Source organism: Haemaphysalis longicornis, unplaced genomic scaffold (assembly GCF_048455015.1).
Source record: "Haemaphysalis longicornis isolate Haplotype H1 unplaced genomic scaffold, Haemaphysalis longicornis Haplotype H1 scaffold_1, whole genome shotgun sequence".
NCBI lineage: Eukaryota > Metazoa > Arthropoda > Arachnida > Ixodida > Ixodidae > Haemaphysalis > Haemaphysalis longicornis.
The window spans coordinates 262,754,729-262,826,817 of NW_027526203.1; the positions used below are offsets into that span (position 1 = coordinate 262,754,729).

At 47.6% G+C, this 72,089-nt stretch overlaps 1 protein-coding gene and 1 long non-coding RNA gene across 2 annotated transcripts; one reads left to right on the top strand and one right to left on the bottom strand.

Moving 5' to 3' along the window:
- Nucleotides 1-12,813: 12,813 nt before the first annotated feature.
- Nucleotides 12,814-35,546, bottom strand: LOC144145221 (uncharacterized). Its single transcript, XR_013317452.1, has 4 exons — nt 35,375-35,546; nt 35,003-35,153; nt 24,672-24,758; nt 12,814-12,936 (listed from the first exon to the last, which is right to left on the bottom strand). It is a non-coding gene; the product is annotated as an uncharacterized LOC144145221 (long non-coding RNA).
- A 32,599-nt stretch (nt 35,547-68,145) lies between these two features.
- Nucleotides 68,146-68,964, top strand: LOC144158760 (small glutamine-rich tetratricopeptide repeat-containing protein-like). The gene has a single exon (XM_077689866.1). It carries the CDS (start codon nt 68,146-68,148, stop codon nt 68,962-68,964), a length of 819 nt encoding a protein of 272 aa, XP_077545992.1.
- The last annotated feature ends 3,125 nt before the right edge of the window (nt 68,965-72,089 follow it).

A 72,089-nucleotide genomic window follows, 5' to 3' on the forward strand; every position in this document is an offset into this window, starting at 1 on the left:
GCCCTGACCTGGCTTCACAAGTACGCAACGCAGCGCTTCTAGCCAGTCCCTCGTACACCGTGCCTACAGTGCTTAGCGCTCTAACAGTCTCAGTGGTCATGCTTGCTCGGTTAGCAGCGGCATTAGTTGCCTGTCTCTCCTTTTGTCACCCACGATTGTCGGCATTTCGTCAACGTCATCCCCATTCCATCTCTTTTGCTGCCCGCACTGGCTGCAGACTCAATTCTACAGTGCGTTCAAGCGGTGGCGATAGTCACGGGACACGTCGAGGCAGATGCAGCTGGCAAACCGCGCTTCGACTTGTCGTCTTTGTGGCAACGGCACCAGCATGGCGAAAGAAGCTCCGTCCACGTGCCACGTGCCCTCTCCATTTTATCATTCTGTTCTACTCACTCGCTTGCTCTGTTACAGGACGATGCAGATTGATACAAAAATTTTGCCGACGTCATATTTATCGCTCACGAAGTAAAAAAAAATCATTCAAATTTGGTCCATCAGAATAACAAAATTACTTCATGCCCAGGAATCACAACATTTTATCACAAGGCAGGGCACCTTCGCAAATGCAACTGTCTTCAGCTGCGAACTTAAAGGGACACTGAAGTGAATTTGTCAAGCTCCCGGTTTTTGCTTGCACTACGTAGACTGGCCCAAATTATCACACTTTTCATCGTTTATCCGGTTGATAAGTCGGTAATTATTTTATAAAGCGGGAAAGAAGACAAATTACACCATCTCCCCGCGTGGGAACCCTGAGGGGATGCAAAGCCGTGGAGTAGTAACGTGTTAATTGGTTGTTAGAGTAAAGACACGTGTAGTAGCGTATTAAATGTCTTCTTTATTTATCGAGTAGTGGGGAACGTTTTGCGGCTTCTCGTTCTCGAAGCCAGGGATCCGCTGTTCGACGCTGGCGTTTCGAAGCGTTGTCACGTTGCCGAACGCCATCTGGATCAGCTACTCGCCGCTGGCGTTTCAAAGCGGCTTCTCGTTCTCGAAGCGAGGAATCCGCTGCTCGACGCTGCCCTTTACGTTCGGCGTCGCGAGCTCTCCTCTGTGCAGCCTTGTCTTCGGAGGTGCTCGCGGTTCTGACAGTGTGCTGGCTGGCGCTAGTTGAAGGTGTGCCAGCCAGTTCGATGACGGAATCGTTGGCGTCCATTTCTAGTCATCGGACGTCGCAGTACCGAAGAAGCAACTGAGCGGAGCGCGGACCGGGTTTATTTGCAGAGCAGAGGGAGTGGAGAGGAGGAGCAGCGCGCATGCGCGTGATTGGACAGCTGGTGTGGATAGGGGAGAGGAGGAGCAGCGCGCGCTAGCGCACAGGTGGAGTGGAGAGGAGGGGAGAGCATGGTGTTATCACAGGTGGTGTGGAGAGGAGGAGATGTGCGGACGCCGGACGCCGACGGACGACGGAGGGTCGACTAAGAGATGCTTTGCATCTAAAAACTACCATGCGCGGTCTGTGGCGGCCGCACCAAATAAAGGCTGTGACGACAGGAGATGCACCTTGATTGGACGATGTCCAAAGTTACCATTCAAACAAGTTTCGGTTTCGGTTCTGTAAAACAACATGTTTGGCATCCGACGACATCGTTGGATGGGCATTCTCGATATCTCAGTAATCGTCGTACCGCGCTTCTGCCATGTTGTCGGCTGTAAAATGCCTAAGATAAGCCTCCCAGGACGGCTTGGAATCGTAGCAATCACTAGCCGAGGCCTACGCAGTGGATGAACGCCCTCCGCGTCACCGCAGACGCTCAAATGCCATGCGCTTTTCCCGCGTATTCGGAGCTTGCCTCACTCATGCGTGTATCGTAAAAACCGTGTTCGCACCAGGCCAACGGTCTGCTGATTCTGGCGTGTGCCCACTGCCCGCAAGTAGTCGGTGCTTGTGGTAATAACTCGCTAGCGGGTCAGTGTCAGTCTGCGCGCGTTCTGCGAACTCGCTCGAGGAGCAGTGAATGTTACGGCCCAAAAATGGTGAACTCAGTTTAGAAAACATCGGCCGCAAACGAAAAAAAAATCAACCTACAAAAAAAAGCACGTACCCTCGGGGATTCGAACTTGCGACTGGCAAGACAATAGCCCTAGCCCTTCAGACCACTCGGCCACGAGCCTTTTTTTTATTATTACTGTTCGTCTCAAACGAAAAACCAGGTTACAGTGATTTCATAACATTCGCCACCTTTGCGATAATACAAGTTTAAAATCTCTTCAGCTGAACAAGGTCATCTAGCATTGGTAAGCATTCAGGTGGTTCGCTTAGCGCTACGTACTCTCAATAAAATACTATCTGGCGGGCCGCGCATTGGGATCGGCGTGCCTGTCGGCCATCCTTGTGCGCCAAAAGATGTGCATGCTGATCAACATAAACATGTCGAATGGCACGCCTCCTGAATCACCTACAGACAGGAAACGGATCCCGAAAGGGTTTAGGTATGGGCAGGTCCTTTTTAACAGTACGCTGCAGGATGTCCCAGTGAAATCTCGCGTCTGAGCAGTCCAGAAAAATGTGGTCAATAGTTTCCGGCTTTAAGCATATGCGACAGTTAATGTTCCAAGGTATGTCTAATCGTTTCTCCTGGAGCCATGGCTTTACAGGAAGCGTACCACTGTGGAGCTGAAAAAAGAAACTTTTAACGGAGGCGCGCACGGGCATTCTCTTTACCCTCTTGAGCACATCACCTTCCCTTCCCACTGCATCACAGACCTCTATAGGGGAATGAGTAACATAACATCAGTGAGGTCCTTATACAACTTTTTGCGTGTTACATTGCTCAAGTACTCTATCGAAAATCGCACTCTCAATAATTTGAACGCCCATACAACTTCGAGCATGAAACCACACAGACTCGCTCGTCTACCCCCAAAAGAGCCAGTGCTACCGAGGTTGGATATATAAGGTATATAATGTACAACCATGTTTACACTTTTATTTAGTTTTAGCATTTCAAGTACCTTAGTTGTATAGTGCTCGTGCAGTACGCGTCCCCCAAACTACCACAATATCTCACGTCTAGCAATGGCATTTCTTAGACGGAAAAGTGTTCGCAGATGTGTGGTCGTGCTGCTGACCGCTGTGCTTGTTCACTCAGCGCAAAAAAGTGCTTCCTGCTCCCTAGTTTTGCGCTGTACGGTAAAAGTTTCAGTTGATTTTATTCTTTAGTACCTATATTGACTTCGCTGACTCTTCTCCCGCCTTCAAGTGGCCTTTTGTTTTCCTACTAGCGTACCAGTCAGCGTAGCGTCGCATGCGCACCTGTGCAGCGCTTGTGTGGAGCGACCTGGACTCGGAGTTTGATACAGTGTACAAACTAAGAAAGTAAAGAAAGGCACATTATTCCATTCACAAACGTCTTGTGGCTTAGTTTCAACTGAGCGAGCGAATTGCGACGACCCGTCGGCGGCCGGCGGACTAAACGCTGGGCCGACTGACTCTGTCGGAAGGTCGGCGAGCCATGCAGTAGCGCAGTCAATGGACCTTTTTCCAGTAGCGATCTGCGCATGCGCGATCTGCCGGTCCGCCATTCTTGGCAGGCGCCTCGGGCAAAATAAACAAAAGGGCGCCCCTCAGTTCTCTGCTTAAGCGGGATTCACACGACGGAGAAACCCTCTCTTTTTGGCCCGCGGGACCCGCTCACATGACCGGTTTTAGGCTCCGCCCCTCTGTGGGGATAGCCCGCGGTGGCTCCGCGAAAGAAAATGCCTCCGCATGTTTTCGCTCGACGGCGGTGGCCCTCGGCGGGGAATGGAACCTGTTCCTCGGCGCTGTCGTCTGCTAGTCACTCCGCGTAGCTCCCGCTTTAAGCGGGATTCACACGACGGAGAAACCCTCTCACGGAGGCGGACGGATATGTGACGTCAACAGCACGTGACCGGATTATCCGTCCTGGCGGCGCATCCACACGTGCGGAGCTACCGGGAGTGACTAGCAGACGACAGCGCCGAAGAACAGGTTCCATTTTCCGCCGAGGGCCACCGCCGTCGAGCGAAAACATGCGGAGGCATTACGACGAAGAAACCCTCTCTTTTCGGCCCGCGGGACCCGCTCACGTGACCGGTTTTAGGCTCCGCCCCTCGGTGGGGATAGCCCGCGGTGGCTCCGCGAAAGAAAATGCCTCCGCATGTTTTCGCTAGACGGCGGTGGCCCTCGGCGGGGAATGGAACCTGTTCCTCGACGCTGTCGTCTGCTAGTCACTGCGCGTAGCTCCGCACGTGTGGATGCGCCGCCAGGCCGGATAATCCGGTCACGTGCTGTTGACGGATATCCGTCCGCCTCCGTGAGAGGGTTTCTCCGTCGTGTGAATCCCGCTTTAGGGAGCGGCTATACTGTCTAGCGCTGCAGGTTTTCTTTTTTCTCCCTCTCTTTAGACACCTCGTGGTGGGTTCGTACGTGCACACAATAATGACTTTCTAAGAAAAGGGGCAAAGACGTTTGAGGCTGACCACGCTGCCATCACATGGCTGCCAGTGAGGGGGTACAAAAATGAAAAAAAAAGAAAAAGAACAGCAAAGGGGCGCTTCGAACAGTGCAGATTAGTCACGAGAACGTGCGCCTGCTTTCATGACATTCATGTGGAAGGTAGGGGTGACGGGTGTACGGGAGAGACTACAGGGCCAGGATATTTTGTGCACGAGTTCTCTGAAAGCTTAACATTGTTGGGGGCGTGCCTTACTGCCATTTTTAGTTCGCCGTGGTGGCCGCTAGAGGGACCGGTACTGGAAAAAGGTCCAATGCCAGCTTATCTCCTCATGACGTCACACGAAAACGCCACAGAAAACGGGCGAGGGTGCAGAGAGGAGGACAGCATTTTCGCATTGATTTTTCTACCAAATAAATTCGCGTAAACGCGCTCAGAGTGGTCGAAACATGGCCTATGGACTCCGGACTATAATTTGCGCTAGTAATCCCGCAGTGTTTACAAATCACTTCAGTGTCCCTTTAAAGGATTGGCACCAGGTTCCACTTTCTTTTTACAACAGAACGTTCTTTTGTTGAATCATTACTTCAGCTTTATGACGAGCAATAATCTAATAAATCTTTAGAGGAGTTGCAGGCACAGAGGTCGACCTAGCAGGCGATACATGACTCAACTCGCTGCTACTGTGCAAAATACTGCACGTATGCTGCACTGGGCACTCGGGTTAACCGCATCCTGCACTGTGAACAGAACACAGTTGAAGCGGTACAGAAGAGTAATCAACTACTGCAGTTCACAAAATTTCTGTTTGTAAAAATGCTACTGTGGCTTTAGGTGTTATTGCTTGTATGTGAGCACCAAAGAGCACTAAGTCCACGAGCGATAACTCAGCCTTCTATAGCGAGTAGACACTGTGCTTTGCGCCCGTGGTATGATGACAGCACTTGACGACTGGAGAGGATACTGGGGCTTTTTTGGCACGGTTATGGATGGAATAGAGAGAGGACAAGTAAGCTTGCCCGTAGGCACTGCAGCGTTTAATCAGAGCCAAGGAATGTGTGGCTTCACTCCTCTATTTTCATCCGACACTGGCTTAACCAGATCCCCCCCTTGGCCCAGATATATTTTCGTCGATCCCTACTATCTAAGTTGATGTTGTCCCCCAAGCATGCTTTACAAATCTCTTCCAAAAATATACTTGTGGTAGGAAAACCAACAGCACACGTATGATCGCTCCACACTGGAATTCCACACAGAACACGGTTTTGACGTATGGAACAGTGTTACGTTTGGCTAGAGTCACGCTACGCAGACGTGTACAAAAGCGCACAACTTTCAAAGCCTGCAAAAGTTGCATGGTTGAAGCGTGCTTTGTTTCATGAAGCACTGCATGGAAGTTACCTTGTACTTGGCATGCCTATTAATACATGATCACTACAGTTAGCATCAGCCAGAACAAAGCTGCCGCAGATGTAGAAAATAGCAGCATGTTCCACCGATGTATGCGCTTCTACTTTTCCACAGTGTAGCTTGTTCTGCCACTGCTGATAAGCATTCGATGCAGCCGCTCCATCTGGATGTCGTTTTACTTCACTTCAGGCTACAGATCAACCTCTCGTGTAGGGCGTAAACCAGCTCTAAAGCTGGTGAGGACCAGAGTGGCCGCTCTATAGAAATGCTTTTGATTCCTCTCCTCGCATATGCGTTATATGCAGTTTCCTCCTCGCATCACGAATTCTTACTGTCTTAAACCAGACCTCTCATCAATTCATAGGCTTCTATTTATGTCCCTTGGTCAGCAAAGCCAGGGCTGTGACGATGCCCTTTATGCCATTTGTCCGTTTTATACCATTTATCCAGGCTGCATTTCTTTTAGGGCCAGGTTGCCCACTTCCATAACAGGAGAAAACAGGGTGAGCCCCACTGCCCCGTACCCTTGTTACATCCTGTCATGTTCCTTTCCCAGCCAAGCATTGCATCATTATGTTCATCGCCTCACTACACTTCTTCACAGCTTTAGCTCTTTCTCAGCCAATTTACCGCTCTGAATTAAAGCAGTCCCGAAGCACTTTTCATTGAAATTTCGAATGTCTTCAGCTATAAATTGCACAGCCCCAGAAATCTCCTAAAATTTCTTTAAAATACGCTGAGCACCCCTGAAGTTATAAATGATAAAATGTTGTCTTTGCTACCTTTCGCACCTTCCTCTGTGCCCTTGCACTACTGCAGTGAAAGCTGCACGCTCCCCATCTGAGCTGGGGAGGGGATCGGGGGAAAAGCTCTGCCCAATGCATTTGCTTACTTGAGGTATGCCTGGAGCCAATAAAACCGCTACTGCTTTAGTCCGAATTTAGCACAATGTCCGAAATTCACAAGCTGAGCAAATGGGTTTTCACTTTTTATGCATTTTTACCCCAATTCGGGAACAGGTGTAAGAAAACGGACACGCACTGTTTTTCCCGGGATTTCATCTGGGCCCATCATCTTATAAAGACCATGCAGGATTAGTAGGAGAAAGTAAGTGCAGGAGGGACAAGCGACGCACAAAGTAGACGGGACATGGCGCTACTAACAACTAACTTATTTTCTCTGCAATTAGCCCGAATTTCATACACGAACAAGCGCAGACAATGAACGAAAAGGGGAAAGGGGGAGGAGCTCAAACTCAATAAGCGGTGGGTGAAGGAGGGTGACATGTGTAAATGCCGCAGTACAAAGATGCATGTACTGCAGCATTTACAGACACACATATCCAGACTTCCAGGCACATCACAGCAGAGGGATATGATGCGTCTCATCTGGGGATACCTATTAACCATAGAGCTGTTTAAAGTTCCGCCATCGAGCATTACAAAAAAAAAAAAAAAACTGAGCGCAGGTGAGCATGTGCCTCATAAGGATCACCCAGCGTCGGCCAGGCTTGCGCCACGAGAGGAGCTCACTAACAAATACCAAGAAAAAATATCGAGCGCACGTGAGCGTGCACCTCGTGACGATCACCTGGCATGGGCCAGCTCAACCTTCCAGAACACTTTGCTCAGCGTTTGTGGCGTGATCTCTAGCAGGCTGTTTTCCTTGCCAGATCACGTGCGTTCACGCCTGAAGTGGGGAGCACAGACGCCGAGTTCGTGCAGCCAGTTGCCGCGGGTTCCAGCGTGTGCTAACGCAGTCCACTTAGGGAGAGAGATGAAAGCCCGCAGACAAAACGATCCGGGCCTGCCGGTCATGGAGAACTTTCAGTGGCAAGTTTGGAAATTTATGAGATGGAACAGCTGGGTCTCCGACGAAGGGAGAGGGGCCATCAGCTCTGCTGTTTCTCCAGCCTTGCACCTCTAGCGCAAGCTGGGCCAATTTTTCCCGTTTAACTCTTTCACTACCGCGCCTATCAAAATCGATCAATTTGATCGATACTTTTGGGAGCACCTTATCATAGCGTTCCACGCGTTTCTCGAACAAGTAAAGCTGTTCGGAGTTAGATCAGAAAATGGCCTTTCAAAATCAGTTTTGTTTTCATTTTTGCTACGGAAACAGAATTTCTGACACGCTTTTGAACCACCTGGGTGTGGAAAAGGGGCGTGGTCATCGCGCGTCACTGCTACCAACGAAGAATGCGTGCAACTCGTAATTACTCTGCACCAGCGCTTGTTTTTTGCTATCAGGGAGTGAATGGGGAACTAGCAAACGATTTTCAATCGTCCGGTTCACGCTCTGACAGTAATAATTCCAGAAGTCGTCTGAAAATGTCAAGCAGTGCCTGGTTGCAAAGCTACTTTATGATTTTAGGCAGTTTTATTGCCTTTGCGCACGTTGTTCTAAGTACTGTGGTAGTTCTACTTACCCCAGGACCATTCAAACAGTTTACAACAGTTTCGGTTTCGTTTCTGCATCGCGAAATTCATATTTAGCGCTACTACGCAGTTACCCAACTTCAAGGCTACCTGCCATTGCACCTTGAGCGTCCGCGACTGATCCTCGAGCAAAGCATGCTGCTCCTGATTTCACCGAACCCTAACCCGATTTCTGCGATAAGAACTTCAGATGCAAGTCAAAAGATCACACCCAGTCGCCAGATATCTGTTCCGCCGAGGACAGCGCTTCAAACTGGCCTTACACTGCCAGCTGTTCGACTTCCAGTTTCGTTTCCATGCGAGGGTATATCCGGGTGTCTAATGTTGCTGCTTAGTTGAACTGTCTATTCGGACGGAGTCTCCGAGAAGTTTTTGTACTGTTTCATTTGAAAAATGTTAGGTGGCGCTGCAATAGAGGAGGCTCGTTGTGCTGATCTTTTTCACCACGCAACTGCTACTCGGCCAAAGATCGGAGGGCACGATTCTAGCTCATCGTACCTCATTTTTGCGAGCAAGGCTACAATTGCGAGTAAGAAGATGATAATAAAGCTCAGCTTTATGTTTTGAGAGATAACTGACCGTGAACGACAACAAGCATCAGCGACGGCGTGCCGTTTTCAACTTCATGCATGTTTTTTTTCCGCATCGCGTGCTAGTCCCAAATATTGTGCTCGCTGTAAATGAAAAGTCAGCCATTGACATGATGTTTTTACGTTATGTGGGGGCAAATTGGTGCCTCTGATAATGACAAACCACCAGGTTTATTCCAGGAAACCTACCGAAATTGCACATTTTGAATTGGAGGTTGGGCTTCACCGCATGACACTACCACCGTGCATGCTAACATATTTTTTTTTATATCTGACAAACTGTTCCGCGAAAGTCGACATTTTTTCTAGGGCGTGCTTTTGAAATGTTTCCCTACAAAATATATATTCTATTTTTTTTCTACTACCGGTGGTTTGATAAACACAACTCCTTTTTTGTCATTTTTTTCGACAACTTGACAGAAATTTTGATTGATATTTTTTTTACAACTATGATATATAAAAACCTTTGAAAAACTGCTGGTATTGGAAAGGCCGTTAAATAATCTGCATTTTGTGTTCCTGCAATTACTGCCTTACCAATTTTTTAGCAGGAAAAAAAATGTTTTCTTGGACCCCTAAAATTAGTCAATTTTCCGGCGGTAGCGAAAGAGTTAACTGAAAAATCACAGTTTCCGCAGCTCTTTTGACTTTTGTTTAAAGACAAACCATACTTTGTTTGCATTAGAAATAAAAAATTAAAGCTGGCACTCCTCTTTCCTGTTTTTCTTCCGTGCTTTCACGATTTTATTTGAGCTCAATAAATGTTTTCTACTACTACTACTACGATTTTAAAGAGCACACGACCCAAAGTAAAAAGCGACCTCCACTGGCAATGCCCTAGCAGACTGCTCCTGTGCGGTGCAGCCAACAAGGTGAAATTCTATGGTGATCACTACAGTTGACAACTGGCCAGAAGCATAGCCGATTGCACCAATAATCTCCCACTTTCGCTGCTGGCAGTGTACACATGCACATATGCACACGCACACATTAAGTAAAAGAAGGCAGCCCTAAAGGGTTGGGCACTGTTTTGGGAACAGGCGAAGTCTCTTGACTTCACTTGAGTGCAAAGGTGAAACATTTGACTGAAATGTAAACTCTAATTAGAAAGCACGTCAGCAGTGGTAGCAAGGTAACCTGTACTACAATGTTTGCTCCTTAAAGCTTGAGTCTTTTTAACCTGTGTACAGCAGAAGTTGTCATATCCGTTTCTTTTAACGTACGCTTTTAATGCTCAGACAAACTCTGCCAATCCCGGTACACCATTCACAATTTGTGACAACACATGTAGTGCATAAAAATATATAGGGTGGCAGTACCCACATACACACTTTTGACATTATGCACCTGCCGCATGCACGCCCCGTTTTTGCAAGCAGGAAGCACTTCATGTGGTTCACGGTTAACGTTAGTCGCGAATTTAAACGTAGTGAAACTTTAATGTAGCAAAGTAAATAAAAAACCTTACCAACTTGTTATAATGAGGTTACACCTTCGAACAGATGCTGCTATGTGTGGTATATTTACTGCAAAGTTCTGAGAGAATTCTCACCTAATCTATGGAGATAAAAAGTTAAAAATGGGATACGGGCGTACTTGCAGGTCAAGTGAGAATAACTACGAAATGGTAGCAACATCCACCCAAAGTATGGAGTTATCAAGTAAAAAATACGGGATAGGCAAACTTTTGTGTCCAGGGTAAAAAAGTACAAAAAGGTGACCACATTGACACACAAATCCAAGATTCACAGTGAAATCATCAAACAACTTACACCATTCGCTTCATAGTGTAGCTATTACACGTGGTTGATGTCGGAAGTGAGTGTGGAAGAACAGTTGCGTGGCAGGCAGAGGAATGACTGTCTATGGGTTGTTTGGGAGCTGCTTCTCTCTCTATCTCTCCGGTACACGGACTTCAACTGTGCCCTTTTCACCCCACTCTTCTATTTTTCCTATCTACAACCCCTCCATCCTCATTACTAGTCAAGTCAGACGTGTGTCATCCCTTGCTCAAAATCCAGTCATCGGCAATGTTCGTGTCCGCAAGATGTTTTTTTTTTTTTTTTAAGGGAGCTTTTTTGGTTTTTCAAGGGGTCAAGGCTAGAACGATTTTAGGGTGTCGGTGACCTTTGAGGACTTTTATAAACTCAATATTGCACCCCTATAGGGGGTGGGCCAGGAATGGGATTTGTTCGAAACTTTACAGTACATTCACTGCACTTCAATCTACCAATATGGTCAAACCCGTTTTTGATGTGAGAGTATTAGATAATTCAGTACGTCAAAAATCCGATGTTGTGGCAAAGAGATGCCGTAAAAAATCGCCGACAACTCAAATAAAAAAGAAAAGAAAAGAATGCTTGGACTTATTGATGCCAAATTACTCAGGGAAGCTCCTGTAAGCAATCAAAGTAACTGAGTTGCAAAGAAAATTGGGTGAATGTTGGTCTGGGTGAGAATTGAAACCGGAAGCTCCAGACAACGAGATGAGCTTGTATCCCCACAGCCCCGCACTGCTCAATCACTCTAGCTGGCTAAAGGGGAATCTAGTGAATGCACTGTGGCCTCAGATTTGATGATGACGATGATGATGAGAGGACACATTCGGCAACTGGAACTAATGCTTTTGCATTCACTACATCATAAGGAGTGCTCAGGAGTCCCCGTAATTTTCATACTCCAGTGTAACTCTAAGGGGCAACAGAAACTCGCACACATACCGTACACAGGTGTTTTTTTTTAGTTTTTACCTCTCGTCAGAAAAGCAGGTGCCACAGCTGGACACCTTACCCACCACCTCACACTTGATAGCACAATGCCTTAGCCATTGAGCGACCATAGCAGTTATCGGTATTCGGTTTTTGAAGAAACTTCACCAACTAGTAATAGAGATTTAGCTGGCACTGCATAACAATGGTATAAGCGTACAAGCCAAGATACGTAAACTATACTGCATGTTGTTGGGGTCTGGCTGGGCTAAGGTTGTGCATGTCGACAAAATTATCCCTTCCCTCATTTGGAATTGCCTCATTACGGTTTGCTGTACCCAGTGTGTGCAATTAAATGAAGATTTCTTTGCTGCAGTGATGACCATCGGAGCAGTCACTATTTGTGAAGAATAATACTTTGTGATGTTATACTAAGGATGTAGCAATTGTAATAAGAACTGAATGAATTGAGCAAAGCAAATTTATTTTTGCCGTGTGCAAGCTTTACAAAAATGCTACAAGAGACGTGCAGTCTTTTTTTTTTTCTTCTTCTTTTTTTTTGTAAAGACATGCAATTCCTGCTTTGACACACTGATGCAAACATACGAAGAAAAAAAAAAACACACACACATACACACAAAGAGCATGTTCTTTCTCAGGTTCCGGTGCGAAGCTGCCTTTATGCTTTTGAAGATCTGACTTCAGTTATTTGCCGTTCAACTGAATGGCTAATTTATGAAAAGTAACATAACAAAAAATGCCTCTTTTGTTTGCGGCATCCCTGTGAGCCTTGTGCACTGCATTGTAGTGTTGAGGCAAGCAGCTGCAGCCATAATCTCGAGTCAAAAGTCAGCCCAACAGCTCTTTTGTGAATGTGCTCGGGGCTACATGAAGCCACGTGAGTAGTCCACTTCTAGAGGAAAGTGCTGAGGATAAAATATGACCAAATGACAAAGCCTACAGCTTGCGTCAAGAATTTGCGGCCCTTGCAAAGCATGAGCAGCGCACAAGGACCAGAGCCTAAACAGTGGAGGCAACATACAACAGGGCTGCACTTTCGCGTATCGCCTCTCCCTAGCCTCATTCTTATGCTCTGAACAGCAAGCCCAATTGTCAACATCCATCACCTTAATTCCCTTCCGGCCATGCATGTGCTCTGGTTACAGAAATCCCTTAAAAATGTGACAGACGTAAAACTTGAAAACTGAGAACAAAAAACAATAAATAAAGACATATTGGTAGGGTTGTGATCATTATTTGTGAAGCTCCTCTTCAAAGCTGCAAAAGTCTTTGTCCATGCATGCTGTAGGCCATGCGTCGTCTTGCATCGATATGTCCGCTTGTAGCTTGTGCATCGTGGCATGCCATCCGCCTGCAAAAGTATTTATGGCAGCTGGTATAGATTAAAAGGTCTGACAACTGATTACTGATTTTGTAAAGCTGTCAGTGTCAGAAGATATTGTATAATTGGGAGTTTTATAAAATTGCAGAACATATTAAGCTCAACTGCTCTCCTCTTGGGAATCAAAACTGGTTCCATAAAATCAAGAAATGTTAAAATTATACCTCTGGCACATGAGAAATTTAACGACATTCTCTGTTAACACCATTAGTTCGAAGGTACACGAGAATACTAGAAAAGCAAACAGCATTGGTGACCGAATGAGTTGGGAGAACACATTTAAACTAGCTTCCAAACGGAACTAGTAGCCTCAACAGCAATGGTGCGCTCTATTTCTATTCGCTGCTAACTTGATACAAATTTGTTCCTAACTTGTCTCAGCTTGTGATGTCTATTAATGCCACCTAGAGTGGTGGTGAAAAACATTTTAGTAGCATAAATAAAAAGAATTAAGGGAAGTGGGTGGCATCTCCGAATTCCAGAATGCTGTTCAGCCCCTACTGCCTGGGTAGTCCTGTCCCTCAAGCAGTGAGCTGGTCAGCCTGCTCCCCCACTGCTCTAGGTAAGGGGCAGGCAGAGGGTGTGCATGGTGGGGCATTCCCATGCACCGTGACAAGTAGACCCTGGGGTAAAGTAGAAAACCGGGCTAGTTGGTACAAGTTAATCTTCACAGCGCAAAAATAACTGGACAAAGATGGGAGAAAAGCACAGGAAAAGTGCTGATCTGTGTGTAGACACACACGTGTCATAATATGTGTGTGTGTGTGTCTACACTGCATGTGTGTGTAGTACACACACATACAAGTGTGTGCATACATACACATACCAGTGTTTGTATACGTGCAAATGTGTCATGCAAATGTGAATGTGTGAACATAAATGCATGCATATCCACCAGTGTTGGCGGTAATGCGTTACAAGTAATGGCGTTACCGGCAACGCGTTACTTTTTTTGGTAACGTAGTAACGTGCCCGTTACTTTTCCAAAGAAGTAACGGGTAACGTACTTACGTCACTTATTTTGAATAACGTTAACGAAATTACGTTACGTTACTTTACTTCCTAGAACTTGTCGAGAGCCCCGCTTCCCCACTAAAAGCGACCGCAGCAGAAGAAGATTTCTTTGCAAACCTGCTTGGAAATGAATGCACCTCCTTGTCCGGGGATGATGAGCTTTCGCGGTACTTTTTGGTGCCACACAGCTTTGCACTGACGGGAGCTAAAAAACAGCTTCCCTCTGGTGCACAAGCTGTTTCTCAAAGTAAACACGGCAGTACCATCGAGCACATCCGTTGAACGCCTATTTAGCGTAGGCGCGGACGTGTTTACCAAGTAGTGAGGTAGAATGTCAGGTTCCAGCTTCGAAATTCAGCTGTTGCTGAAGTACAACAGCAGAGTGTGCTTCGGGTAACGGAGGAACTTGTTCACAGCAACTATCTGTACTTCGACATGTTGTGAATAAAATATATTCAAAGTTTCAATCTCGGCTGGTCTTAATTTCTGTGCTAATGAGGGAGGCCAGTTCTTCACTTAAGTTCCGTGCCAACATGTTATAAATCAGCTTCATATATACTTCCGCGTTTTTTCTTGTAATTATTCGGGTGAAACGCTAAAAAAGAGAGGGTAATTAAGTTTCCACATGGACATATATAAGCTATGGCGCTTACGCACATATCAATCGTCGAAACAGGAAACAGGAAATGTTTTAGTTCGTGAATGACAAGTAACGCAACAGTAACGTGCATTACTTTTTATCAGTAACGGTAACGGTAACGCGTCCCTTTTATTTTGAGGTAACGTAGGTCGGTAACGCATTACTTTTATTTGCAAGTACCGAGTAACGTATTTAGTTACTTTTTTTCGGTAACGCCTACAACACTGATATCCACAGATCTAGCCCTTGCAAGGTGCCAGGACATTGAGCAATCTGCTCTTTCGGAATCTCTAGCAGCCACCTAACTGCAGGTGATGTACAACCTCACAAACGTATCCTTAAAGGAGCCATGAAGACAAAACACAAGTTTGGTTCATTCAAAAGACGACCTCGTTAGAATCATACTGACACCAGTTTTAACGTAAATTTCGCTCAAATAAGCTATATAATTAGGAAAAAAAGGGAATTGCCATGCGACCCAGTAGCTCATTTCCCACAACAGAACCTATGATGTCATACCAGCCAGTTCTGCGATTGGCGAGGGCCGGCAAAAGCAAACGCAAATAAGGCAGAGCTTATAAGCTTGCCGAACGAGCTATTTGTGCTGAAATTTAGGGCACATTCTTTTCAAAGCCGTAAGAATGGTGGAATAAACAGTGGAAGTTACGAAAGCACACGTGAACATGGAAGTACCGATGCGTACTGCTGTTGTTACTGCGCGCACTATGCTTGGTTTAGCTGCACAGCACTGCGGGGCTTTGGGGTTGTCTGAGACGACACTGGCCGATTGACGCAAGCAACAGTGTCTTACATGACCATATTTTTCGAGCGGGCACTATGTTTCACGAAATGATTATTTTCTCCCAGACCAAAAACAAGCCAGGTTTAAATAGGGTCAAAAACAAACCAAAGGCAGAAAACGGCTAGCCAGGGTATGGTGACACCATCTAGGTTCAGTAACGTAAACAAACGCGCGAACGCCGCCGCTATTGCCTGGCCGTGCACAATCGGCTGCAGTAGAGTACCTCGATGCCAGCGCCGCCATACAGGGTGGAGACACCCTTTGAACGGTCCCGTGCCGCCGCAATTGGGTCAACGTGCTCAACACCTTGTTTTCGTTTTCCATGAGACCCAGCAACGCGAAACAGATAAGATGATTCAAACTTCGCCAGTAAACCGCATTGTGACGATAATTTTACCACGGTTTTGATACAATGACTTGCTTCGGCAGTGAGCAAGTGACCCAAAATGGTGGCACCAGGTTATACATGTCTCCACCCCGTACGGTGGACGCGTGAATCAAGGCACCCTACGCTGCAGAGCGGTCGGTTCCTGTGATGTCATTGCAGACCACGAAAACACACGATTTCGCGGGAAAATCAAATTTCAACTTTAATTGATTCATTTCACAGTGAATAAGGCATCGTTTGTATCCGGACAAGCGCTGGGGGCACTATAAAACATGAAATCTTTCGAATAAAACAAACTTGTATTTTGTGTTCATGGCTCCTTTAAAGGGGCCTGCAGACAAAACACAAGTTTGGTTCATTCGAAAGATTGCCTCGTTAGAATCATACTCACACCACTTTCAACACATACTTCGCTTAAATAAGCTATATAATTAGAAAAAAAGGGAATGGCTATGCGACCCACTAGCTCATTTCCCGCACTAGGACCTATAACGTAATATGCACAGCCACGCTATTGGCTGAGGCCAGCAAAGGTAAACGCAAGTTGGACAGGGCTTATAAGCTTGCAGAATGAATTATTTTTGCTTAAATATAATGCATATTTATTTATAGCAGTAAGAATGGTGGGGTAAACAATGGAAGTTATGAAAGTTCACGTACACATATAAGTGCTAGTGCATACTGCTGTTGGTACTGCGTGCACTATGCTTGTTTTGGCTGCACAGAAAGAAGTCTGGAACTTTGGAGTTGCCCTGCATGACACTAGCCGATTGGCATCAGCGATGTTGTGTTACATGACCCTGTTTGTCGAGGATACCCCATGTTTTACGAAACGATTACTTTCTACAGTAACAAAAACAAGCCAGGTGCAAATACGGTCAAAAACAAAGCAAAGGCGGGCAACAGTCCATGGATGAGTATGGCAGCGCCATCTTGGAGGACTGCTGGCAAGCAAGGCTACAAAGCCGAATGACACAGTGGAAGTTCATTTGTGACTTCATGGCAGACGTCCCGAAAACACACGATTTGGCGGGAGAATCAGAGTTTTAACCTAAATTGATTAATTTCTCAGTGAATATGGCATCGTTTGCTGCCGGACAAGCACTAGAAGCACTATAAAACACAAAATCTTTCAAATAAAACAAACTTGTATTTTGTCCACATGGTCCCTTTAACCCTGACACTGCACAAGCAGTGTGTGCAGTGTCAGGGTTGAGAACATGTTACTTTTTATTTTAGTGCTTGCATTGCAGCAGGCCAGGCAATCTTTGATGCTATGAAAGTTTGAAAGGTGTGTATTTGAATCGAGCAATTATAACAACCACTCCGTGGAGGCTCTTCACCCTCCCCTTGACAGAAGTGCCATTAAGTGATGGAAGCACACTGGTCCATTGCACAAAACTGCTACATCACTGGCAGTTCCTGGTCGGCTGCACAGTAACGGTTTCTTCACTGAAAGCCATACAAATGGTTACCGAAATCGTTTTGGAAGCTCCAGCATTTTACCGAACAGTGCTGTGCTTACACGTCAAAATAATCTCGCAAAAATCAATGAAAACATCGCTGCAACGCACTTGGGGTCTATGCTGGCCTATGCCGGGGCCGAGATAGTTTTTCCAGGTATGGCTTGACTGTAACTGGACGGCAAGTGAGCTTCATTAAAAGTTATTCCAACATCATGTCTTAGATGCAACGTCATTGCCACTACACAATGAAACTGCACCTTGTAAGCCATGTCGTCATAGGGGGTTCATGAGAAGACCCCCCTTTTTGGCTTGGGCTCGGCATGATAATTGGATTCTTAAGCGGTTTTTGGGATTTGCTTTCTTTACTATGCATTATCATGTTTACGAGCTACAAGGAAGCCGAAATCCTCCCTGTTCTGCGGTAGCCATGTTCGGTGAAACAGAAGGCAGTGCGTGATCCCACCTGACTTTGCTCATGCCGCAGTCGAAGGACGCATGACTGAGTGGGTAATATGCCGCTGCGAAATTTGTAGCCGACGAAAAGAAACAAAACGTATTTCGACGAAGACAAGATACGACCACGTGGATACGACAGATATGGGCGCTTGTATGTGTCCTATCTTGTCATCGTGCACGACTGTTTAACGCCACGTTTTCTTTTTTCTTGTTAAACTAAGTTGGCGGTCGGTGCACCAGTTCACCATGAAGGCAACGTTTTAATAGGCACGCTCAAAAAACTTTCCTAACTCTTCAAGCAATTTATTATTTGCAATAATGGTAAAATTAATAAAATCAGTCTCTAATGAGATTTCCCCCAAATATTAACCTTGTTCGTGACTACAACCTTGGCCTGCGGAATAGCAGGCACAACCATTCCGGCAAAAATACGCTTTATTTCCTTTTTCTTTAGTTTTAAAACAGCCTGTTATATTTTCCACTTACATAATTGCACACTATTTTTCGCGTTTTTGTGGAAGTTTGTTTAAATTTGCAGTCACTAAAACGTTTCAATCCAAGCCAATGATGAAACTAAGGCGAGCACAATGTATAATGGCGGCCCATGACGACACAGACGGCCTTGATGTGAGCCGCATAGATGCTAGTGCCAGATTCCTCTCTAGTGTATATTGTAAGAAACTCTATGCAATGGCCCCTCCATTGCAGTTTCAGAACAAATGTGTGGTGCATGGAGGTGTGGTACTGCAGTGACCTAGAAGGGGCAGTGCAATGAGCAAAAGGCGGGGATGCGCAGAGAGGTCTGATGCAGCCAGTGGTGGGAGGCGCTGACGCCTCCCACTGTTGGGTGGGGTCGCATGCTGTATGCAGGGGAATGAAAGTCCACTGAGCTTGTTGGGGGTGCTTCACAGTCTTTCTTGTGAATATGGGTTGCTACAATGCATGAATGGTACTCAAGCAACGCCCAAACCATGGCTTCGCACCTAGGCACGAAACAATTGCTTAGGCATGGTGGCAGAACATGGTATCAATCACAATGATTGGGGTGGCTTTTCTACCTATCAGTCTAGCTGTTCAAGAGTTCATCTCATGCTTAGAACGCAGCTTCACTTGTTCAGCACACGTTCACCACGAAAGTGTGTTGTTCACCATGGTGTTGTTCACCATGGTGTTGTTCACCATGAAAGCGTGAACGATGTTCTACAGATGATTCATCAAGCCTTTTCACTACATGTAGGCTGAAAAGACCATGCAAAGAGCCTAAAACAGCTCACACTGGTGGCTTCCATGTCATAACAGGGCTGCCTTTGCTGAGGAAGTGCAACTCCACAACACCAAACACTGCAAGCTCAGCAGGTTAACACCACCATTTTGTTGCTGTTCTGATCTAGCTTTTTGTATTTGTGCTGTGTGACGTACAGACTGCATTCCTGCTGTCCTGTTGAAGCATACATAGCATGCAGCTCAATTTCTGTTTTGGAATTTTACACTTAATGTGTACTAATTCTACACAGATCCAATGTATGGCCTCACCTCAGCAATCAGAAATAATGCGCTGCCACATGTAAAAAAAAAAAAAAAAAAAAAAAAACTGATCAATCCGAAGTTGATTTAGAATATGCTCACGACAACCCATAGTTTTCTTTTATGCATTTTAATTTATTCCTTTTTCCTCTTGTGGTCTTCTTTTACTTTTCCCAAGTTGCCCTTTTTTATGAAATCTGTCCCCCCCTGACATAATATCCGGTGTACACCACTGATTCCATGCATCTCTTTTCTGTACTCTGTAATACATGCTTGGTCACTAACCTGCAGAAATTGTTGTGAACAATATCACAGTGGATGATTCAACACTGAAACATCTCGCCTAACAAGTCTTGAAATGCAGTTGTACTTGCTCTGACATTTGTTTTAAAGGAGCCATGAAGAGAAAATGCAAGTTGGTTTTATTCGAAAGATTTCGTGTTTTATAGTGCCCCCAGCGCTTGTCCGGATACAAACGGTGCTTTATTCACTGAGAAATTAAACAATTTAGGTTAAAATTTTGATTTTCCCGCTCAATCGTGCGTTTTCGTGGTCCCAAGTGACATCACTGAAACCGACCGCTCTGCAGCCTAGAGTACCTTCATTCACGCATCCGCCGTACAGGGTAGAGACACGTATACGCTGGCGCCGCCATTTTCGGTTGCTCGCTCGCCGCCGAAGCAAGTCATTGTGTCAAAACCGCGCTAAAATTATCGCCGCAACGCGGTTTACTGAAGAAGTTTGAATCATATTGTCTGTTTCGCGTTGCTAGGTCTCGTGGGAAACGAAAAGAATAACGCGTTGAGCCCGTTGGCCCAATTGCGGCGGCACGGGACCGTTCAAAGGTTGTCTCCACCCTGTACAGCGGTGTTGGTTTGTTGCCGCGTTTCTTTACGTTCCGTAACCTAGATGGCGCCACCATACCGTGGCAAGCGTTTGGTTTGTTTTTGCCCGCATTTAAACCTGGCTTGTTTTTGTTCTGGGAGAAAATATTCGTTCCCTGAAACAGTGCTCGCTCGACAAATGGGGTCACGTAAGACACCGTTGCTTGCGTCAATCGGCCAGTGTCGTCTGAGACAACCCCAAGCCCCGTAGTGCTGTGCAGCGAAACCGAGCATGCTGTGCGCAGTACGAACAGCAGAACGCTTCAGTACTTCTATGTTTACATGTGCTTTCGTAACTTCCACTGTTTGTCCCATCATTCTTATTGCTTTGTAAAGAATGTGCCCTAAATTTAAGCGCAAATCGCTGGTTCGTCTAGTTTGTAAGTTCTACCTAATTTGCGTCTGCTTCTGCCAGCCTCCGCCAATCGCAGAGCTTAGCTCATGTGACGACATAGGTTCTGTTGCGGGAAATGAGCTGGTGGGTCGCATGACCATTCCCGTTTTTCCTAATTATGTGGCTTATTTGAGCGAAGTTTACGTTAAAAGTGGTGTCAGTATGATTCTAACGAGACAATTTTTTGAATGAACCAAACTTGTGTTTTCTCTTCATGGCTCCTTTAAGTTGCACTGCTTGTTTTATGCTTCAGTGTTGGTGTTGGTTTTTTTAGTGTGTTAATTTACACAAAATTTGCGAGGTTTCAAAGCTGAATTGAATGGCAGTGTCTGTGTGGGTGCATGCAGGACTTTGATTTGTTAACTCCGTAGGTGTGAACTATCTCTACTCATTATTATGTACATGTACAGGTCCACGCAGAAGTAAACGGAGCATGGGAGCGGTGGCCAAAGTAAATCACTGTGCCCCGTAGGAGCGCCATCGGGAACCAAGGGGCGGTGTCCTGGGGGTGTTAAATCGTCACTTTGCTGGCGCTTTGGACTGGGTGTGACAGTTTCCAAACGGCAATGCCAGACTATACAGCGGTGCTGGTTACATTGCGGCTCACAGTCATCAGTGGTGACCGAATCCGCCGCTCAGAATCCACACACTCATAAACATGGGTTGTTGCACTCCATAAAGTGCTCACGGGCGGGATAGTGTTGCCTGCCTATTATCTCGGGCCGTGCTTTTTTGATGCAAGACACTGTAAAAAGACAACAAAATATGCCTCAACAAGCACATCCGGAGTTTGAATCGCTAAGAGGAATTATCATCTTAGCAAAAAAAAAAAAAAAGGCAACCTTCGGCTCTGTAAAGAAGGATGACCAGTGAAACTAGGCACTGTACAAGGGTGCACGCAACAAAACAAGTTTGTTTTGTAATTTGCGATCGGCCATACTTCCTACCTAATTAGCTGAATGAAAGTTGGAAGGACTACAGCTTTACTCTAGAGGACAAACATGGGGCTGTCCGTTTTCCCACCCACGTCGTAGGCATCTTACTGTCCACGTGTAACACACCAACCCAGACCGTTTGACCGTGGAGGACCGCAGTCAGGTCACATCGGACCATGAGATGTCCACGTAGAAATCTCCTCCAGGAGAACGAGCATGCCAATGGTGAGCACGCGAGGCCTGACTGCACGTGCTCCCCCAGTCCCCCAGAGGCACACATAAAAACAGCAAGGGAGAAAGAGACATCGTGCGTGGTGAGCAGCACACACGATTTGGGAAAGAGGCGGTGGCGGTGGAGAGGAGAATAAAGTGGGGCTGTGACCATACCCCCTACGTAGATTCCTACGTTTCACTGCGCAACATACAATGCAGGAAAGCCAGGTTATAAAAACCAAGCTGACGCTAATCTCCCTAGATTTGGCTCCACCTCTAAACATGAATGCATTGCTAAGAAGGCATTTTTTAGCGGCAATATAAGCATCTTTCATTAAAATATGGAGGCCCTAAAACATGCTCATCTTTATTTTTTATAAATTTTTTCATTGGCTGAACACATGTCCCCGAGCTTTCATTCCATGCAATGCCAGAACTGGGTTGGGGTGGGGGGGCCCAGTTAAACACACACAGCTTCGCCATAAAAATCAATCCAACTTTTGAGGCTGCCCTTTAATTTGGTGGGGCCTTCTCCGCTCCCAAGCTACAGCTGTCACTTAATTCAGGACTGCTACGGCAAAAGAGAACTTGAAAGCGCCCGAGATGAGGAATTTTGCATGTTGGAAAAAAACTGCGAGGTATACATAAACTTGTAGTTCTCTCTCAGGACCACTTGTCTCATGGGCTATGTGTGATGTTGAACTACATCGATTTCATGCTTACTAACAAGCCAATTTAGTTGTTAAAAAAAATTTACAGCTTTCATATCAGGCCCTTTGCGCGGTTGCGTCGAGGGGAGGGCAAGGAAATACAGAAGTTCTGATGCTATGACACGCGTCGTAAAAAATAAGCTTGTTTCACTCTATTGCCATTCGAAATTATTTTACCTAGGCACCTATTTGGAACGTGTGTATGCAAAAGGGCCAACTACTGGCGTGTTGGCTGTGCTGATTTGTTTTTTTCCTTATTGAGTTAATCTCATAAGGGTGCTGGATTAGACAGGCCTTTAAAACTTTAAGAGATAATTTTATCGTTTTGAAATTAATGTTTTATTATTTTGTATCTATTTCTACCATTTGTTTTGTTATTTTCTTGCACCATCACGACTGTATGACGTCATGACAGTGTGTATGCGAACTCATTACATCATCTAGAAGCGGCGGTCACATTTTGTAGGTGTTGTTGCTTGTCCATATCTGTGTTTGTCACATATCGGCTAGGATCGGCGGCTGTACAATGCCGTTTCCTGTCAAGGAGTGCCTTTATCTAATTGGCTTGCTTGAGAGCCCCCATCTAAACTCACACACACAACGAGTGGCTCGAGATGGAGCTATATCAATGGTTTACAACCCGAGAGTGAATATGAACGAGTGTGGACTGTCGGTCCTCCATGCATGTGCAGCGCGGGTTTAGCTCCTTGCATCGCAGCCAATCAGGTGCACCATCTCAAAGACAGACACGCACCAGAAACGAGAGCGCCTATCATTGAGGGACCAAAATTACACGGGCATAGTGGAAGAAAAATGGCCGCACAGACTACGTCCCACACTCCTAATACTCCGCTGCTGGTTTATGTACACTACACAGCTTTGGTCACCAAAGAGAGAATTTCCTCTGCACGGGTGCTTTGTATTAATACTTCGTCACAACAGCGCTGAACTAAGTGATGTCGTTACTTGGTAGCGGAACGGGTCAAGCCAAATGGGTGGGGGGGAAAAAAAACAAAAAGAAACACAGATTCAAGCAGCAGCAGCATTTTTTTTTTTTTTTTTTTTTGAAATGTCGATAATTCTCCTGGCGATTCACTCTCGAGATGTGCTTGTTGAGGCATATTTTGTTGTCTCTTTATAACGTCTCGCATCCCAAAAGCACACCACGAGGAACCCGATAGGCAGGCAACACTTTGCTGCCCGCGAGCACTTTATGGAGTGCAAAAAGCCATGTTTCTGAGTGTGTGTAGCCTGCACAAACCCAAAAGCGGCGGAATCTTTTGCCACTGATGGCTGCGAGCAGCAATGCAACCAGCACCACTGCATAGCCTAGCGATGCCCTTTGAAAACTGTCACGCCCAATCCAACACGCCAGCAGAGCAACGATTAAAAGTATCACATAGGGTGGTGGGGGCAGTGCGAATGCACCCCCAAAACACCTTAGAGCCATTTTACCAGCGGAAAAAGACAGCGACGTAGAGAGAAGCAAACAGGACAATCGCTAGACTTCAACTGAACAGCTTTACTTGGGGCACGTAATATATGATAGCGGTACCAGACAAAGATAAAAAGAAAAAAACTTGCAAATGAAATGAAACAACATACAGTCATAGATGCGTGCCACCCCACACTACCAAGCTACGTCAAGCGCATGCCCCTTGCAAGAAGCTTAGCTCTATAGCCATGAGAGTGATGGAAGGCACGCTCTTCCAAAAGAACCATTGTGCATTACCTCCCCCTGGAACTAACGAAAAACTGGAAATCCTTAACTGTAGCGGAAATTTCATAAACGCAAACTCTGTTGTTGTAGCATTTGATTGTATTAGACTAACTGTACTAGCAGACAATAAATGTTTTTATATCGGTGGCCTTGAGGCTCTGTGGTGCCAATACTTGTGTTATTATGCTGGACCAAGGCAGGATTTTAAACAAGTTATCCTTTCTTTTAAGTGCGAACCACTCGCTAATAATGACAGTCGTGGTGTGAGCAATCTGGACATAAGTGCTCGCCTTCTTTCTTATTTACTCAGTGCTGCCGATAACAAGCCGAGCAGCATGCAACTTTAACCTACAGACAGGTGCCCAACTAATACTCCACAAGTACAGCATAGGTATTTAAATAATATTTTACGTAAACGACATCTCTTAGAAGAGTATTCTGATACTCAAACATAAAACATGGTGCACAATGGAACAGATGTGCAAGATCCACAAATTGCGCTGGAGAAACATTTTGTGATTGTGTACTGGCGACATGAGAAAGTGTAAATGGCCTCTACCTTGTTGGTAGCTCTACCGCAGGTCGGTGACAGCTCCAGTCTTGAGATTCTCGGTGTAATCAGCCTCCAGAGCTTGCTTGAGTCCCTCTGTTGAATGAAATCGAGAAATGTTTTAATGCTGAACATCCACTAAAAAAAAAAGGAAGAAAATGGCAACTAGCCTAGGGTTGCCACTTTTCCCCGAAAAAAAAAAAAAAAAACGGCCATTCGGAGGGGGGGGGGGGAAGGGGGGGGGAAATATAGAATGTTTATTTTGTGTTAGAAAAAAGACGCCATGTTTCTGACAAGCAGTGCCATTTATTGTGGTGTTTTCTTAGAGAGAAATCAACATAACGTTTGTACTGAAAGTGATTTCACTGAAACGTAACCGCAATTGCTGATCGCGGCGGTAGCATTTTGTTTTGTTCCTCCCTTAGGTCCCCCTCCATCTCAGGCAGCGCACTCGCCTGCGTATTTTCTCTGCTCGCGTGTCTTTGCGCAGCTTGTCGACACATATTCATCGTCTTGGTTGTTGAATTGACACTTATAAAACGCCAAAACGGACATAATCACGGCCCACGGGCCAAAAAACCGGCCAATGACGGCCGGTTTTAGATACGGACCGGCAACCGGCCCGCTGTTTAAAAAACCGGTCGGGCCGGTCCAAAACCGGGCAGGTGGCAACCCTAAACTAGCCTGGTTTAAGTGTGTCAATGCCTGTCAAACATATACCTATCCATAAACCTACCTGTTGCCTTTACTTCGTCTGCAAAAACAAGCACTGACCGTGATTACTAATTAGGGTAGGAGCAACGTTTTTCACGATAACCATGTGCTGTTGTTTTGGTCCTTGCCCACCTACAGAATTGCGCTCTTGATCAACAATGTATATTCAACACAAATTCTCCCCTTCTGTTAAGCCTCTTCGCCTTACCCTCTTATAGTAAAAGGCAAGCCTCCAATTGCAATTTTAACCTTCCCAATGTAACAATGTATATGGTGAATGCCTGATCGAGTCCCGTGGAGTCAAAATATGGAACGAACTACCGATAAAGGTGAGAAAAGCGAGAAATTTTAAAATGACCACTAAACAGCGTTACAAGTTTTCTTTTTCAGCGTCATATTTTTCATCTCGAATTCGTGGTGTGTATTTTGTGAACATGCACCATTGGCCAAAAAAGTATACGAACCACGGCACCGGCAGCCAGAGCAGCTGCGGGGCCGCACTGCGCCGCCGCCATCACGCTCCGCGTGCTCTTGCCGAGAGTGCCCCGAGTGACGCCAAACTTCACCCTCACCCTCGCGCGGGTACTTGTCACACTTGACAAATTTCTAGTGTGGTGTTCGGTCGCTGTGCTGATGACGTTCGCGGTGAAGGGAATCGTACCTCGCTGCTCATCGAGCACATGGTGCTGTCACGCAGTTGCGTACGGCCGCAGGGCATCTAACTACGCCGCTGTGAATGAACTGAGACCCGTTCTGTAAACAACGCAGCTGTTCTAGCGCTGGCCTCTGCTCGTATCGTGTTATGCTCTCTCTCTGTGGAAACCGCTCCGAGAGAGTGACACCAAGACACGAGCAGCTTTCTCCATTTCAAAAATTTTTATAAAGATAAAACAAAGGCCCTAGGGCCTCCATATTTTGATACAAGACCCCTCCAAAAAATGTCCTCCCAGCAATGCATTCGCGCTTAGAGGTAAAGCGCACTTTAATTGCACTTTAGTTGCAGCCTCTTGCGTCGTATTACCTAAAATTGAGCAGCAGTGGCCATAGGCCACAGACAATGCTATGCAACATAAGGTGAATATAACCGCCCACAAAAAAAGTAAACCCAGTTACGCCCAGTATGAAATCTGCAGGAACGATGGAGCTGTGGGTTGCCTATGCAAAGATTCTGTCAAACCGAAGCTTTAGGGTCCTCACTGATGCCACTGTATGCCAATACACCCTGCAGGAAAGCAAACTTTTTTTGATGCTAATGATGATGAATGATTGTGGGTGAAGTGAGAGAAAAAAACACTTCTCGTGGCCGGAATCGAACCTGGGTCCCTCACATTATGAAGCTGCCGTCTATCTGATTGATCCATTTCGACACGCTCGAAGCAGTTTGGAAAACTCAGACAACTAAAGAATCTGTTACTAGAAGAATGGCGTTGCTCTGTGTGCCGTTTAAAGGGACCCTGCAACACTCTTTGAGCAGTGCAAGGTAACCTGCGTGACGTTTAGATTACACTGTCAGGAATACCTGAGCCAAATATTACACGTGCACGTGAAGCGGTGAGCGCGCAAATCGATGTGAAAGACGCGGAAAAACCAACCGCTCTCTCTTCGGTTCTCCTCATTATGCATGGCCTAAGGGACGTCACATAGGCCATGGCTGCCCGATCGGCTGTCACTGGTCAACTTCGCGGCTAGATTCTCCCATTTCCGTCGTCGTCGTCGCTGTGTACGAACCTCTTCTATGCCTGAGCCTGTAGGCACAGTTTTGCCGTTTCTTTTGTGTTTTGAGTGCGCGCGGAGTTTGAGTGATGAGCTCAATACTTCCGTTTAAACGGGACCACTCGACTACAAACGTTTATTGCTTCAAAAACGCCCTACCAGCCCGAGCGCGCACTTGCGAGCCGGCACCAATGCCTGCTTTTTTGTGGCGCCAGACCGGAAATAGGCCCCTCCGCGTTGCGGAGAAAAGGAGAAAACTACCCGGCATGTGATATATCGAAGGCCGCCGAAGAGAACGCCGCGAGCCGCCCCCCTCTCCGGGAGAGAGCGCACAGCTTTCGTCGCGTTGCTCGCGGTCGAGTTGAGAGGGAACGATTATGCGCGATTTCTCGTCGCGCGTAGTTTCGTTAATTGTGAACGGATTTTCATAATTCTTGCGGGAGGAGATTTCTGGGACAATAGACTTTATCCAAAAATACATTACTAGTAGTCGATGGCAAGTGTTGCAGGGTCCCTTTAAAGGAGCAATGACACGAAAATTTTATGTTACATTTTTATTGCTTTTATCGATGCTTAATGGTCTAGCGAACCTGAAACAGCACTTCAAAAACTTTAGCGCGCGATAGTTAATTACATTGAACGGCCTCAAAACCGCTTGTTTCAAATTCCCGCGCTTTCATCCCGAACGGCGCATATGACAGACTCCCTGCCTGACCTCACCGCTTTGTGCGGATGTCACCGGCACCCGCTTGAGAGGGTGTTGCGCTCGCTTGCCGCTCGTGGGGCCGCGCGCATGATGTGACGTCACAAGTTTTTGACGAGCGATGTAGCATCACTTCTTTTTCCTCTCTTGGAGTGATGCACGCTGATGTCCATTTGCTGAGTGCCGCTCCGCGCGCTGCTCCGTCGGCGCGATAAATGAGATCCAATTGAACTATGTTCTTCGCGTCGCAGGCCGCTCATATTTCAGCCAGGGTATTCTGTTCAGTGAAGGAAGCGAACTGTGCAATAACATTAACGCCGAAAATTGGTGTCAGTGCTCCTTTAAGGTATAGCATATGCTACCACTAACGTCCAGATCTTGGGGTTTACCACCTCAAACAGGCACCCACTCAAAAAATTGCTCACTAAACGCCAAGCAGCAGGTACGATTCACGCCATACACCCCAAACCCAAACGTTAGTCCTACGGAGTGCACAGCCGAGAGTTACTGTGGGTATTCTAGAAAAGTGGTGCTTCCCTCCAGAGGAGCACATACTCGCAGTGTGGGATTGGCCAAGCAAAGAATCCCGAGAAAGCTTCGTGTTCAACCATCGTCGTCGTTAGACGGAGCGGTGCTCGATTTTTTTAGCTTCGGCTTCTTTCTTTCACGTAATGTTAGAGTTGCCTTAGCGGCTAATTATCATGTAATCTGTTTTGGGATAGTTTCAATCAATAACACAAGAGTTAGAAACGTTCTCTGTAATCATAGGCCCTGTGTAAATGGCCATGCTTCACTGTGCAACACCATGTGGAAAAGCCAGCTCACAATGACTAAACTTACATGATGATGATGATGATTGCTATTGGTTTTCCCTTTGAAGCGGGGTGATGACATGTCATCTTACCAAAAAGGACTAATATAACCATGTTTTACACTCTTGGTTTAATACTAGCGCTGCTTAGGGCAGGCACTAAAGCTTATTAGGCCCGAAATACTTTCTTTTCCCTGTTACAGGTGGTAACGGTCCTAGGCAATATTCCCCTCTCTGCTTTTCGTCCACCAGCATTCTAACCTTCTTTTCGTCCCCTCGACAGCCTTAAGTTAACTTCCTCTCTGATACCCTTAAAGGAGCCATGAAGAGAAAATACAACTTCGCTTAATTTGAAAGAACTAGGATTCAGTATCTCACTCAGCTCCATTAGAGCCACAAAAGCTGTTTTTTAACGAAAAAAACGCAAGAAGTAATTAAAAACTTTCAAATTTCGCGCCACAGTGACGTGTTATGAGCAACAATGACGTCATACGGGCCAACAATAAAACATAATTTTCAGTGCGTTAACTGCACGTTAGCATTCAAGTGATGCGGTCAAATAGAACTAGAGGCCCCATTACAGGTGTCCAGTCATGTGTCGTCGTGACAGGTCAGTTAGGCGGCCGTCAATCGCACAAACAAGGTTCCGTGACGTCATAGAAAAGTTGCGGGAAATTGGCTAGGGGGTCGCCTCAGCTTTACACGTTTTCTTTAATATCTCCGTTATTTCTTCGAAGATTGCGATGATATTGGTATCATTGTTATCGGGACTAAGCAGTCTTTCTAATAAACCCAACTTGTATTTTGTCTTCATGGCTCCTTTAAATCCTAGGGCTTCTGGAAGCCCAATATTCCCTTCATGTAGATTTGGATGGCTACCCTCACATTCTAACACTATGTGCCGCATAGTTTGTTTCTTTTCCGCAGACCACACATACCCCATCATTTTGTGAATACTTCCCCACAAAACTCTTAGTTCGCAGGCAACCTGCTCTAGCCTCAAAAAGCAAAGCACTGCCCTGGGAATTATCGTAGAAATTTTCCTTTCTGAGCTTCATTTTCTCAGCCCTGTACATCTCTAACGACGTTTTAGCTTCCATTTTTTCCCTCCATTTATTCGTTTCAATCTGCCTTGCCTCTTTTTTGATTACCTTGGCTGTTTTGGATTCTCCACTGTTCTTTCCGTATTTCATCGTTAGTCTTCTAGTCTTTCTTAACCACTGCCTGTCCACGCTTTTCAAGTATAGGTACCTAAAAACCTTAGCTGCCCACCTTCGTTGATCCATTGCCCTCAACCTCATCTCAAAGCATATTTTACTCTGAGCTTCTCTAACTTCAAACGACGCCCAGCCCATATCTCCCTGAACTGCTTCGTTGATTGTTTTTCCATGCGCGCCTAAGGCCAAACGTCCTACCGTTCTCTGGTTTACTTCAAGGCCTGATAGAACATCTGATTTTAAGCAGAGTACAGCATTCGCAAACGTGAGACCCGGAACCATTACTCCTTTCCACATTCTTCTTCCTACTTCATATTTGTTATACCCCCACAGAGCTCTATGCTTCATTATAGCTGCGTTTCGCTTTCCCTTAACCTTAGGTTGCTCCTCGTGAGTACTTAAGTAGTTATCCCCTTCGTTTATCCACACTCCCAAATATTTAAATTCCTTCACTCTAGGTAATTCACCTTGCTGGATAGGCACTACGTCAGTGGTAGCATCACTGAAAACCATTATTCCTGATTTTTCTGCACTAAAATTTAATCCGAGGTCAATGGCTTGCTGGCCGCTAATATTTATTAGCCATAGCATTACGGTTTGGTTATCAGCTAAAAGAACAATGTCATCTGCGTCATTCCCGGAATATGCTGTTGTACCACTTCGCCTTGTAGCATATGGGTTAGGCTAAACCCTACTTGACTTTCTTTCAGTTTCTTTTCTAACCCTGCCATGTAAAGCATGAACAGTATTGGGCTCAAAGGGCATCCCTGTTTCAGTCCCCAAATGATGTTGACCTGCTGGGCGCATTTCTGTCCTTCCCAAGTAAGGTGCACTCTATTGTCTTTATAGATTGCTATAAGGAACTGTACTAACTCGTCATCTAATCCCTGGAGTTTCAGCATTCTCCACAGCCGTTCTCTGTTTACGTTGTCATATGCCCCTTTAATGTCCAAGAACGTAATCTATAGTGGTCTATTCTGTGGTTTCGCAATTTCAATGCATTGCGTTATCACGAACAGATTGTCATCCAGTCGCCTGTCTTGTCTAAATCCATTCTGCAGTTCCCCAAGTATTTCATTTTCTTCCATCCATACTTTAATTTCTGATTTTATCGCCTGCATTACGAATCTATACACCACTGACGTTACTGTGAGTGGTCTGTATGAATCAATACTGGCTTTGTCTCCTCTGCTTTATATATTAAATTCATCCTACTTTCTAACCAGTCCTCTGGTATTTGTTTGGTTTCTATCACCTTATCTATTGCTCTCATAAACGATTCCTTACTTTTAGGTCCAAGTAGGTTTACCAGTTGCATTGGTATTCCGTCCGGGCCCACTGCTGTCTCGGGGGAAACCTTTTGCTCTGCTTTTTTCCAATGAAGGTTTCTCAAACTTATTTCCCTTTCCGCAGTCTTTTGTGGCGCTGATGTTATCGGTGCAGGTTTCCCTACCACTATTGTCCTAAACTTCTCACTATTGTCCTAAACTTCTATTGTCCTACACTGCGGCAGTTAAAGTGGGCTTCACCTCTAAACATGAATGCAGCTGGGAAGACATTTTTATGGGGCAATATGCCTTACATTAAAATATGAAGGCCCTAGGACGTTTGTTTTATTTTTACATTTTTTTTTAAACTGGAGAAAGCTGCTTGTGTCATGGTGTCACACTCTCTCTGGAGCAGGTTACCACAGAAAGAGCATAACGTGATATGAGCAGGGACTTTCGTCAAGGCCAGTGCTAGAACCGCTCTGCTGTTAACAGAACGGGTCTCAGTTCATTCACAGCACCATAGTTTGATGCCCTGTGGCTGTACGCTACTGCGTGACAGCGCCATGTGCTTGACAAACGGCGATGTACGATTCCCTTCGTCGCAAACGTCATCAGCAGAGCGACCCAACGCCGGCACTAGAAATTTATCAAGCATGACAAGCACCCGCGCGAGAGTGAGAGCGAAGTTTAGTGTCACTCGAGGCACTCTTGGAATGCTGTGCCGCGGTGAGGTCCCACAGCCACTGCTCCGGCTGCTGGTACCGTTGTCTGTACAATTATTTGACCAATATTAAAATTACAGTTGTATGATCTGTAATCTTGTATACATCTCCATTTTTCTCCAGCCATCCATGCTCTGCAGCTGAATTGCTTGTGAATTACTTGTAATTTTTACATTGGACCGGCCACTAGCTTTTGCACCTATCAGTCCAAACAGTGTTTTGTACATAATTCATGTTTTATGAAACAAAGTTTCCCCATTTTAAAAAAATACAATTTTTAGAAGATCTTTAGGCAATGACTGCAACATTGTTATGTTTTTTTCAGGAGGCCAGCTCGATTTTGCAAGACTTCATAGCCAAACGTCAAAATCCGACACCCCACATGCAATGGCCTTCCTGTTGGCAGTGATGACTGCCAAGATGAAGGCCAAAGAGAGGGGAGATGGCGACGTGGGAGTGGATGGCAGGTTTGGTTTCCAAGTTGGCATGGTTCTTAACAATGTCATTAGGTTACGGTAAACCAAAACACTCATTAAATCTTTTCACAGAGAAGAGTACAAAACGTGGGGAAAAAAGCAGACGATGCTGGCGATTTCGCCTACTCTCGCAGCAGCTGATGGTGCATCGTTGCACGGACAGTTAAAAATGTTGTATTCGTGCTGCTTAAAATGCTTTCAAAGAGCACTTGTGTGTGTGTTAAGATGTACAATAATGTTTAGGGATGTGTGTGTAGGGACATCTGAACGCATTCGTGGCTCAGCACCTACAATTTTTTCATACAACACTGCATCACCGGCGCTTGTTGCGCCAACTTCATTCAAAAATATTACATTGGTCAGTTACACGCTTCAAAACGAAGTAAGTTGGCTCATATCACCAGAGGACTTGAGATTTATAAGAAGTATGCAGCACTAAGCTACAACATTAAAAAACAAAGACCAAATTTCAAGTGACTGCAATAGGAAAACATCAGAGGAAACTTGTGTGCGAGAACTGTTTTTACTCTCACTATTTCAAACTGAGGGTCTCGGTGTGAGAAGTTCTTTTTTGCCATTGTTTTCCAGCTGTTAGACTGTCATTCCCTGCTTCTTCTTTCTTCCCGCATTTGTCCAGTGCGTGTACACTCACACTGCTGCTTCCGTCTAATACCCGTGCTACACGAGTGTTTTGAAGGCCTTTGCATCGAATTTCATTTGACTTAAATGACACCTTTGAGGTGCTACACAAAGTTTTTCAAAGGCCTTTGGTTGAAATGTCATTTAAGTCAAAGGAGCACCACCAACGACCTTTGAGGTTCTCAAAGGCCTTTGAAACACTAACAGCCGTACTCTCGGGTGCAGTTTCTGCATGCCGTAATTAGAAAACAAATTTTTACAAGTAAAAGCAGGTGTTTTAAAGAGCATGATCTTTGTAATTTTTCACTTTTTTTTGTTTTCATTCACTTGCTCTACAATTACAAGGTAACTTGGTACTCTCAATACCGGCGGTGCAAAAAAAAAAAAAAAAAAAAAAGGAAAGCTCACACTAACACGTAAGACTTCCAGGTAGCGAAGCTGTTTGCAATTTTCACGACCATCCCGACAGTTTATAAGCCCACACCTGTAGCCCATTTGCTTCTTCTTTGCTGCTGCAATGACCTTTACTCCATCAGTGTTGCTATAAGCGCGAGTTTCTTTCATTTTTTCGGAAGTGATAATCATTGGACATCCCCTTAGAGGGGCATACGCTATGACAGGTCTTGTTCCGAGCAAGTGTAGTCACAATTACACCGAACGCTGGAGTTTTTTTATTTTTTTGGGGGGGGGGGGAGGGGGCAATCTTGGCCAATCTTTCTGAATGGGTATGCTTGGCTTGACAAACGTACGCAGGGGACATTGGGCGGTCGTCGCAAGGCATTACACCCAAGCGCTCTGCATTTTCTTGGCTTTGTTAACTGCCGGGCAGTCGCCACAAGGCCTGCACTCACGTGCGTGTACTCGGCAATTTCTTGGTATTTTTTTAACTGGGGACACAAAAAATTACAATTTGCTAAATGACTTCGCAGTTAAAAAAGGCTACTAGTGCATGTTTTGTGCGTGCTTGTAGATTATCAATTTTATCACTAATAATTGTTTTTTCTTTTCTCCAATCTTAACTCTAAAATTAAACTTTTTGTCAAAAACGAAAAGGCAGCAGTGGCGACACCAGAACAAGGTGGGGAACCTGGAAACTTTCAAATGCCTTTGAGAAATGTCGTGTAGACCAGCAGACTTCCTTCCAGTTGAAAGGGCATTTGAAATTTCAAAGGCCATTCAACTCAAATGTCCTTTCAAATCTTTCAAATGCTTGTTTAGCACAGCTATACTCAACCCAAGCCAACTTTCTGTGTGCAACTACCCATAACTGTTCTTCGCAGTTAAATCTAAAACTAAAGGGGAGGGGGGGACTACTGCTAGGCAAGGAACATTAAAACACACTGTTTTTTTAAAAACCGTAAAAGACATATCTTGCAGGTTTTTTTCTAGCATCACACTTAGTGCTACAATTCACCGCTGACTCCCCTGCAATTCGCAGAATTATAATCATCATCACCCTTTCGTTTGAACATAAACATTACAATTATATAAATTCCTGGTGAGGCATTTCATTGATACTACAGGAAAAATGTATACACAATGGGAGACACTCATGCTTCTGTTTCAAACTTTTCACCCAAAAAATCATCTTTTCCTGCTTTACGCACGTCTAAAAAGCAATAAACGTAATATCAGCAGATTTTTTTAAAGGCAAGCGTAAGCTGAAATTCCTGTTGCCTTTGGTGTGGATGCGGTTATTCGCAAGATGAAATCTCCCCGGAGCAGAAGCAACCATTACACACTGCGAAGGTCCCAGCACCCCGTCTCTGGGTCATATTGTCTTTTTCAAAGTTCATCGTCTCTTGCTGTTTTAGCAATATGAACCAGTACGAGATTGCCCGGTTGACATCCCGTCTCTGGGGTTCTCCGATTTTTACTCCCATACTCACTGTGGACAGTCCGCGGGTAGTTCGGCGACTCCGCTCGCCATAGCGACATATGTGAACAACGAATACTTTTATGTGTCTTGGACAGTCCGACGTGAATCAGGTACCGATAATCGAAGAGCCCCACTACGGAATGTATGTGGAACAACACCATCCATTGCGTTGCCACGGAGTTTGAGTCACATTACCTGTAATGGCGCGGGCGCATTTTTTCTTCATTGGGCAGGGTTTTCCGTCGAATCGCACCTTTGCGTCTCAAGGGTTGAGTATTCGGCTTGTGGAGGTTCGAAGCAGGTTGACGCTCCCTACATTGCTCTTTCGGTTTCTGGTTTTCGTGAACTGCGTGGGAATCAAGTTTTTACGTCAACACAAAAACACGCCAAAGAAATCATTTCTTTCACCAGAGTCAATAAAGTGTTTCCGTTCGAGAAGAGACACGGTATCCTGACATTTGGGGAGTGGCGCATTTGAAGCGCATAACGTTCATAGCAAAGATGATAGAGCTATTTTTACACCTTCCCACGCTTTCTACTTAGTACGTGATTAAAACCAGTACTTACCGTTCTCTAAATCCATTCGCACTTCGTGACAGGTGCAACTAGCTTGAATTTGTACTACGCGGTTAGATTTTTTTCTAAATCATTTAACAGACTCGAAGCTCTTCGTACCAAACATAGCACTTAATAGCCTCGCTACACCAAGGACGCTGACATCTTGGCATGTCCAGTGGTCCAGTGTTACAAACCCTTTTTCGAAAAACACCCAGATAGGGCGTAACATCCTACATAAATCCCTGAGCAATTAATCGCATCTTAAATAATTGAGCTGCCCATACACGCGCACGTTCCAAAACAAAAAACAAAAATTGTCAACCTTTTTTTTTACTAGGTTATCGATGACCAGGCATCGATATGATAGAGTTTCGTTTTCCTCCGTGGTTTGGAGGAAAACGAAAACGGTTTGCGTTGGAGACGAAACTGGGTTGGAGACGAATACTATAAAAGTATTCGTCTCCAACCCAGCTCCATTCGGAGCACAGTAGCCTTTAACTTTTGTTCCGCTGCTAGTAACGTGCTGAGAGAACGTGGTAATGCCCTCGGTACCCATACTCTGGGGCAGGGGTGGATTACCCATGGTTCAAAAGGTTCAAATTAAAGGAGCCATGAAGAGAAAACACAAGTTTGGTTCATTCAAAAGATTGTCTCGTTAGAATCATACTGACACCACTTTTAACGTAAACTTCGCTCAAATAAGCTACATAATTAGGAAAAACGGGAATGGTCATGCGACCCACCAGCTCATTTCCCGCAACAGAACCTATGTCGTCACATGAGCTAAGCTCTGCGGTTGGCGGAGGCTGGCAGAAGCAGACGCAAATTAGGTAGAACTTACAAACTGCTCTGCGATTGGTGGAGGCTGGCAGAAGCAGACGCAAATTAGGTAGAACTTACAAACTAGACGAACGAGCGATTTGCGCTTAAATTTAGGGCACATTCTTTACAAAGCAATAAGAATGATGGGACAAACAGTGGAAGTTACGAAAGCACATGTAAACATAGAAGTACTGATGCGTTCTGCTGTTCGTACTGCGCACAGCATGCTTGGTTTCGCTGCACAGCACTACGGGGGTTGTCTCAGACGACACTGGCCGATTGACGCAAGCAACGGTGTCTTACGTGACCCCATTTGTCGAGCGAGCACTGTTTCAGGGAACGAATATTTTCTCCCAGAACAAAAACAAGCCAGGTTTAAATGCGGGCAAAAACAAACCAAACGCTTGCCACGGTATGGTGGCGCCATCTAGGTTACGGAACGTAAAGAAACGCGGGAACACACCAACACCGCTGTACAGGGTGGAGACAAACTTTGAACGGTCCCGTGCCGCCGCAATTGGGCCAACGGGCTCAACGCGTTATTCTTTTCGTTTCCCACGAGACCTAGCAACGCGAAACAGACAATATGATTCAAACTTCTTCAGTAAACCGCGTTGCGGCGATAATTTTAGCGCGGTTTTGACACAATGACTTGCTTCGGCGGCGAGCGAGCAACCGAAAATGGCGGCGCCAGCGTATACGCAACATTGTTGGTATACGTGTCTCTACCCTGTACGGCGGATGCGTGAATGAAGGTACTCTAGGCTGCAGAGCGGTTTCAGTGATGTCACTTGGGACCACGAAAACGCACGATTGAGCGGGAAAATCAAAATTTTAACCTAAATGCTTTAATTTCTCAGTGAATAAAGCACCGTTTGTATCCGGACAAGCGCTGGGGGCACTATAAAACACGAAATCTTTCGAATAAAACCAACTTGCATTTTCTGTTCATGGCTCCTTTAAGCCCCGGGCTTAGGGGGCCCTTCTGAAAGCTGAAAAAAAAAAAAAATGACAGGCTTTATGGTTTCGTTCGAAAAAGTTTAATCCTGCTGATTTTCCCTGATTGAAACAGAGATTATCTATTTCAATAAGGAATGCTTCAAAAAGGCTGTTCGTTACAATGTCCATAATCCTGAAGTCAGCCTGAGGTGAAAACGTTTCACTCGCCCAAAACCATGCATCATAAAGCAACGGGACTGACCCAGCTGATGGACACAGAGTGCAGCCGGACTAAGATTTGCTGAAGGGTCAATGTTTACGATCTCATCGACAAACTGTCCCTGCGAAAGACAGGAAAACGCTTGAAGAAGCGTACATACCTTTCTTTCTTTTCTTAAAAGATGAATAAAAAGAGAAAACATGGTCATATGTATACAGTCCCCTTTTCAAGGGGGGGGGGGGGGGGGGGGGGGGGGGGGCTTTGTGGGAGAGGCGCGCAAAGTATGCCCCTTTTCAGCGCGTCACCCCTTCATTCTTTTTCACGTTTCGGTGGAACCCGGGAGGGTGTTGGCGTGGGATAATTGTATGGTGTCAGCTTGCGCGGACTGAGTGTCCCCTCCTGAAAGCGGTGTTGCAGACAGTCATTTTTTTTTCTCCGCTATTAGGCAGATTCGTTCGGCGGTATTTTTCGATAACCTAGGGAACTGGGGAACAGCCACTTGACAAAAAGGGCACGTTGCTGCTCGCCGAGCGAGTCCCAGCGCATTTACATGAATGCGACAGTAGCGTCGTCGAATCGGGCGCGGCTTTATCGTAAGCGCGAAGGCGCGACGCGACGGTCACCAGCCCTACCACGGACAGACGGCGGTCGCGACAGTAAAGTACCCCATGGCCATCTTCGACCTCGGTCACAACTAAAGCACCTCCGTTGCGTCCACGGCCGCCTTTTCCCTGAGCGGCGGCTGCCGCGAGAGCACTGTATATTCAGTGGCCTGAGTCACAACAACGACGACAAGTGCGATGTGACAGAACGGCGCAAGGACAGAAGCGCCCTGGCTTTCGAAAGCTCACACTCAAATGCCAACACACAAAAGAAGCCTCGATTAGAGCACTGCACGGCCCCGGGCCGGCCCGAAAGCCCGGGCCGGGCTGGGCCGGGCCGCCCGAAGTCGATTTTCGGCGGGCCCGGGCCAGGCTCGGGCTTGATGCCATGGGCCCGGGCCGGGATCGGGCTCGACGCCGTGGGCCCGGGCCGGGCTCGGGCTTGAATTCATTGGCACGGCCGTTAATAGGTCCGACGTGAAGTGTAGAAAAGAGCATCAAACTGAATATTCTTGGTTTATTTTTGCGCGCTTCTTGCTGTTAGTTGTACGCAATGTTTTAAAAACGTTTTTTGCTGGGTCTGATGGCCACTATACTGCAATTTTAATGACATTTCTTGTACTGCATCAAGATTTTATATTTTGGTGTATAACATACCAAAGATACGATTACAAGGAATGCCCAAGAGGGGAAGGAACTAATTCAGATATCCTGGAGCTGTGTACCTATGTCTATGTATGTACACGTGTGTTTTAGATGTCGCACCAATCAAAATTCGGCTGCCGTGATCGGGAATCAAACACGCATGCCAGAGAAACACCACCGCTTAACGACCACTGCAGGTGAAGTATTTCAACGCGCGCACATACTCGTTGATTCAAATGCGGATCAAAAATTCCAGCAATACCAACTTGTGGCCGAGAGAACCACGTGAAGTTGCCAAGAGTCTGACAATCAAAGGTGATGGTGTCTCTCGTCTAAGAATACGAGCTATTATTACGCCGATGTGGCAGACGGCGAAAGCTAAACTACGTGCACTTTTAAACCCTTATTTTTTTGCGTTCAGTTCATGACGTGCTTGTACAGACTAGATGCTCCGTCTGATCGCCCGGAATATAATAAACAAACTTTCTTCAGCGTCAAAGACCGGGCCTGGTGAAACACGCGCGGGCCCTCCCTAGGCCAAAAAATAGATCACCGGGCCGGGCCGGGCTGGGCCTGGGCTTGAGATGGCGGGCCCGGGCCGGGCTCGGGCCAGGCTCACTTATGAATGCCCGGGCCCGGACCGGGCTCGGGCTAGGTGTTACGGGCCCGGGTCGGGCTTCGCGAAGCGGGCTCGGGCCGGGCTCGGGCCTTAAAATCAGGCCCGTGCAGTGCTCTAGTCGATTGCAAGTCATTTTCTTCCCCTGACCACTGATTTATTCTTGCGTGATCACTGATGTCTTTTAATTATGAAATAATCGCTTCCTAATATTTGCACGATGTCATACTTTATGTCTGCGAGAAAAAAAAATAATGCAATATTTGTGTTTGAATTGGTTGTTGAAAGGAGCGCCCATGATGAAGCGGATAGGTAACTTTGAAAGAGGAAAACGCAAATTCAACTCGTATAAACACCTAAATATCCTGTGATGCACAAAGTTGGCGAGCGTTACTCAGAGGTTATCGGGACAGCGTTAAGTTCACGAAGAGTTACTGCTGTCCATGAAGTACATAAAGAGTTAAAAATATGTTTGTGTTCGCTGCAGCTTAGTAGTTTGCTTCATTTACGCCCACGCAACTCAATGTGAGGTAGCTGCTGTCGCATGGTGTGCCCGTTATCGGTACTTTTGTTGCCGCGTTCCATACCGACGCGCGTTCACTGCTACGCCCAATTTTAAAATCATAATAGCAATGTGCGCAAGTGAAGGACCTTCGTACTGGCGGCGAAGAAACGAACATGCCTTTCCAGTAGAATATTCCTTTACCTCTTTCTGGCCTTTTTTGTAACTTTTGTGGGCTCAAGAGTATTGTTCTTTCAATGCTCAATTGATTTGGCATGATGAACGAATGTCGTAATTCAAAGAGCAGGCTACAGACCACAAGCCCTCTCATCAAGAACACCAGTACACTTCTGCACCCCCCCCCCCCCCCCTCACATACCTGTGCGTGCTCATGTGATTTTGCCTGGATCCACTACTGTTATACGTCCTGAAATATCGCAAGAAGGAAATTTCGAGCATTACTTAAGCAACCGAAATGTCCGAGGAATTATCACTGTAAACGACTTTGCAATTTTTTTGCCAATCTATTTTGTCAGAGCCTGAAACCATGCTTCAGTTTGAACATCACGGTCGCTGTCAACCAAGCGAGTACCTTAACTGTACCATTACTGTCCGTTTCATGCTGAAATATGGTAGTCTGTCGCATTTATGTACGCGGGGCCATGCCATTACGCATGTTTTCTTGGTGCTGCGGGCAACAAAATGCTGACTCGTTTCGAGCATCGACACAAGCCTTAAGGTCATGTGCAACACCCCTGTACAACTTCCCAGTGCACCCTGTTTTCTGGTGGACCAAGGAGCGTCCCAACATAATTATTTCAATTTCCTGAGTCGCTAACGAAAACCGCAAAATTCCTGTGCGTCCTCCAATGCTGTTCTATCGTTTAGCTTTAAAACCGCCATGTGTACTCGGCTCAACAATGGCAGCGCACGCGTCCACTAAACAGTATGCCCTTTCATTAATGTTTTAAACCAGAATGGTAGGACCTCATTATAATTCTTTCCTGAGATCTCACGACAAAATTCCAAACTCAGCAAGGTATTGCTCAACTTGCATATAGAACATGCCTTACCGCAAGAGTACACGCCTCGAGCGTGGCCTGTAGGGGCGCCACTGAAATCCCCCTAGCGGCCCGTTTCCAAAGCAGGCGCGGGAGTCCGCGTCCCGCTCCGCAGTGCCGCCGCTGCTTTTACGGCACGTTCGCGACTGAGATTTACCGCTTGCGGGCGTTTGAAATTCATGTTTATGTGAAGCAGTCACTCTGTTCGCAAATGGGGTGTGTTTACGAGAGTATAAATGTTTGACGCAATCTTTGTGTGGTATATTTGGTCTGTATAAGCACCAGGTGTGTGTCACAGGCCAGCGTCGCGGAACCGGCGTATGATGGAGCCGATTGTAGTTACACTGACCTGAATTTACCAGCAGTGTCTCATGTAATCAGCGGGTCCTCAGATGTCCATGCTACGGCTATACACTACGATTTAAATCGGTTTTGTGCGCAATCAGCGGAGCACTCATACCTGACAGAACGCCAGTTACGTTTGCCAATATCATACCTCACATATTGATCACCACCATTTACAAGCCAGTCTGTTTTAATTTCGGGAATATTCAACAAAATATGATAGACAATGCATAATTATACTCGGGGATCAGCACACGACGTCGGAGCCGTCATGTCGTGAGCTGAGCGCCCGCAAACATTCATCTGCTACATATATCCTCTGCGAGCAGCGCGGATACGGGCTTAGAATATAATCCGCGTCCGCGACTATAACCCTTCTTCGAAATATCGTCATATGGCACAGGGAACCTGCAGAATAAAGCAGAAACTGAAATCACAGGGACTTATCACATACCACACTCTTCGAACGACACCTTTCATCGCTTGTTGAACAGCCTACCCTGTATACTTCCAAAAATGCGTCCGCCGTACGATCAGCTGTTCGTTGAAGTAGAAAAACAAAAGGAAAGTGAACGCGAGATTTGTGTGTATGATTACTAAAACGTTCATTGCTTGATTCCGTTCCGCATTTGTACACAGCGTCCCCCTCCCCTCCTTCCCCCCCCCCCCCCCCCCCCCCCGATGTCTCGCGAAATAGCAGTGCATTTCGCGTATATAGTTGGTCTAGGGAACCCTACCTGCCTTTAGTTTCGACGAACGTCTTTAGCATGTCAGAAGCTGCACTGTGTTTTTTTTTTTTTCATTTCCGTTTGAGCTATTATGTTTCTTAATTCCGCACTTGCACAGCATTTATTTTTCCGCGGTTTCATTAACTTGCCTTGGTTCTTGCTCTATGGCGTGTGTGGCACATATTTAACGACGCACAGGCTTGGAATATACTTAATATTTCCGCAAGGTTTATATGTTATAAAAGGCATAAGTTATTGTCCGGGGTTGGGTAATCACATCCCCGAAACATATTTTTCTGCGATGTATATATTCGAAACGAAGCCGCATTCGTTGTCCACGCTGCAAAATAAAGCCAGCCTCTCATTGTGCCAGTATCAGGTCTAAACGAGGCGAGAGTAGAATTCATTTGTGCCTGATGTTTTGGAGGTGACATGGGTGATATGTTGCTACCGTCGCCGACGCCTGGAAGAGCGGCGACGAAGCGCGCAGAACCGCGTCCCCGGGTAGCTCTTGCAGGCGATCGCGTACTCTACGAAGATGCAGCTGCTTTTTAAGTGACCTAAACGTACTCTTTGCCTATAGACGTCACCATAACAAGTTTTTTGGGGGGCGCGGAAAGGCGAAAAGAAGCGAAACAGAACCAAAACACTGCACGAGCCCCTATCAGCCACGCAGCGCAAATCCCGTCAACACCGCGGAGAAGCGGCGGCAGGTGGCGCAGCGATCGCGAATCTCGAGGCGTATAACAACGCTGTCTATGCGTTATTATTTGTTCTTGCTAAATTTAAAGTTCGGTATTGCATTAAATAGGGAACTTTGCAGTGACTTGCTCTACCTTATCCAGGAGTGGTACTTACACCTAAAGGGGATGGCCGCCCCACAAAAGTAAACTAGCTAGCACCCGCCTTCCGGCAGACTATAGGGTATTTATGCACGAAGCATTGAAAACTTGACAGAGAATAATGCAAGCATTTCAGAGCACCAAGGGCAGCTCTTTGGGCTGTACCGAAATGTTAACCAGATTGGCGGTGTTACTAAGCACCAGCTTCTCATGTCCGCCCGACGTCCTTAGAAGCTATGAGGTGGACTGCGTCACAGAATCAAAACAGAAGCCGAAATTTCAACTGACATGCTTGACAATAGCGATGGCTGAATTATTCCGCTTTGAGTGAGGGGTAATCCTACCATGTTAGTGTAATTTTCGCCGTTAACAGCACAGTTCTTGTGCATGATGTCTGTGTGTTTAGGGTTGGTATTTGATGAAATTATTGCTAGTCATATAACGCTTCATCTATGCATAATTCATAGCCTGTCGTTTTTTGTTAAGATAAGACCTGCGCTACATATAACGAAAGTGCAGAGATTCGATGTTGACTGCACAAAATGAGCCCCATTGGCCTTACACTGGAAGCTGCTGTACGGGCGTAGAGGGCTTATAAGCAACAAATTTTCTTCTGCATTTTACACATCAACTAAATAAAAAAATCTTATTCTTACGGCCTACGTAATTTTATTGCGAATGCCACACGCACCATACTGCACATGTTGAAATGAAGCATGTAATCACATGAAACTGTGACCCTTTAATGCAATTCCTGCACAATGTGCCCGTGCGTGCAATGTACGTCCCCTATCTTAATTAATTTGTAGGGTTTAACGCGCCGACGCAACGCAGGCGATGAGGCGCGCCGTAGTGGAGGGCTCCGGATTAATTTTGACCACCTGGGGATCTTTAACGTGCGCCGAAATCTCGTACACACGGGCGTTTTTGCTTTTCGCCTCCATCAGAAAAGCGGCCGCCGCGGCCGGGAATCGAACCCGCGACCTCGTGCTCAGCAGCGCAACGCCTTAGCCACTGAGCCACCGCAGCGGGTGTACGTCCCCTATCACGGGTACAGATTTGCACCACGCGGTCTGCGGATTTTCGCCCAGTTTACAGCTTCACCTGGCACAAATACCATCATAATCAACACCAATATCATAAGAGAGAACTTAAAGGGGTCATGTGAAGACAAAACACAACCTTGTTCAATTTGATAGTACTAGCCTTTGGTAACTCACACAGCTCCCTTCCAAGCACAGGCGTTTTTTTCAACCTAAGCAATGCAACAAATGTCAAAAATTTTCAAATTCAGTGCTGAAGCGACGTAATATGGGCAGGAGTGTGTATATAGGCCAGCACAAAAACGCCGTGATGAGTGTGTTAACTGCACGTTAGAATTCAAATGATAATATCAATGGAGGCCCCTCTACAATCGCGCAATCATGTTCCTTGGCGGTGGCTTAGGTCGTTGGGCGCCAATCGTACAAGCAAGACCCTGTGATGTCATAGTGACATTGCCGCCGGAAAGTGGGCGGGGATTCACCACTACTTCAAATGTTTAATTGATTGATTGATTGATTGATTGATTGATTGATTGATTGATTGATTGATTGATTGTGGGGTTTAACGCGCCCAACGCAACGCAGGCGATGAGGCGCGCGTTAGTGGAGGGCTCCAGATTGATTTTGACAACCTGGGGATCTTTAACGTGCGCTGAAATCTCGTACACACGGCGGTCGTTTTTGCTTTTCGCCTCCATCAGAAAAGCGGCCGCCGCGGCCGGGAACCGAACCCACGTCCTCGTGCTCAGCAGCACAACGCCCTATCAAATGTTTAAGTTAATATGTCGATTATTCCTTTGACGTTTGAGATAAAACTGGTATCATTGTTATCGGGACAAGGCAGTCTATTTAATGAACCAAACATGTATTTTATCTTCATAGCCTTTAAGGGCGCTTGCAAACTGCCGCGCTTTTTTTTTTCGGGGGAAGGGGGGTCGAGAACAGCCTTATCCCCCCCTCCCCCCCCCCCCCCCCCCCCCCCCCCCTGAACAAAACTCCTGGCTACGCGCCTGACCATATATGCCTAAGATAAGGCGGCATTTTGTAAACAATGTACCAGCGAAGATCAGGCATGTGCCCTGCGCGAAAATGGAGCGTTCATGCGCTGTAAACGTATATACAGGACTGAACTTATGGTACGTTCCTAAACCTACATGCGGACTCTGCTGCCGAATTTCCTGTGTTCGTTGTCCCCCACCTTACTCATCCCCACACACACGCCCACACGGCAGCGGCACTGCGGCACCTCTGCGCAGTGCCGGCGACCAGGGCGGTCGCACGGGACGCCGGCGTAAAGGGGGAGCCGACCTGCACTGAACGCCCGCCCCCTTTCCCTCCCTGTTCCCTTCACCCGGCTCTGTCTTCCGTCCATCAAAAGAAGAAACTTCGGCGGTGCACTTTGAAGTGAGGAAGAAAACGCGTTTGTCCAAATAATCCAAAATTATCAATCCTATGCCGAGAAACATGGACCTCACACCCAAAACTAAAGTGCGAAGGTGGAATTGGCCTTCAGAGAAACCGCCTGGGGAGGTTTCGGGAGGCTGTATTCACAAAACTAACTCGTGTAACTTTCGGCTTCCGCTTCATGCTGAAACAAAATGCTGAAAAAAGAACAAAACGTATGCTGAAAGGGGGCCTTGTAGCAAAGTAATCATACTAAAGGGAGAAAAAAGTGACGCACAGAATCGAATAGATCTTGTTTTTGAGTAAAGAACAATTTTTTTGGTACTATTATTACTGTATTCATGGACATGGAAAAACTTTCGGGCAATGGTCTGGATACCTTGGAAAGAGAGGTTGCAGTTCTGGGGTACATTATTTTAACTCTTTCCTTACGGCACCATAGGCCATCGGACACAAAGTTCTGATGATTTCAAAGGTCCCGCGAAAGCTAAAAACGGCGCCTTGCGGACAACTATCGCCATCTGACGTATTTATTTACAACTAGTTTTTTTATTTTATCTTTTTTTGACATTTTGCGTGCGGCTTTTTATTTTTATTTTTTTATTAAATGCCTCCTAAGACACCTGGTATGTCTGTAAAACACTACCTATCGTGTTCTTTTGACGTTAGCTTAACTACCCTATACAAATGTTTTTCTGGGAAGACTTTCGAGGGGAAATATGAGGTATTACGTGAAAATATGAAGGCCATATGGCTATAAAATACCTCTATGAGACCCCATGTATCGCTACAAAGCGCTATATAGATACTCCAAGCCCCTTTAGAGTACGCTTCGCGACTATACCAAGACCATTGCTGGGAAGACATTTCTCAGGGAAATTATTGACACTCTTGTGCGAAAATATAAAAGCCCTCAGGCTATGTATTATATATACCACCCATGGCCATGTATCCCTATAGAGCGCTGTACACAAAGTTTCATTAAAGTCGGCTTCACTAAAATGCGAAAATGCATCACTAGGAAAACATATTTTCTGGGCAATTGAATTAAACATGGACTTGAAGCATCTTCTTATTCTGCGAAAGTGTGACACATAAAACGTTACCGACCGACATGTCGTGAATCGTCGTTGAGTCCACATAGAAATGCTCAAGCATTTAGAAACTAGTCGACTCCCCGATTTTACACCGACGTTGTACGTGACTTACCCCTCGGTTTATCTCCGTGTCCTCTGCCGGTGGCACAATACGCTTTGAGGCAGGGCCAAATTTCTTGCGAACGCTATGTAGCTCTGAATCAAAAGTATGTCTTGAAAAATTGTTGTCTTGAAAAAATACTGTTCAACATGCAATTTGCCGGTAAGAAGACTCGAGCATTACGCCGAATTTTATTTACCTAGCTGTCATTATTAGTTAGTTCACCCTGGAGTTGTAAACAATTGGAAATTCCCAGGTAATGCCAGCACATTGGCCGTCTAGGGATTGCAGGGATTAGAGGGTTATATACAGGTATAATGGGCGACTACGGGTGGCGTTTTTATGCTAATAACCTGAAGCCGCCGCTCCAAATACCATTGCTGCCGCATCATAAACCAGTCGTGGGACGTACTGACCCATGTATGTATGCCAGGACAACACTGTAGTCATTCCAAGTTTCGTTAAGGCAACTATTCAGAAGGATGCTAAATCGCAAATGAGACACAATCATGTTAATTGCACTCGTTGGCACTGCGCCTCGGTCAACACGCTTGAAAATAAAGTATTGCCAAACTACAGTTCAAAGTGCATTTGTCATTCGTTCTCTATAGTACCATTTTCACCGGTATTTTCCGGTATAGTATTCACCGGTATAGTACCATTTTCACCGGCAGGCCGAAGTGGCGGCCAGGGATTAACCTGGACCGCCTGGCAAGCTTTAACGGGTTCCGAAATCTCGACACACGGGGTTTTGTTGTTCGCGTATACGCCAGAAAAACAGCCGCAGTGGCCGGGAATCACACCGCGACTGAGCCCCCCGCACATAAACCATGTTCAGCTTGTGTAATTCGGTTCAGTCAATGCGAATTTTCTAGTTTGAAACTAGTCTCAAATCTAGCACATTCCGAGACAATGATGTGACACCGAGTATTCTGCACACTTGTAGCTCGTTACAGGTTTTCCACCGCTCTGGTAATGTACTCTCTGATGCTAAAGCGCCCAGTTGGAATGGTGTACTCTGCTAATTAAAAATGTGGCGTTGTCCACCAGCAACCTGTTTCATTTGAATTGGCAATTCTTCACAGCGCTATCAATCTGGCATGCGCAAAGAGCACATGAGAAAATAAAGCCATTCCACTCAATGTGAAAGCTGTCGGAAGTGTAGAGCAGGGATTCGCCATAATGGCTGCAGCGCCGTTATCCGCTCACTGCTGCTTTTCAAATTTCCCGCCTTCGCAGTGCTCGCGCGCCCCCTTCCTTAAAAAATGAGCCAGTGGGAGTTCTGTTCTTTTTGCGCTTGCTTTAATTTCGTATGCTGAGATGTTTTGCGTCATTTCGAACGCGTAACTTTTTTCTTGGGCGGCTGGAGCCTTTCTGCATTATTTCGAACGCGCCATTCTTTTCTCGCGCGGCTGGAGACTCTATGGAAGTTTCTGCGGCAATTCGAACACGCCATTTTTTTTCTTGCACGGCTGGAGTTTTTCTGCGTCATTTCGAACGCGCCATTTCTTTCATGCGCGGCCGCTTTTTTTGCTTACTATCGTAAAAATCAACCCAACGAGCATTCCTAACTAAAGGAACGCGGGGACTGCCGGTTAGCCTGAAATGTACCTGCAGTTTTCTTTGCGCTAAATAACGGGAAAATGTATGACAATCGCCAGCGGTTCACGAGGTTTGAACGGTTATGACCATTTAAACCGCGTGGTTTTCGAAGCCTCAGCGTGACTCCCTGACCACGGTACAGAAGGTACAGAAGTGCGTCCGCTATCTCGCTGCGCCGCCTGATTTCGACAGTCGCATCGACCGTTAGCGAGCTAAGACGACAAGGCGAGCCCATGAAGTGCTCTGCACTTAAAAAATAAAATACCTATAATGTAAGGCTGAAAAATATGTATAATTTTTTTTTCTCCCCACCAATATTCAGCTATAAAAGTTTCATAACGAATCATTTAATACTGCGGCTTCGTTGGTGGTTCCAGTGGGCACGCATGGTTTGGGGGGTTGCATGGCCATACACTCGAGACTGACCCACAATGGTTTCAAGTTTTACGAACGGGCTGTCATTGCACAATTGACGTTAGATAGTCGAAACGGTGAGGTCACGTGTTCAATAAGGAAAGACGTGTGGCGAGGTCACGTGTTCAATAAGGAAAGACGTGCTTTTGGGGCAGCAAGTCCGAATTCGTTCTTTGCGTTTCTGAGTAGGCCACATTACATTGGAGCCCGCAGTTGCCGTGCGTTCTCGAGAAGGACGAGACTTTGCAGGAACTATAATAATATCGCTACGTGGCGGCAAAACAAACGAAACAAACCATGGTAGATGGGAAGCGAGTTTTTTACACGTTGTCAGCCATGAACGAGAGGCCGCGCGAGCTACGCGCTCACACAGCTTCGTCTTATTCGCAGATGACAGTGCATGGTGGTCTGTTCCACTGTCCACTTCCTTTTTTACGCGTGACAATATCAACCACTTTTTTGTACTGTTTTATTTCTCTCTTCGGCTGCAATACAGACTTCGTTCGACCCGTCGCGGTGGCTCAGTGGCTAAGGCGTAGCGCTGCTGAGCACGAGGTCGCGGGTTCGCTTCCCGGCCGTGGCGGCCGCTTTTCTTATGGAGGCGAAAAGCAAGTGCGACCATCTGCACGAGATTTCGACGAGATCCCCAGATGGTCAAAATTAATCCGGAGCCCTCTACTACGGCGCGCCTCATCGCCTGCGTTGCGTCGGCGCATTAAACCCAACAATCAACAGACTTCGTTCGCACACACACAAGGCAGCGGTTCACGTTGCGTCACGTGCACACCTGCCAAACCTCCGCTCCGACGCCTCTTGGTCATTGCTACGCGATGAATGAGCTTGTAAGGCATGGCGTAGAAGAGCTTTCACTCCAATTACTCGACGTTCAAAGCTTTAGCTTTTATAAGAAAACCACAAGAATCTAAAGCACACCTCACGGTTACCGGGCGAATATCCACCGGTTGCTCCGCGCGGTACAGCTGTGAACAGATGCAGGTCCCCGCGTTAATACTAGCTGCCCGTAGAAAGCGTGGGCGCAGAGGCGGAGGAGGTGGTGAGTACACGAGGGAAAAATAGGTCTGTGACGGCCTTGTGAGTTCAGCCTTGTTTGCTGCCTGGTATCTATCTCTCGTGCGGTAATATCTAATTACTGCTAACCACATGCCGCAACCACAATACGAAAGTAACCTTGAATGCGAACAGCTGTCTGGTCGCTGTAATTTTCTTGTTTTTAACAGTGCAGCTGTTGTAGCTGGCCGTAATGTGTAGCACGTAACGCGTTAAAAATACTAAGAAAATGCTGAGCGCGTGTGAGCGCGTGTGAGCGGCGTCCGCCGACCGTCCCCAGCACGTGCAGTGGCTTTAGTAAAAAAAAAAAAAAAAAAGTGGCGAAAACCCCGAGCAGCGCCTCCCGTTGCCTAGCAACAAACAACGCCACAGCTGGCGCAACACCTGCTCCACGGAACCTCGACACGACTCCAGGAACGCCGCGTAGGCGTCGTGCACGTACGCGCCGCCGCTCTGCCCCAGCTGAGGATCACGATGATATCGATCATATGACGACGACTATTACTAGCACAGTGCAAAGCGATGACATGTAAATAAACAATTTCAAACTTGCACAAATACGTACAAATGCGTAAAAATGCGTACTTGTACAAATAGGATTTAGGATAAACGGAGTATACTTCAGCCATTTCATGTTTGCGGACGACATAGTCATGTGTGGTCACCACGCACATTTCCATTTGACGACCTGTGTACATTTATCTGTAACCCACCTCTTATGTAATATCCCCTACATGGGGGTCTTTACGGTATTAAAGTGATGTGATGTGATGCTGAATGAGACTGCAGAACACATGCGAACAATGCTTCAGGAACTACAATCAGAAAGCACGGCCGTGGGGCTAAAAATAAATATGAATAAATCTAAAGCAATGAGGAATAAACATGCCAAAAACGTCCCCTTCTTGTTAGGAAACGAAACGCTAGACGTAAAAGAATATAACTCCCTTGGACAGATAGTTAGAGATGAACCTAACTACGAGTGAGAAATCTGGCGCAGAATAGGTATGGGTTGGGGAGCACTCGGCAAGCGCTCCCAAATAATGAAAAGTAAGCCACTTCTGTCACTCAAAATAAAAATCTAGAACCAGTGCATACAGCCGATGATGACATATGGACTGAAACGTGGCGCGTTACTAAACAACTAGAAAGCAAACCTAGGTCAGCTCAACGGGCCACGGAACGAATAATGTTAGGAATAATAACACTCAGGGACAGGAAACGAGCTACCTGGATCAGAGAACAAACTATAGTTGACGATATCATAGTTCAGTTAAGAAAAAGAAATGGACTTGGGCTGGTCATGTGATGAGACGAACCCACAACCGGTGGAGAGTTAGGGTAACAGAGTGGATATCAATAGATGGGCATAGAAGAAGCGGAAGGAACTAACTCGATGGAGGGATGAAATACGGAACTTCGGGGGTAAACTGTGGACTCGAGCAGCGCAGTACAGGAGCGGTTGGAGGTCAGTGGGAGAGGCCTTCGTCCTGCAGCGGAACTGAGTATGATGATGAATGCATGGAGATGCCATGCAGTGCTCACGTAGGAAGAAATACTGCAGCTCCGGTATTGTTCAACCCTTGAGCGACTTAGTGCAAGCTTCGCTCGTTCTTTGTTTAGGCGGGCCTGCGCATTCTCAACAATCTCTTTCTTGCCGTACTGATGCGTTGCCGGGGAGGAGGATGAGGAGGATAAACTTTATTGGGAGCATCGTAATGTGGTGTGGGGCCCTCATTCCAGGACTCCATTGGAGACCCCTGCCGCTACGGCCCTTTCCAGCAGCCTAAGCTGGGAATCGAGACCGGAGCTGGACAGCTCCTTCTCCCACTGCTCACGGGAAGGGTGCGCGATTCTTGGAATTTTGGGGTTTGCCGAACACTCCCATACCATATGGTACAGGGTGCCCGGGGAAGCGCAAAATTTGCACAGCTGGAAGTACTGAGTGGGATGGAGCAAGTGAAGTTTTGACGGATGAGGAAACGTATTTGTTTGGAGGAGCCGGAGGCAGTGCTCCTGCTCTTTGGTTAGGGATGCATGACCGGGGGGATATATCATTCTTTGGCACTTATAGTACCCCGTTATGTCCTGATACGTAACCAAAGGACACGCAGTCTCTAACCTACACCCTCGTGTCGCCTGGCGGGATAGATCTCGGGCGATGTCATGGGCGGTCGTGTTGCCCTTGAGGGTTGAGTGGGCTGGCGTCCAAATAATCTTTACTTTTCTTTCGGGTGGCTTTTGCAGCAGGATGTTCAGAGCCGTTTTGGAAATTCTATCACGAAGGAAGTTTCGGCAAGCCTGTTGCGAGTCCGTAATAACGGTATCCGCATTTGTCTGGGAGATGGCCAGAGCAATGACCGCTTCCTCTGCCTGGGTAGTGGTTGTGAAGGGCAAGGTGATGCTGGTGAGGTGGTTCTCTGTTGAAGTAACCACGGCGGTCATGGCTCCCCTTCTGGCGTAGTCGGCGGCGTCGGTGTAAACCGTGCGGTCTCGGTCCCTGTGTCGTTTGTCGAGAGTGCGCGCTCTTGATTCTCTTCTCCCGGCGTGGTGAGTAGGGTCCATTTTGCGGGGTATAGGTGCAACGTCAATGTTTATTCTTATTTTTGGAGGTACGTCGCGTACTTGCTGGGATCTTTCTTCGGGGGATGCCATTCCCAGTCTGGTGAGGAGACTCCTCCCGCATGGCGTCGTGCTTAGTCGCAGACGCTGGCTGCCGAGGTGGGCCTCGACTAGTTCGGCGGCCGTGTTATGTAGGCCCAATTTCAGAAGCCTGTCGTTCGAGGTACTAATAGGGAGCCTCAGAGCATGCTTATAGGCTTTCTGGATCATGGTGTCAATCTTGACCAAGTCGCCCTTGCTTAATATAGCATAGGGAATGGCGTAGGTAATGCGTGAGATGACGAAGGCCTCTACCAGACGAAGGGTGTCCGCCTCCTTCATTCCCCTCGCTTTGGTGGTTATTCTTCGGAGCATGTGGGTAATTTGTCCTTTTGTGTGATTGAGCCGGTTAAGAAGAATGGTGTTTGAGCAGTCCTCTTGAAAAGTCATACCGAGGACTTTGATGTGAGGTGACGGTAGGATGGTATGGCCGTCCAGGGTGATCTGGATGCCGGGATCTTGGACTTTTTTCCTTCTTCTCTTCCCGACCATAAGAAGTTCGGACTTGTGTGGTGAGCAGGAAAGCCCGCACGTCCTTGCGTAGTTACTCACAGCATCAGCGGCCAGCTGGAGACGGTCCTGCATCTCGCCTACCGAACCCTTGCCTGTCCACACTGTAATATCATCGGCATATAAGCCGTGGTGCAGATCCGGGATGGCCCCCAGGATGGTAGGTAGGCCTATAAGGGCTATGTTAAAAAGTAGGGGAGATAAAACCGCTCCTTGTGGTGTGCCTCTGCTACCCACGTCAATGGGACCGGAGGACAAGTCACCAAGCCTGAGGATGGCTTTTCTATTTGATAAAAAATCTCGGACGTAATTGTAAGTCCGTGTTCCGCAGTCAAGGCTGTTCAGGTTGGTCAGAATCGCTTGGTGAGTGACGTTATCGAAAGCCCCTTTCAGGTCCAAGGCCAGGATGGCTTTCGGAGTGTGGCGGTTGGCTTGGCCCATTACATCTTCTTTTATCTGCAGGAGGATGTCCTGGGTTGAAAGGTGACGGCGGAAACCAAACATGGTTGATGGCATCTTGTTTGTTTCTTCCAGGTAGGATTGAAGTCTTTAGAGGATGATATGCTCGAGTAGCTTCCCCACACAAGAGGTGAGGGAGATCGGGCGGAGGTTTTCGATATCTGGTTTTTTCCCCGTTTTCGGAATTAAATGGACCTCGGCCGTCTTCCACTCCGCGGGGAGCGTACCGTCCCTCCAACAAGTATTCATAAATGCGGTTAGCGCAATCACCGAGGACGTATCAAGATTCGCCAATGCCTTGTTTGTTATTTGATCTGGTCCAGGAGTGGTGTTCCTGCGAATTTTTGCAAGTGCTGCCTTGACCTCGAAGATTTGAATGTCGTTGTCCAAATTGGGGTTGGGCTGTCCTGTGTAGTTCGGGAAGGGTGGAGTGGAAGATTTTGGTGTATATCTTGTTTGAAGTTCTTGAAGGAGGTCGTCCTGCGTACCGGGGAACGAGTGCATAACAGTGGCCATTACTCTGGCGGACTCACCCTTGCTTTTTGTCGGGTCTATAAGGTACCTCAACAACCTCCATGTCTTGGAGGTACTGAGAGTCCCCCTTAACTCGTCACAGAGTGAGAGCCAATTTTCTCGACTGAGCTGCTCTGCGTACCGGGCGGCTTCTTCAGTAAGCAAGGCAATGCGTCTCTTTAATTTCCGGTTATGTCGCTGTCGCTTCCAACGACGAATGAGACTCCTCCGGGCCTCCCACATGTGGAGTAGCCTGGGATCGACGTGCGGTATTTGCGTCGTGAGGTGAACCTTCTTCGTCGTGGCTTTAATGTCCGCCCTGACTTCGCTGGCCCATTCCTCTATACTTTCAATTTCTTTCGGAGACTGAGTCTCTCGACGCTCTCGAAATTTGCTCCAGTCTGTGAGTTTCGCTTCCCCGACATAAGCACTGTAATTGTCCGCAAGGATTACGGTGGAGATTATGTCGTGGTCACTGCCCAGGTTCTCTCCAGTGTTACACCATCGAACTTGGTTAATGTTTCGAATGAGCGTGATGTCGGGGCACGTATCTCTGGTCACGCTGTTGCCCGTTCTCGTAGGTATCGACGGGTCAGTCACTAGCGTGAGATCCGCCTCCTCGATGGCGAGATTGAGTTCTGTACCCCTGCCATTCGTGTAGCCATAACCCCACAGGGGGTGTGCGGCATTGAAGTCCCCGACCACAATGAGCGGGTTACCTGCCGATTTGGTGACCACCTGTTTAATAATAGAATGGATTTCAGACGTCCTGTGCTTTGGTCTGCAGTACATGTTTAGTATGAAAAGACTGTTGGCCTTCCCCGCGTTTCTCGGTATCAGTTCTGACAAGATTCCTACTTGCTCTTGCTGAATTAAGGAGTGTTGAATCGCAGTTATGCTTTTCCGTATGAGGGTGCTGGAATTATGTCTTTCGGTGTCCCCGTGTGTAACATATATATCTTTGCTGGCGCGTTTGTCTCTTGAAGTGCAATGACATCAGGCATTCCGCAGCCGGACCCCAAATACTGCATTAGAGAAGCGATTTTGGGTTTTATGCTCCTGCAGTTCCACTGCCATAGTATTAGCTCCTCCCTCTTCTTGCGTTCATTTGCCATGGTTGGCGATATCGGAGTTGTCCTGAGTTTCTTGCAGTGATGGTCGCGCGTACGGTTTATCTCGACGCGAATGTCTGGTCAAAGACTGCACACCTGGGCTTTCTAAGGCTTCTACGCGACTGGTTATAGCGGCGTTTGACTGTTGAAGCTGGGCTGCGGTAGCCGCTAGGGCGGCCACCTGTTGTGTCAGTGCTCTTATCTGCGCCGAAACCTCCGCTGTGAGGTTAGCTACTTGTTCTTTTATCATTTCGCCAACCATTTTGGTGATTGCCTCTGAGGATTGCTTAATTTCTTCTCTCATGTCTGATTTTAGCTGCTGAATTTCTGGTGAGTTTTGAACGTGTCCTTTGTTCTCGTCCACTTTGCGGCGTTTCTCAGGCGCACCCAAGTGGTTTTGAGTTTCTGCAGACTGGGTTACTGAAGTCTTTAAGGACATAAATTCTTTTTTTAAGTTCTGAAGTTCGGCTTCCAGCTTAGAGCACTCAGCTTTAATCCTATCATTTTCAGCTTTTATCTGGTTACATTTCGTACACGCGGAGTTGGGGGCGTGAGCAGTGAGAGAAAGAACTTCAGCCCAGCTCACCTTTTCATTCTCTGGTTGTGGATGGGAGCTGCTCTTCCTTCTCCGAGATCTGGATCTGGATGTAGACTGGGAGCTCCTCGATGTGGTAGTTGTCGGGATAGGAGCCGTCGACCTTGAGCTGCTGGACCGTCGCCGAGACGTGCTTCGTGAAGATCTCGACTGGGCCGCCGGAGCTTTCCGCTCGATTCCACGCTCCCGATCCAGAGCCTTACGCCGCAAGATGTAGGGCTCGCAGAATCGCTTGGGACATCCCTTGCTGGCCGTCAGATGGTTTCCCTTACACAGGGCACAGTAGGGCTTGCAGTCGTGTCCCGACTCAGGATTCCGCAGTCCACAGAGCTCGCAGGTTCGCACGTTCGGGTTTGGGCATACATCAGAGCGGTGACCCGTGGTGTTGCAGCTGCTGCAGTACGGCACAGTTTTCTTATAGAGGTAACACCTGACTTTAACCCCTTTGTAATACACGTAGAACGGCACTTTATGCCCAAGGAATGTGATCACAACCGTTCCTGTAGTGCCGAGGCGTCGACACGAGAGAAACTCATACCCCGGCAAGTACAGGTCGTCTAGAATTTGCTCCATAGTATAGTGGTTTGGAACGTCATGGATGACACCCTTTGCCGACTCGGAGGGAGCGAGCCCGTAGAGATTAATAGGGTAGATTCGGCCACCAATGTTCAATTGTCGGATTTGATTGAGAGTCCTGGCAGCTTGCTGATGAGGCGTGCTCACAGTCAAGATATTCTGAGTCTCATCCACACGAATGCGCAAGTCGGCTTCGCGCCACGTAAGTTTTGCTTCTTGCAGAAGCGCTTCGGAGAGCTGGGCAGGGCTAAGCGTGGCGAGGGCTAGGCCTTCTTTCGGCCTGATGACAAGCTTGTAGTCGTCTTTCGGCAGCGGCGGGGGCTTAGGCTTCGCGTTATGAATGCTCGGTCGAAGTATCGGCCGCGCAGGGGTAAGGTTCTGGTTCTTAGTGTCGCTCACCTTGGCTTTCCGTCTTTGGGCCCTACTTACATTCAATATCCAGCCTTCGTCTGGATTGCTTTCGATCGGCTCCTCTTCATTTGAACCGCATTGCATGTTGTCCGGGGAAAGTGAACAGTGCCAACACTAATGATGATCACGATGATGATGATGATGATGACATTATTTTCCCCAAAACTGGGTGAAAGAAGGGGAAGTGGGAGTCTTCCTGGATTCTTCCCCATCAGATGGCGGCTGCAGCTCCTGAGCTCGAGCGGCGCATCTTCGGCCAGTTGGCCGGCCTAAGCTTGATCTGCATTTCGGGGTCTAAGCTAAGCAAAAAGGTCTCCCTCTGCTCCACCCTGCAATGATGAATGAAAGTTGTGGGCCTCACCTGTGCAATATAGCGCAGCCTGCCAATGTGCCCACCATGGGTTCGAGCGAGCCAAGCCGGAAACGGCAGCGGCGGCCCTTGCCACGCGTGCGCAGTCACTCCAAGAACACGAAGTAGCTCCTCAAAACTGGATTTAATTCCGGGTATTCCAGGGTACAGCAACCAGCCTTGGTGTGACACTCCTAGCCCTCGGGCAGAGAGGGGGGGTACCCGCCGACCGTACGTTTCAAGCCACAGAGCCCGACGTGTAGGGCGGGTAATCGGCAGCTGGTGGTCCAGTGGCGTAAGCCACCGAAGCGCTGTGGGTGATGGGTCCCGGATAGGACCGGAATCGAACACCAGACTGACTGAGCAACCAATAACAACTCAAATCACCTTCACAAGCAGGGAGCGCGAAGCCAGAGGGTGAATGCAAATCCGACTCCCGGTACGTTCGCTGACCTCACGGAAGTGAGAAAACGGTGGCCACTCAAGCCGAAGGGAGCAAGCCGCGTGCGAGCACGGTACGTCGGAGTCGGCGCCCAGCCAGTCTCTCCTGGGTCCGACCGAAGCGCGCGCCCACCGCCGCGAGCCCCTTAGCGGGGCCACTACGTCACGCCCCACGTGGCCCACGGACCGGCCCACATTGGTCAATCCGTACCCGCTTACAGGAAGAGGGCGCGAGGGGCTATCCTCACCCCTCTGAAATAGGGGATCGCGGGCTAGCATGCTCGCGTATTGGGAGCAGTTCCAATTAATATCCCCACAAAGTGGTGCACCCAGTGAGTCCCACTCACTCATATGATTTGTGCCACGAACTCTAGAGCCCACTTACGATTACCAGCGCCATGCACCACTTGAAAGCTTGGTTGGTTGGTCAGTTGGGGCCAAGATATTAACCGTACCCATACCCGTATCCGTACCCAATCTGGGGGATTGAGCTAGACCAGAGCCACTAAACAAGCTACCTTTATTTAGTGATACTAGCAAAGACGGACTAACAACTCATGTTTGAAAGGTCGTTAAAGGAGCCATGACGAGAAAACACAAGGTTGGTTCATTCGAAAGACTGCCTCGTTAGAGCCATACAGACACCACTTTTAACGCAAACTTCGCTCAAATAAGCTACATAATTAGGAAAAAGGGAATGACCATGCGACCCCCTAGCTCATTTCCCGCAACAGAACCTATGCTGTGAACTAGAATGCTGTGCGATTGGCGGAGGCCAGCAAAAGCAAATGCAAGGCAGGGCTTACTAGTTCGCATAGTCATCTATATGCCCGTGAAACATACTGCACGTTCCTTTTATAACACTAAGAACGGTGGAGTAAATGGTTGAATTTCCGCACGAGCACGTAAACATGTACGCCAATGCGTACGAAACTACCGCCGGCCGAGTTCGTCGCGCAGACGAAATTTCGGGGTTCGAGGTTCTTTGGGGCCAACGAACCTTTCTAGCACGCACATCTGCGACCTTGCTTGGTATCTTAATCCCTTGGCAGGAAGTTGGGTCATATCGCCAACCAGCAAAGGTAAAAATAGAAACGAGATGAGTATACGAAACAGCAAGCAGCGACGAGATAGTGCCACTCGTCGCAGAAGTTTCGGAATGGTGTTCGCGTTGGCTTGCTGCTGTCGTTATGAGCTCGTTTTCAGTTTACAACCACTGAAAACTTCAGTTTGATCGAGTACTTTACAACGAAATTTCGTTGCTGCGTCCTGAAATGCCCATGTAGTACGCGAAAATGGTCGAGGGCGTGCGACATCCCCGACGATGAAGAGATCTCCTTTCAGACGAACCTCGGCGAAGCAAGTGGCTACGTTTTGTGAACTTTGCAAACGGAGGAGAAAGGGAGCTAAAGAAAGTACGAGTGTGCTCGCTTCATTTTCGACGAAGTGATTACGGCAGGGACCCTTACGTTAGCTCACTCCTGGGACATGCCGCCGCTCGTTGCCGACTTCGTCAAATCGACGTCAAAGCGCTGTTATGACTCACTGGCGCCATGTTTGCGCGGGTCAGTCGCCCGCCGGTCGACCACCCCACCGCTTGTCGACGGAAACGAAAGGAGGCCGACACGACGCTGCGGCGGCCACTGATTGACAGCGGCTTTTGAGCGGCGTTGAGTGTTGTTGCCCCAAAAGGGATTAAGGAGCCGCCTGTCTTCCCCCGGCCTAAGCAACTGAACGCGTGTGCGCGTGAAAGCCCAGACGGCGACGACCGGACAATGGGACCCAGTGGCGGCGGCAGCACAGCGAAGAAGGCAGTGGCAATGGTCAAGCCATTAACCCTTCCCGGAGTGATTCCACGAACCTTGTTAATCTCTGCTGTTAGGCTCCCTGGGAACGCAGCGCGCGGCAGACACCAAAAGGATACGCGGCGCCCGCGCGTCTTCCGTTCTTCCCCTCTACTACAGGCTCCTGACGAGTGGCAAGGGTGTGTGTGTGTGCGTGTGCATCTGCCGACATACCTGAAAGGCGTGTCCCTACCCGAGGGCGGTGCTTCACAGCGAGGAACGTACACATCACCATTGGTCCGCATTGTTTTGTATGGGGATCCCTAACCTAGGGAACTAGGGATCGGGGGTCAACAAAAAGGGCGTGCTGCGGCCCGCCAAGATCTGTCTTCTGTCTTCATCTCGACAACTCACTGTAAAAATGTAAATAAACCCGTTGAGTTTGCTCTAAGCTTTCCCCTAGTCCTGGCTCGACGGAGCGACGGCGACCGGCCCTGCTACCAGCAGACTGCGGTCGCTACAACTCGCTACAAGACGCTACAGCGCTCTGAGCTTGGAAAAAAAATACCGTACACACCGCGCATTGACGCTCGTATCTTTCTGGTCGGAGCAGAGAGGTCGCGCGAACGGCTTTCCATACACGACACCGGCCAACTGACATAAGCGATACTGCTACTGAAATTGAACTATTATTAACCGTAATAAAAGTACGGCACATACGTATACCAGTCTATATTCGTCCGTCGCGACGGGGCTGACGAGGCAGCGGTGCCGACGGCTGGGCGTTAGTCTATTGCATGTGTGTATCGCGGAATGGTCACTTTCCGGTCCATCAGTGTATCCCACAACTCCTGCCGCTCGTGCACTTAGAAGCATTGAGCGTTCAAATGGTGTGAGGTTGTTAAATGCAAGCCCAAGCTCTACGGCGAGAGCTTTGTTGTCCGGATCAGGCGATTCCATGACTAGGGCTGTGGGTGTACTAGGTTTTACTAGTATTTTTAAAATGGCCGCCGCCTCGGTTTCGTCACGAGTTCCGGTTCCTGTTTGATTTCCGCGTGTGGGTGCTATATGGAGTCGACATACTAAGTATCTGTTTCCTGTACCGGCTCATATGACGCCATTGTTCACGTCACAAAATGTACAATTTAGCGGGAGATTTAAAAATTTGGCTTAAATTGTCTTATTTCTCCGTGCATAAAGCATCGTTTGCTTCCGGGAAAGCGCTTGTGGTACTATGAAACACCTAATGTTTCGAATAGCACAAACTTTTGATTTGTCTTCATGGTTCCTTTAAGAAACAGAGCTAGATGGAAAACAGAGTGAGGAAATGTTTTTGAGAAAGTATTGTTTTAGGAAATGAGGAGGACGAGGAGGAGGAGTAAACTTGATTTAGGCGAGTTGGGACCCTGGTCTGCGCTGGCCAACAGGGACCTCTCCACCAGGCTACGCTGGGAGGAGAGGTCGGAACTGGTCAACCGTGCCACCCACTGCTCGTATGTAGGTTGGGGATTAGGAGTAAGGGACGGGGTTTGATGATACTCCCATACCAGATGGTATAGGGACCGGGCGGCCGTTGTATGGCACCACCGTCGCTTCAGCGAACAGCGCCGCCCGTGGCGAACCGCTCGTCAGTGGAATGCCGGTGGCGGCCAGCGCAGCGTTATTGTGCATGGCTTTCTTTCGTTATGCTGCGGTGCGGCTTGCAAAGCGTACATAACCACAAGGACTTTTGCAGATCGGTAAATCTTGAGCGTGGATGTGACCTTTACGAGGCATGCCATGTGTGTGATTTATGACAAAACTCAGTATTTACAAATAGCAGACGACGCTCAATGCGCCAAGCTGGAAGTCAAGCTGGAAGTGAAAGTCCGTTCCTTCATGTAATTTTTTCATGCCTGTATGCAGTGTCGCGTATCGAGGAGTAGGTATATTGCAGCTAAATGCTCCCACAAAGCCGGTGTGTGCAACCAATCCAGGAATGCTGCAGAGCTGGCCTTTGGCAGTTAATGACAAAACGGCGTCGACGTCGTGCACAAGCGAAATACAAAGTTGGGGGTGCCTTCCAAGATTTACCTCAAAACAGAAACAGACGACGCTTCCGTAACTTCATTACCTACGGCTGAAACGTGTTTAATTTCACAGAAATGTTCTTAGAGTCATCGGGAATCGCTGATGGAATAAATACCGCATGATAGTAGAACGTTATTGCTTGTCGTGGAGAAGCATTGATTTATAAGAATTGCAATGGTTGCTGGCTAGTTGGTGAATGGTTTTTCAATAACCAATTCCTGCGTGGCTGAAGGACGCAAGACCGGAGGGTGCCCGAAGCCTGTAATCGGCTTCACAACTGAATGCTGCGGTTACAAGCTGCCACATACGCTTGAAAAATGATGCACTCCTCCGTCTAACGACGATGATGGTTTTTCGCAAAGCTTTCTCGTATGGGTTTCCTTGGTTGCCTTCTGGAGTTAAATTTTGACTATTTGAGCTTCGAATTTGACCAGCACGCAGTTTGGTCTTTTGATCGCAGCGTCTTTGTTGGACCATTTCCCATTCATTTCGCACGAAGAAAGCTTTGCGTTCAACCATCGTAATCATCAGACGAGGGGTTAAATAATTTAGCTGTTTAATTTTGAGTTCCATGCACCCCTCTCCAAATCTAAACTTTTGCCAGCGTGTCGAAATTTGTCTGGGCTGGAGGACTCACGCGGATTGATGCACCCATATTTGAGGCAACTAATCGCGTGTTTTTGGTGTCTTCACAAGGCATTACACGATTTCTTAAGGTACTCTGTAAAGAATATTTAAGCATTGAAAAACACCGGCTGACGTTAACACTGCCACATTTTTAACTATCGGTGTCAGCCTTTATCCTACGCAGGGGGTAAAACGGGAAGGGGAGGAGGGATGGTTTGTAGCTTGGGCTGTTGAGTTGGTGAATAACTTTGGCTCTTGATAAAATGACCACCACAAACGTGGGATTTCCACTTCGGCTTTCAGGCTCCCATGCTGTCACAGTGTCGCTCACCAAAACCGAAGGTACAAAGATCACGGTTACAGAAAGTGTAAACTACCGCAACATTTCTACGGCTAAACGGTAATCCATCTCGTATGCAGGTGACTTTCTATTTAAAGCACACGTATCGAGGTATCCCAGCGCTAAGGCTGGCGTGGAAACCGTAGTCATTGAAACCAGTGAAGATAATTTAAAGTGGTAGAAAAGATTTATAATATTGCTGGTAGTTTTATTCCTACTCAGATCGCGTGGAGCCATGGGCGCTGAGCGTTGCGAAAAGCGCTCATGTCAATGTAGCTCATTCCCAACATTAGAAGCATCCAATAAGTTTGCGTAGCCGTTAGTGCATTTAAGAAGAAATGAATACTAATAATAGTAGTTTTATTCGTACTCAGAACGGGTGGAGCCAAGCGCAAATCGCTGCAAAAAGCGCTCATGCCATTGCAGCCGATACCCAACTTTAGAAGCGTCTGACAAGTTTACGTAATCGTTACTGCATCTAAGAACCCAACACATCTGTCTAGACTTCGTTTCATCTCACTTGTCCGCTCACAACACCACCAAAACATTCAAAGCACCGAAGCAAACACGACAAAAACAACGGGAGGCTGTGTAGTCCAATGCACCGGCTCATTCCACTGACGAGGGGAGCGCCGAGTGGTGGCGCCACCCGTCCAGCTGCCCGGTCCCTATAGGGTGCCAGGGAGGGGGGGGGGGGCAGTATTTGCGAGATGCGGGGTAGAGGGTAGGGTACATTGCATGGAGTAGGGCAATGGGCCGGGAATGCGTGTCTTCTGGTTTTGCCGTTCTGGTGTCGAATACCCTAGCGGGGCTCTTCCCGTGGTGGTGAGTTGGAGGCGTGTGAATTGAGAAATTCGATGCGCTTATTGAATTTCTGCCCACATATTGCGGACGCCCAGTTGTAGCAACTTTTTTGTTGCCGTTTTGGGGGGAAATCCCAGTGTGGTTTGCCGAGGCTTGCCGAAAACAAACACTGCTGAGAAAATTCACAACGAGCCTAGAGCTATTGCGGGCGATGTTTTGTGCCTTTTCTTAACCTAGATCTAGGGCTTTGTAGGAAGCAGACGTGGGGTGAATATTTAAAGGGGCCCTGAAAGGCGTTTTGAGCACACTAAATTGACTAGCGCAATCGTTAGATTGGGTCGTCAACATCATCTGTGCCAAGTATTACTCTTTTACGCGCAGCGGAAAGCTCACACTTTTGTTGCAAAGTTCGTCGCTTTTTTCTCACCCTTTCCTTCGTGTTTTTGGACGCCGCCATCTTCACATGTCTACGTCATCGATTCCCAGATGTTCGTCATGAGCTAGACATCCTGCTATTGGGCGGCTTTTTCACGCACTTCCGGCAAAGAGATGAGTCGTCTGCTCAGCGTCGGCTCGCCGGCTGATCTGCCAGCGGAGTGCCGGAGTGCTTGGACATTTTACGACAAACGAAACAAGTGTAAACAAACGCTTAACCGTTTGTATTGAATGCAACAGGGCCATAACACGACATGGATATTCTCTTACTTGAGTACGTTCCATAAAGAAAGCGTTGAAGCCCCGTGGCACCCCTTTCTTGCAATCGCAGAGAACGCCCTGAGCCGAATGCCCGGGTTTGACGCTTACATTTTATTCAACTTCCAAACAATCCAGGGATGCGTTTCGAACGAACACAACGTCACGTCACAACATGCGTTGCAAGTCCGAACCGCGATTGACAGACGATGGATTGCCTCCTCCTGCCCCTCGTAAATTCGGCACTCACCTCGCGCGCGGTTTGCGGGGACGAACAGCAAGTCACTTAACTCTGGCGCACAAGCCGAGATGGCTTTTAGCCACGCACACTGCACATACCCCATGCGACGTTGAGTCGTACGCCGCTCGAGAAAGATAATCCAGACCATGGGAAGCACTATCCACCCGCAGAAGCACAACGTCGCATTTCATCGCGAAACAAAGGTAGAGTGTACTAGAAGTTTTAGAGTGGCCCGAGCGGCGGTCTTTCCCATTGCTCCGCCGGGTCGACTTTCGCGCAGAAAATAAAACCGGTATAGCGGCGGCGCTGCTGTCGTCGACAACTGAACAGCGGGCGCTCCCCGGCACCAGCTCCCAGCCTGCGCGCGGCAATATTTGCGTTGCTCGTGGCGGTGTTTTGCGCTTGCGAAGCTGATTTATTTTGGATTATGAAGTTTAACGCGCCGGCGCTACACAGGCGATGAGGCAAGCGGTAGTGGGGTGCTTCGGATTAATTTTAACCACCTGGGGATCTTTAACGTGCGCCGAAATCTCGAAGACACAGGCGTTTCTCGCTTTTATCCTCCATCACAAAAGCGGCCCCGCCGCGGCCGGGAATCGTACCTGCGCCATTGGTCAGCTGATTTAGAAAGTAGACGCAGAAACGTTATGACTCCGCTTGAACGATACTTTCTCATTTTTAATGCGTTTTCTGAAAACGTTAATTGTTGATATACAGTAACCTCTCGTTAACTCAAAGTCGTAAAATTAGCTGAAAAATTTGAGATAAGCGCACAGTTTCGAGTTAAGTCAAATGCAGAAAATTTGTAGCCAGGTCCCTGAAATGTGGTGCTATTAGCACCCTGCTAGTGGTGCTAACAAAAGCACTATTGCACAGGGGAGATTTCGTAATAAAGGCAAAATAATTCGCAGAAAAAAGAAACTTTTATTATTGAAGAAGAAAGAACTGTGTTGCACTCGGCTGTTTCGCGTTCGCATCTGCTCCCCAGAAAAGCGTACCCGAGCTTCTCAATGCATCGCATGAATTGGTGGTCGCCACTGCTACATTCTACCTTGTTACAAAGCAGACGCAGCGTGGATGTTGTTTCTGCCGTTGTACAAAATCCTCCCTGTTCTGTGGTTGTACGCACGCACTTCATGAGGCTCCTCCTCGTCCGCATGATTCGCTGCGTCGTCCACAGCTACCTCAATGATGTACGCGCCAGACAGCATTCCGGTAACGGGGACGCGTAGTCCGCGTAAACTTGCACTTCACGACCGCGTTCGGCGAGTAGTGGGAGTAATCATTCGAACGGGGACCTTATTAGCTGCCTGCAGCGGACTTTGCATTTTGTCCTCTCTGCCAGTATTTCGAGACATCCGTGGTCCTCCGAAAAAACGTTTCGAGATAAAGCGGGCAAATGCGTACCGCCTATGGGAGGTAAACACGGTGAGAAAAAGTTTCGAGAAGATATTTTGAGATAGCCGAGTTCGAGTTAACGAGGGATTAATTTGACGGACAGGCACCAGGAATGTTTTTCCCTTCCCCTTCTTGACTCTGCGCATGAAGCAAAAGCGGCGGGCGCACATTCTATATAGGCTGCAAAAAGTTTAACGTTTTTTACGTTCTCATCTGGAACGAAAATACCAAGAGCCTTCTTCTGGGCTACCCCCGCCGTTGATGCTTGTACTGTCGTTAGTGGGCTTTCTTATTTTATTATCCTGCTATGTCGCATATAACGAAGTGCCAAGTCTGCATGACCAATCCTGCGTGCCAGGGGAAGATGCCGCTGTGTTTACTACCTCTTGTATTTGGGGAGGGGGGACTTTTGAATCCTTCCGTGCATTTTTGAAAGTTTATTAGCAATCTCTAGGACGTTTTTACCAGTTGCTTCAGTAACAATTGCAAGGAGCTCGACCATGACAGCGTTATGGATGTGCCGCAGCCCTTATTCACAGCAAACACCTTAACGGCGTTGGTTGCGACCAGCACGTGAGACCTTGACAGCAAATTTGGTTGGGTTCTGTATACATTGTTACACGGATTCATTTTTATATAAAAGGTTTAATCAAGTTCCGTGATTACATGCAAAGGTGGGAGCAACACCTTAAACTTAGCCGTCGCTAATGATCGAGGGCGAGTTATGAAAATGCGTTGGCCAAAAATGTTAATTTAAACCTCCATGTTAGCGTTATTCCTAAACCTTTACCTGTGTAGACTTCGTGCATGATTTACCGCGTTACATTTCATTTTTTGGGCAATGGAAAATGAAAACAAAATGTGTATTTTGTTCCAGTTCCGTTTATTTGAACCTCCATGTTAGCGTTCTTAAACCTTTACCTCTATAGTAGACGGGGTATATTTCATTGTTGTCGCGGTCAATATATTTTCTGATCTATGTTTTGCATTTGTTTTATGTGCGTGTAATTGTACCATCAGCATACTTGTGAATTAAATTTGTGTTAATTTGATTCAACTCCTTTCTTGACCGAATCAGGTGAAAGGTGGTGCGCTTAATAGAACGTTGCGGGAGTAGTTCTATGAAAGACGGTCATTGGGACAACTGAGCTAACCGCTGGGCTGACCCCTTTTTAGTTAAAAGGATACCTCGCTAGCGCGTGTCATTTTCTGATCGGCCGCCACGGTCACCCGCAATTATCCCAAGTGGACCACTGCTTAAATACTGCTATAATAACAACTCACGCAATAAAAAAACAAACGCAACTTATGATATTAACCCACATAACTGCAGTCCGAGCGTAAATTTCCAGACAATAAATAAAAAATTCATCTGAGAAGCTATCATCCCAGTCCTCATATATTTTTTTGCGTCGACCAACTATGTCGATCAAGCAGCACAATCAGGACCCAATCATAAAGCAATCATGAACTGGATCATACCAGGCAATTTCACGCAAAGTACTTTTTATGGGAAGTTGAAAAAGCGAAAACGTCGCTGCAATTACTTTATTTACAATCCGCTACGAATGCTCCAAAGGAAAATCCGCAATTTTCCTTGTTGTTGTCGAGCGGTAAAGGCAAAACTAACGCAAAATGAGCTGCAGCGTTTATTTTTAATTTCGTTACCCACATTCCACTGTACCTACAGCATATTTAAGCAATTGGACGACCCGCAGAACAAATTTCGAGCGCTCCGCGCGTAAGCAGCAGCGTTTCCTGGCCCGCGCGCGGCCGTGCGCGCGGCCAGCCGCCGCTTTCGCCTTCAGTTGTCGTTGACTACAGCGCCGCCGATATTTTCTGCGCGAAACGAGCACCTCTCCGGGCGGCCGGTCGGGCCACTCTAAAACTTCTAGTACACTCTAACAAAGGCGTCCACAACACACACACCATCGCCTCCTGTAATGCCAAACGCATCTCGCACTTCCAAATGAGAGTGAGTAGCATGCCTGCAGTGCCCATATGCCGCGAGGTGGGGCCCCAAGCTGAACCGGGATCACGCAACCGTAACTGACTTCTAGAGTGGTTTGTGCCTTGTTGCCAGGGCAACCGATGTTTGATATTGTCAAAGAAATGGTGCTCGCTCCAGGGCTAGAAAGCTCAGAGCCGCGGCAGAGCATGTTTTGCCAACGTTGCCGCTTTCCACCACGCGTCGCCCCAAGCTGAACTGGCGTTTTGTGCACGGGTTCTGTATCGGTTTAAAATGCCCTTTTCACATGCCACCAGCAGGAATTACCACCGTCACAAAATAAGACCCGGCACCAGCGGGGCCACATCTGATACGGCGCTTTTTGGATAAACAGTGCACTGTGCATCCAAGGGAGCGAGCGCAGGATCCTCCCCGTGCGGCTGCGAGTTCGCCGCCGATAAAGAGTCGCGTGCCGCCGATAGCAAAGTTCTGCAGCAACGTACACCGCGAAAGGGCAAGGCCAGGCCGCCGCACACATGCGGCCAGATTTTTCGTTCGCTTTTCCAGCCTTGAGCGGAGAGAGGGATTCATGGTGTCAACAAAGCTTGCCCGTAGCAGACGGCTGTGTGAGCATCGCAATAGCGGAAGTACGTCACCGCCGAGGAGCGCAGCATCATGGGAGGGAAGGCTCTCTCGCCGTCAACAGCGGAGAGTAAGTTGAAAGGAGGAGGAAACGCGGCGCTACGATAATGCGCGGTTTTTGATTTATGATTTCTCAGCTAATACTCATCGCTTTAACAAAATTCTTGCGGGAGGAGATTGCTAATACATTGCTTTATTCGGTTACATGTACATCCACGCATCGGCGGAAGGTATTTCAGGACCCCTTTAAGCGTACGCCTGACCAGAACTGGGAGCGCCCAAAATTCCTAAAATATTAAACATTTTAATTTTTTTCGTTTCAGACGTTTTCTTGGGTGAAAAGCAACACTGCATTTCCATCGCTGCTGAATTTCTTTGCCCTGGACAAGGAGCCGCAGCAGCGCTATTGTCACTATCACCATCACCACATGCCCAAAAAAGAAACTTAGTACCTCCATGCTGAGTACTATAGTGAACTAGGATATACTGAGTACGAAACATTCCCTGCCGCACATCCCAGTCCGCCAATCAAGGTCGTTGCGCAGCTCATCGAAGCATGACCGAGGGGAATGGAAAGCCGTCTACCAGCCAGGGGGCCATGCCAAAGACCACGTCCTCTACGCCCGAGCGCCTCGACGCTGCCCATATGAGCGAAAGCATCGCCCGTCGTGGTTACGAGATGTGCCATGTCGGCCGCCACCGGGACGGCATCGACTTGTTCTCAAGAGCCATCTCCGCGAACCCGAACGACCATCGGTACTTCGCGAACCGCTCCTATGCGTACAGCGTTCTGGGCGAGTACGAAAACGCACTAGGAGACGCGAACATCGCCATCCACTTGGAACCGCGGCACCCCAAGTGCCACTATTGCCGTGGCATAGCGTTGCTGGGCCTGGAACGCTACGCCGACGCCCAGCAAGCGTTGGAAAAAGCGATCCAGCTGGACCCGGACGACGAGAAGGCGCGACGGCACCTGAGGGAAGTTCGCGTCCGCCGAATCGCAGACATGGGATTCGCCCGGGACCAAGCAACGTGGGCCTTGGGGCAAAGCCGCGGCGACGTCGAACTGGCTGTCGAGGCGCTGTGTGAGGAATTGCCCAGCAAGACGGACATCAAGACGGACCCTCGCAACCCTGGTGGTTTCCGCTCCATTTGGGTGGGGAGCATTCAGCCGGCTGTGACGAATAATCAACTGATGCGTTTATTTGGACAGTTCGGGAACATCCACAGCATTCGCATCCTCCACGACAAGCACTGCGCTTTCATAAACTACACGGAGGAATCGTCAGCTGCCAAGGCTATGCAGGAGATGCAGGGACACTCTCTGTGTGGGGCCTACCTTGTGATCCGCTTCCCGGACAGAAAGATGTTTTGAGCACTTAAGCCTGTATCACGGAGACGTTTGACTTTCGGCAATAAATGTCTATTGGGGGAAGAACCGTTCTCTGTCGTGGTTTTAATCGCCAGAATAACTGCCCGGCCATACACTCGAGACTGGTCCGCAGTAGTTTCAAGTTTAGCTTCTGGAGTAGCAAGCCGTACCGTTAGTGGGGATGACGTCTTCAGCTTTCATTAAATGTTCTCTCTCTCTCTCTGTTAAGTTTAACTGATGGTCTTCCATTCCCCAACTGAAGTTAGATTGCGGAAACTGCCAGGTCACGTGTTTATTATGGGGAGCTGTGCCTTTGGGGCAGCAACCGGTAACTATATTTTTTTTGCGTTTCTGGGTAGGCCACCCTAGTAGGGCACACTAGGCCACCCTACATTCGAGCCTGAAGATGCGGTGCGTTCTCGCGAAGGACGAGAATTCGCCGGTACGATAACAATACCAACACCTTTATTTTTCTATCTTTCTTCCCTTTCATTTCCTACTTGGCTAAAAGAGAAGTTTCATTCACACACACACCACAGCGGATCACGTAATGTCACGTTGCACCTACCCAACTTTCACTCCTGTGGGTCAATGTCATTGCGACACGATGAATGACCTTGCGAGACATAGCGTACTAGAGCTTTCGCTCTAACAACATGCTGGAACCCACGCTGCCTATGCGTGCTTGGACACGTGCTTTTGTTTACGTGCCAATATAAAAAGAGTGTAACTGTCGTACCTTCATGATCGCGTACGCCACGAATGCGTTGCGCGATTACCCCTACGCAGAACTGTGCGCGGTGGCCTGGACAATTGTTTATATCGGGCGTGTGCGTCTGCCCGGGGGGCTCGTTTTCCTTGAGACAACTGCCTGCGACTTCACCAGACCCCACTCCCGCGGAGCAAGATCTACAGACAGGGCTCAGCCACGCTTGGGCCCTCTGCAAGGACCCAGGCTCTTGGAGGTCGTGTGTGGCCCGGTCTAACGCCACACGGCCTGGGCCGTGGGAGCCGTTCTGGACGGAGCCCGTCTTCACTCACGGTTTCTGACGAGAGCACCGACGACCACAGCTGAGAGCAGCCAGCGCCGGCCGTGAATGCGCCACCGCCGAAACTTCGGAAAGGACCACCCGGTTTTCGAAGGTCGTCCCTGGCGCCGGTCTTCAAAAATCAGGCTTTAAAGGGGTCCTGAAATACCTTCCGCCGATGCATGGATGTACATGTACCCAAATAAAGCAATGTATTTGCAATCTCCTCCCGCAAGAATTTTGTTAAAGCGATGAGTATTAGCTGAGAAATCGTAAATCAAAAACCGCGCATTATCGTCGCGCCGCGTTTCCTCCTCTTTTCAACTTACTCTCCGCTGTTGACGGAGCGCGAGCCTTCCCTCCCATGATGCTGCGCTCCTCAGCGGTTTCGTACTTCCGCTATTGCGCTGCTCAGACTGTCGTCTGCTACGGGCAAGCTTTGTTGACACCATGAATCCCGCACTCCGCTCAAGGCTGGAAAAGCGAACGAAAAATCTAGCCGCATGTGTGCGGCGGCCTGGCCTTGCCCTTCGCGGTGTACGTTGCTGCAGTTGATGTTGTTGTTGTTCCTGTTGTAGTGGCACATACCCACGTGGGGGATTGGCCAAGAACGGGGTTGATATCGGTGGCACGTGACTTTTTATCGGCGGCGAACTCACAGCCGCACGGGGAGTATTGTGCGCTCGTTCTCTTTGATGCACCGCGCACTGTTTATCCAAAAAGCGCCGTATCAGATGTGGCCCCGCTGGTGCCGGGTCTTATTTTGCGGCGGTGGTAATTCCTGCCGGCGGCATGTGAAAAAGACATTTTAACCGATACACCCGTGCACAAAACGCTTCAATCATGTGACCAGTTCAGCTTGGGGCGACGCGTGGTGGAGAGCGGCAACGTTGGCAAATTATAGTAGTATTAACTCTATGCAAATTATGCTCCGCTGCGGCTCTGAGCTTTCTCGCTCTGGAGCGAGCGCCATTTCTTTGACAATCTCAAACATCGGTTGCCTTGGCAACAAGGCACAAACCGCTCTAGAAGTCAGTTACGGTCCCGTGATCCCGGTTCAGCTCGGGGCCCCACCTCGCGACATGTGGGCACTGCAGGCGTAGCACTCACTCCCATTGGAAGTGTGAGGTGCGTTTGGCATTACAGGAGGCGATGGTGTGTGTGCTGTGGACGCCTTTGTTTCGCGATGAAATGCGACGCTGTGCTTCTGCGGGTAGATAGTGCTTCCCATGGTCTGGATTATCTTTCTCGAGCGGCGTACGACTCAACCTCGCATGGGGGTATGTGCAATGTGCGTGGCTAAAAGCCATATCGGCTTGTGCGCCAGAGTTAAGTGACTTGCTGTTCGTCCCCGCAAACCGCGCGCGAGGTTAGTGCCGGATTTAGGAATTTAGTAGGAGGCAACCCATCGTCTGTCAACCGCTGTTCAGACTTGCAACGCATGTTGTGACGTTGTGTTCGTTCGAAACGCATCTCTGGATTGTTATGAAGTTGAATAAAATGTGTGCGTCAAACCCGGGCATTCGGCTCAGGGCGTTCTCTGCGATTGCACGAAAGAAGTTCCACGGGGCTTCAACGCTCTCGTTATGGAACGTACTCAGGTAAGAGAATATTCATGTCGTGTTATGGCCGTGTTGCATTCAATACAAACGGTTAAGCGTTTGTTTACACTTGTGTCGTTTGTCGTAAAATGTCCAAGCACTCCGGCACTACGCTGGCAGATCAGCCGGCGAGCCGACGCCGAGCAGACGACTCATCTCTTTGCCGGAAGTGCGTGAAAAAGTCGCCCAATAGCAGGATGTCTAGCTCATGACGAACATCTGGGAATCGATGACGTAGACGTGAAGATGGCGGCGTCCAAAAACACGAAGGGAAGGGTGAGAAAAAAGCGACAAACTTTGCAAAAGTGTGAGCTTTCCGCTGTGCGTAAAAGAGTAATACTTGGCATAGAGGACGTTGAAGACCCAATCTAACGATTGCGCTAGTTCATTTAGTGTGCTCAAAACGCCTTTCAGGGCGCCTTTAATTGTCGTGAGCACTGATCACGACAACGGTTGTTGGACCACTGCTTCAGCGTACGCGCATTGCCGGGTGCAGCAA

What these genes read in the sequence shown, in the direction of transcription:
- LOC144158760 (XM_077689866.1), top strand. Translation starts at nt 68,146, where the DNA reads ATGACCGAGGGGAATGGAAAGCCGTCTACCAGCCAGGGGGCCATGCCA.